This window comes from Chenopodium album, chromosome 9 (genome assembly GCF_948465745.1).
Source record: "Chenopodium album chromosome 9, dcCheAlbu1.1, whole genome shotgun sequence".
Classification (NCBI taxonomy): domain Eukaryota; kingdom Viridiplantae; phylum Streptophyta; class Magnoliopsida; order Caryophyllales; family Amaranthaceae; genus Chenopodium; species Chenopodium album.
The window spans coordinates 59,291,962-59,364,050 of record NC_137842.1 but is presented as its reverse complement, the minus strand read 5'-3'; the positions used below and the strand labels follow the sequence as shown (position 1 = coordinate 59,364,050).

Genomic DNA, 72,089 nt, shown 5'->3' with positions numbered 1-72,089 from the left:
ATAATACAATTTTTATATAAATAGACAACAAAAAAAGTTTTATAATGGTAATTTAATTACATTCAATCACTAACAATTGATTTTTTATCATTTAAAATGTGATTTTTTTTTACTAATAAAGCGTAGATAATTTTTATTTGTATCGAGTTACTTTTATGCATATTGGGGTAAATTTTGATCACTTTAGACTATCTTTATATTGGATGTACAATAAATATTGTACACCCGATTTTTTTTAAAGTATGTGAAATTAGTATTTCAAAAAGATATTTTTCACAAAAAAAAAGGTAAAATGATCGACGCTCGAGAAAAAGATAAGATACATAACAAATATATAACAAATAATATACTCGTAACCATTTACCACAGATTTCGGAGACTAATTCATTAGGGTTTAAGCAAAAACTATATCTTAGCCATCTTCTGTCTCCTACAAATGGCAATGTCGTCAATGAAGTTTTCGAAACGAGATCGAATTTCGACATTACCAGAAGAATTAAAGCAACGTATACTATCTTTGTTACCTTGCAAAGAAGTTATTAAAACAACTATTTGGTCGTCGAATTGGAGGTATGTTTGGCTCAACTTACCTACGCTATCATTCGATGAATCAATCGTTGTTAAGAAAATTGAATTTCAAAAAATTGTCGATTTAGTAAAGTTCAAAAGTTTTCTTAAGATAGAAGCTAAGAAGTTAAGAGGGTTTATATTGTTATTTTTGGACTTCCTTGAACGTACAAATATTCATAGAGAAGATAGAGAAAAATGTATGCGAAACACAACTACACAAGTACTAGATCTTTACTTATGTACACAACCGGAATTCTACCCACGAATCGTATCGTTTTTTAAACAATTGAAGGTGAAGGAATTACATCTTGCCTTAAATTTCGGGTTTTTAAAAAACGAAGAGGATACGAAGTTTTTGGAATCTATAGGTGATCTTCAAGAATTAATAAGTTTAAGTTTATTTATTGGGCGGTCCAGTAAACTAACGAGTCCGTTACGACTTCCTTCGTGTCTTCGAAACCTTAGTCTTGATAATGTGGAAATACATATTTTGGTGCTTAAGAATCTATTTGATTCGAATTCTTGTATCGAGAGCTTGTGCTTTAGTCAATGCTCGGGTTTTACGACACTCAAAGTTTACGGGCTTCCTAAATTGAAGATACTCAAGGTTGAATATAACAAAGATTTAATTCATCTTGAAATAGATTTACTACCTAGTCTTTGCTCATTGTATTATTTTTCGAAAATTAATCAAAGAGCGAAGTTATTGGTTTCGAAGTCTATTTCCCTTAATAGATTGAAGTTATTTAATTATGATTTGCAAGAACAATTTGGGAATTCCATGGATAATCTTGTGGTATTAGAGATGGAATTTTGCAAAAATATACACGCTTTTAATGTCGAAAAGTGTAAGAATTTGACGACATTAATTTTGAATGGTTGTGAAATTTATGATGATTGTCTTGATATGTTTATAGAGACACTTCCAAGCATCAAACATTTGGCTATACAGCATTGTGATCTATTGGAAAATATAAAAATTTCGCGTAATAATCTTCAAATCTTGGTTTTACAAGGGTGCATTATGTTGCATAGAGTTGAAATCAATTGTCCAAACCTTAATCGTTTTACTCATGTCAACTTTGATAACTTGATTGTCCTCCCGTCGATGACTCCATTCCCTCCTACGAAAGTTGAACTTTGGCTTCCTTATCGGCGAAAACATAGCGCAGCGTATGCCAACCTTCTTGAATTGTTAAAAAGAATTAGAAATTGCAAAATGTTGATCTTTGGAGCATATTACATTGAGGTAATCTCTAGTCTCTCTTTCAAGTACTTTTAAGATTTAACCTTTTGAGTGTCATATATGAATATAGTTCTAACGAAAGAATAGTTGTGTTGTGTTGTTTTGTGTTTTTTTTTTTTTTTTGCAAAGGATTTGATGATTTTATGGAGAATGAGGGAAAGCTCTTGCCCACCACTTCATGAAGTGAAACATTTAAAAGTCAAAGTGATTGAAAAGAGGGCATCTCAATCTTTAGCTAAATATGTGGAAGCTTTACTTTGGTTATTTCCTCAACTAATAACGATGCAATTCAAATGTTCTGACCCTTCATCTAGCATATCCTTCAAGGTATGTACAACCTTCTCTATGATCTCTTTATAGTTAATTGCGGATTGTTATCGAAAATAGATTCTTGTTCATAAAGAGACCCTTAAAAAACCTACACTACTACCTTCGTTACATGAAAAAGACTTGTGTGAACTTGGTTAACAATAATATTGCCTAATACGCACGCAAATAAAGTTGTATTGAGCATAAGTTTAACATATTATATTGATCTTTATTTAAACTCGTGTGACCTTTAATATCATCGTGAAGATGAAATACATATTTGTAAAACCAATGCTGTGTTGAACATAGAAACCTCAATTTTAGCATAATGACCTTTTTATATGATCGTTCACAATAAATTAATGTGAACCAGGTTATTTATGTGCAACTTTTGAGTTTTTTATGTCTCACAAATAATAGTTAAAGTTCGTTGCACATAACATGTAACAGAGGTAGTAATAAGGATAAGCTTATATTTTATTGATATGTAACTATTGCATTCGAACAACCTTTTCATATGTCGATCTTGGAAAAAAAAATCTAAAATCCTTGTTGAAATATATCCTACAAAATAATACATGTAAGTGTCCCACATTGATAACAGTTGTGAGAGTCAAACACTTTATAAGGGGCTATTTCTCCTATTGTCATATGATTTTGTGACAAAACATCTATTGGATTTGTGAAGTGGACACTTTCTCCTGGTTACGGGAGCGGTCTAGACCCATATTTAACAATCATTAACCCTTTTCCTCATACATAAACTACGAATAGTGATCAAATATAGTTTTTAATAGTGTCAAAAGCTAAATTGAAGTGTTAAGAAATTGTATATAATTTGGTTTAATTTTTACATTTTTGTGTTGTGTACATGAAAGAATTAATCTTTGAGTTTCTACTAACCTATCTTATTTATACCGAATTTTTTTGGGTTGCATTTCAGTTCAATTATAAATTGTCAACACCGTTAGATGGAAAAATTTGTGCTTGTTATGGATCAGCCTCTATCCGATGTTGGAGGCATTCAATTGATAGTTTTGTACTCCAAGAGAAAAAAGGATTTAAAGATGATTATTCTCTAGAACAATATTTTAGTAGGGTAATACAATGATTCGATTGTTATGAATTTGGTGCAATACTAAAGCTTGCTTTTATTTATAAGACAATACAAGCTTTTTGAGGTTCAAGTTTAACTGATGCTTCTAAGTTCTTATTATCGGACTGTAATACAAGATCTAAAGGGAGGTTCGCGTTTAACAGATCGAACACCTAAGGTGCATCCGATTGAAATAACTACTTATGTTCTTTGAGGTTTGAAATTTACATTTTCTTTGGTTCGAAAAATATGTTTTATGGTGTTGAAAGAGATTTTCTATTTGGAAAAATGAACATGTAATGTTTTGTGATTTTTTCAGGTTTGAACTAAATGTTCTATGACTTGGGAGTGAAGATTAAACAAGTATCTATATCTATACTTATATATTAAAAAAGCGTTCCTAAAAACGTTTATGTGCCACGTGTGCCACGTCACTACTCAATATCCCATGATATTTATGGCAATGCTAATTAAAAATGCATATAAAGAGGTTTGAACTACTAATCTCATGGAATGAACACCACACGCCTTACCATCTCAACTACCAATCATTTATAACACCAATGTTAGTATTGATAGATTAGTCAAAAATGTGTATGTCTATAACACCAATCTTATCTTTTGTTAATTTTACTAATAAACATTAAAAATATTAATTATTAAACTTGTGCATTGACTCACATATGTATCCGTTGAATTGATACACTTATTCAAAAAGTATGAAGAAAGTATTAGTGAAAAGCTTACAAAGACTTTATAATTGTTACTAACCAAACTTTGCAGTGTTTAGCGGCGTGGATAGACCCATGGCAATTCCATGTGACACCCTAATATCAATAACAAGCATAGTGCCCGTGCAATGCACGGTGTAATTCGTTTACTATTAAAGGACTTGGTTACTAATGGTCAATAAAAAAAATTAAAGGAACGTTATTTGAATAGTATTTTATGTTATTTGAATTTCTTTTAATTTTTTATAATGTTATTTTATTAATTGAAAAATAATTGAATAATACTCCACATAGCTATATAAGAAGTGGACTAATTTATTTATATCTCCCGTTGAGAAAAAACTAAAATTTTCTAATCATACCATCCGCATCAATAGTTACAATCTATATATACATGTTTTATTTACCCATCACACTCATTAAATCTATAGACACAATAATAACCTTATATTTGATCTATCAGAACATATGTTTTCCTAAGTTAACCATTGTGTCAAAAACTATATATTATATAATAGTCACATATATAACCAACAACTGATTAAATATAGTATACAACACAAATACATCGTATATAGGTATGGATACTGATAATTTTATATAAATAAAATATACAAAGTATATATTACTAAGATTTATCCCTACCTTAATTATAAAAAGGTTAACAAAACTCTTATAATAGTGCATGGACATTTATATATCTAAAAATGTTCTTTTTACATATATTTTCCCCCATTTAATTTTAAAAGCCTTAAAATTATATCTTGAATTCGCTAAATTGATTTTAAAGGTTATGTTTATTTCAATATTTAAAGTCATTTACTATTTTCATTTCCTTTTGTTTTAATTTTTCTATTTAGAATTTATTAGACTATTAGGTTTCAAGATCGAAGCCAATATCTTTTTACCGTACAATCACTAAATCAAAGTCGCTCAACTAAAGTTTTGGACATTGCATAGCTACACAACATCCAACACATTTAATGATTACATGCAAATAATATTAATAAAACTACACATTCGATATAAGTTATTAAACAATTTAACTATATATACATTTTAATAGGTTTATATCTTTCATATTAACAAAAATATACAAATATTATTATTATATTTTGAAAAAAAAAATAGACTTTGGAGTTTTGTATACGATAGATAAAGGATAAGTTAATTCCTGTCATATATGCATTGAGTTTTGGGTGTTCTATCCGGTTCACCCTTTGGGCTAATCCAGATTTGAGGATCAGTTCTAGGTTATTAGGTTTCATTCCCCTTCCGATTGTTGTCACAGGGGAGCGAACACAGGTCTCCCTACCTAGTGTAGTCTCAATCACCACTACACCAACAACCAATTGGTGTAGTGGTGATTGAGACTACACTTGATATGGAGGACACGTGTTATAAAATATTCCAGTATATTATATACATATACTTTTTTATATTATAAAAAATATTATATACACATACTATTATAGTTAAAAGTATTATTATGTATAAAACAACATAAATTATTGCACATGATTGTTGTATATCTAGTATAGTACATGAGCAATGCATGATTTTTTAATCAAAATGTTAGTTTTTCTAAAAAAAATTCATAAGTAATAGCATTGTTTTATGCAAGAAAAACAAAAGGTCATTGTAAAACACATTGTGTAGAAAATGAAAGGCCGATTAAAATTAAATTTATGTTCAAGATTATGTATTTTTTTCCAAGACAACATTTCGACTCAACATTCAGTATTTGTCAAGGAGTACAACAAACGATAAAAGTAATTTTTACACAATTCCATGTGACACCCTAATATCAATAATGATGCTTTCACCATTAAAAATTAGTATTTGATCAAATTTATAAATTATATTTTATTATTCTTGCTTTTGCAACAGGAATATATATTTTGTTGATTTGTATTTGATTTATATGTACAAGTCAAGAGATACACGCTACGCGTGTACAATATAAGAAATTAGATGAAAAAAAATAATAAAGTGATTTTATATTTTATGGGGAGTGAGAACAGTTGAATATGTAAATTTATGTAGAAGAAAGGGAGCGGTTATTATTGGGTAGTTATGATAGGATTTATTTTATATTATTTATTTTTTTTTGTAATTTTGCAATTTGAAAAGGGTAATTTGGAAATAGTGAAATTTTTCACCCAAAAAGCCCTTTCACTTTATATATAGGATTTGTTTGTAATTAATGGCCTAAAGATAGCGTTTTATGTTTGCTAAGCTATTTCAAATTATTAGTCACCGTCATAAATAGATTAATTTGCACAAATATAATTATGAAACAAATTACAGATTTTATTATCAAGCGACTTAGGGCATGTTCGGCAAAATATAGCTGTGAAGGTAGTTGTGAGCTGTGGAGATAGCTGTGAGCTGTGGAGATAGCTGTTAGCTATCAACAAGCTATTAGCTGTGAAGGTAGCTGTGAGCTGTGGAGATAGCTGTGAGCTGTGGAGATAGCTGTTAGCTATCAACAAGCTATTAACTGTGAAAAAAGATAATTTAGGTATGATTGTTCGGTAAAGTAGTGGATGAGTAGTTGTTACATTTAAAAATCAATATTTTATTTTTAAAACTATACATTAAATTTTCAAAAGCTACTTCAAAAGCTACTTCTAACTTCAAAAGCTAATAATCCTAACTTTTAATAAAAGATACCTCCACCACTAAAAGCTACTTGAGCCATTACTTTGCCAAACACTCACATTTTTTGTTGGGTAGTGGTTTGACCAAGTCAAACCACTAAAAGCTACTCAAAAGCTAGCGCCGAACACGTTAATGTTCTATTTTCTCGTATAAGCTAGTGTTTTTATTTTTTATTTTTTTATTTTTATTTTTTTTATCTTCTCGTATAAGCTAGTTAGAATAGAGAAATACAAGTTAATAGGGACAAATACTCGTATAAGTTAGAATTTCCTCCTTCAATTCATCCCCATGAGGAACAGTGCAACACCATTGTTATTAAGATGAAGATGTCACCGCGAAGAAGATGAATTACCTAAAGGGTTAGTATGACCCTAATTTTACACTCTTTGCTACTAGGGTGTGTATTTTATCACCGCCGTGAAGTCATTGTGGTTAATAAAGAATGAACAAAAAGAGGAAAGCAACGAGACGAAGGGAAAAACTTTCGTGGTTGATCGCCGGGAAGACATATTGTGGTGGTTGTGCCTGACTGCCTGTGATGGAATTTGTGTGGTGCCTGTAATCGATTTCGGGTGGGGGTGATTTTTGTGAACTTGCAATGTTGATGCTATGAGTAGATCTGAAATTGAGAATATCATTTTTTTTGTTTTTACAAAGTGCTGATTAATGGGGGTGGCAGACCTGTTAATTCGGGTAACGGGTCAAGTTCGGGTTAAATTTTGGGTTGTTTGGGTCATTTGGTCTGAATGGTTTGGATTTCTTAGATCATTACAAATTATGATAATGGGTCAAATCGGATCAATTTTGGGTCGTGTTCGGGTTCTCTCTCAGTATTGCAGGTTTAGAATCGGGTCGGATCGGATTGGGTAACCGGGTCGGATTAGGAATTGACATGTCTAGTGTGGACTCATTAGAATAAAAGGTGAAAAAGTGATTCTAAAGTTGAGAATCCCATCCTAGAAGCAACAAATGTTGACACTACTATACATACATAATTAATCAGTAATGGAATTGTGTTTGTTATGGAAAAATCTGAGTAGTTAATTACCTTAAAATACTCCATTAGATTTCAGTCGTCGTTAATTGCAGCGTTTAGCCCATATAAAAAGGCCGTGTCTGCTACTTTATTTTCTTGTTAGATAATATGATTTGTTACTTGTTTTTACTACTATTATTAAGGTTAATTACACTTTTTTTTTTTTTTTTTTTTTTTTTGGTGTTTAGAGAGCCACAAGGGCCGCAGGGTGAGAATCGATCCCGAAATCTCCTGTAATCGGGAGGGAAGCTCTAACCACTTGAGCTATTCCTCACTCTCAGGTTAATTACACTTTATTAAAGCTAAAGTATATAATTATACACTGTAAAGTTTATACGTACAGTACTATAACTGTACTAAATTATTAGTGTAACAAGAATATTATACCTTTTTTTTTTTATAGTATTATATAAGTTACAAACATAAACTGCTTTTTCCATCAATCTCATTACAACTACAACATTTAGCAACAACAAAGAAGATACTCAAACATTGTATCATTCCTAGCTCGTAATTTAAACACCTACACAAGCTAAGTTTAGCAACACCAATTAATTTTGATAAAATGTTCAAGCTAACATCCTCCCACAATGGAGAAGATCCCGTAGCCAGCCGATGCGTGTGGGTAAATGGGCCGGTAATTGTAGTGGCCGGGCCATCGGGTTTTGCCATAGGGGCGTGTCTAAGAGAGCAATTAAGGTGTGCCCTTTGTAGTCCTACATATATTTTGCCTAGCTTATACTTGATAACGGGGAGAAGTACGGGCTCAAAAGGCCACATCATAGTGTGACATTGGAGGTTGATTCAGTCATTCTATCTTTAGGGTATCATAGCAATATTCCTATGATATCATGTAGCTAGAATGACTGAATCAACCTTCCCGGTTATAGGCCTTTTGAGGCCGTACTTTTCCATGTTACCAAGTATAAGCCAGGCGAAAAATTTCAATTTTTTGTCTACCAAGAGTACCAACCAAGGAGGAATCCATCTCATTAGTAACATTGCTAGCTCGAACGTCGATTTTCTAAAAATTCTATAATAATCATTCTTATAATAACTACCATTATACTAATTCTTTTATTGGCTGATTTTTTTTTTTTTTAGTGTCAAAATTAACTATAAATGTATTTTTTTTTCTTCTTATATTAAAATTTATTAATATTTTCATAACTTAGAACTGAATTTTATAAGTTAATTAGTAAAATTATAAAAAATATCAAAGATTATTTTAAAATTAATTCAAGAATTTGAAAATTGAGATAAATAATACTCCGTATAACTTTATTTATTTATTTATTTTTTTTCAAAAAAGCACTTTAAAGTTGGCAACAAAATATCTAACCAAAAATTAATGTATCATTTTGTTTTTTTTTTTGTTTAAATAAATTAACGTTATGGTAGTCATCCTTACAAGGACTACCATAGTTCAAAAAATTAATAATAATAAAAAAAATTGACTGCCACTATACTTTTTTTTTTCATCGTCTGATTTTTTTAATTATTTTATTATGGTTATTAAAATTATAAAATTGATTTTTCTTGCATAAAAAATTCTTTTTACAAAGTAATTAGTTCTGAAAAAAAAAATCAAAAATCCAAAAAGTTAATTTTGAAAAATGATTTTTTTTAAAAGGTTGACCCAATAAAAAAAAAGTAAATAAATAAATTGACCTAAGAAAATTAGTACTACCCCGTTTCTGAAAGTTCGACTCACTTACTATCTATGTGGTCAAAATAATATAACTTTGACTATATTTTATGATTTATACAATCAAAAGAAATTAACAAGTTATTTTTTTATTTTTTTTTTAGGGAAAGAAATTAACAATTTTGATCTTATTAGAGTTTCGTTATGATAAACTTTTCAAATATCAACTTTTTATAAATTTTACTTGTACATAGTCAAAGTTATAATGGTCAAAGATATTTATTAAAAATCGTGCAAATGCTAAGTGAGTCGAATTTTAGAAACAGAGGGTGTATACATAGTGGTAGCCATTTTAAAAAGGATTGCTTTGAATTTCAAAAAACTTAAAAATTCTCACATTTCTAAACAAAAAGGTATTGAAATTTTTCGGCAAAGGAGGAAGTGTTCTAGTTTCTATAGAGTTCTTTTTTGAAATTTTAAAAATTCATTATTTGAGCCGGTACTCCTGCACGTTATCAAGTACGGAGTATAAGCCAGGCGAATTATTTCAATATTATTTTGGCCAAAGAGAAGCAATGCAATTACCTCTAGCTAGGACTACAAAAGGACCCCTTGCTCTCTTAGACATGCCCCTGTGGCTAAACCCGATGGTCCAGCCCAACAATTACCGTCCCATTTACCTGCATGGCTGCACGCATTGGCGGGCTACGAGATCTTCTCCATTGTGGTAGGATGTTACCTATCATTTTATCAAAATTGGTGTTGAACTTAGCTTGTGTGTTTAATTTACTAGCTAGGAATGATACAATGTTTGATTTTTTTTCTTTCTTGTTGCTAAAAGTTGTTGTACGTGTTATTTCAGGGTCAGGTCACTTTGGGTCACGGGCCAGACATAAACAAGCCTAACCCAAGGCTTTGAGTTCGAGTCAACCCAACAAGTTAGAAATAAAGTTTTTTTTTTTTTTTAGTTATATATTTTTGGGTAATAATTAATATTAAGAGATTTTGACTTTTACCACAAAAACAAATCACAAAATTGTTTTTTACCACCAAAAATTCGCAAAATTGTATTTTGCCACCAAAAAAACTCTAATAATTGTTTTTGACCACATGTCGTCTAATTGTATATTAATTTATTTTTTTCGATTTTCATTCCACAAACATGTTCTCTAGAGGTTTTAGGAGTCATTTTGGTACTTTATGAGCAATTTGAAGTCAAAATTGACAAAAAAAAGAATCGTAAATACCGACGAAAAAAACCTCGATTTGATTGAACTAGGAGTTTTGCCTATTAAAATAAAACCTTGGTTTTGCTTGAAATACGCAAAACTAAACATTTACGATAATTTTTTTGCCATTGCTGACCTCAAATTAGACTTACAGGACCAAAATAAACCCAAAAACCTCTAGAGAACATGGTTTTGGCACGGAAAGGTTTTTTTTTTAACCATAAGATTTAATGGTTTGCTTGACGGCCGGTGGTGATAAATTATTTTTTTTTTAATTTTTTTTACGTAAAATTTCAACGTAAATTCTATTGTTCTTAGCTTTATTTCTAATCTTATTTAAGTAATTCAAATTCCGAAAAAAAAAAAAAAAAAAAAAAAAAAAATCTAAAGGCTCTACCTTTTTTTTTACTGAAGTGTGAAGGTATAATCCAAGGCTAATATCAATTTTTCAAACTCTTTGATATAATTCTTTTGAATTATTATTTTTATTCAATTTATTAATAATTTATTCATGATGTAGTACTCAATGTTGTATATTCCGAGCAAGTATTTAATTCTATTTATTTTTATTCACACTAACTAGTTTTTGGCCTGGACAATGCCCCGGGTCATTGCTTATATATTAAAAAAAAAAATTATAACAAATAAAGTGAATTATGTTGGTGGTTTTTTTTTTTTTTTTTTGAAACGAAATTATATTGATGGCTTTATAAAAAGAAATATCATTTTTTTAATTTTGTATTAGCATTGAATATCAAAATATGCGGTAACATAAATGATAAATCATATTGTATCCATTTTTTTATTTTGTTAAAGGGAGTTTTTATTCTTTAGCTATCACAAAAAATTCTTTTAAGTAAACATATTTTGTGGGTAAAAGAAAAATCCTTTAAAATTGCTATGCATTTTTGGGCTACATATTCTAAATAATTGTGGCTGAATAACTAAAATCAATGAAATTAATTTATAATCATATTGTTGTTAAAATTAGCCTTCTGACTCGTGCAGTGCACGATATGTATATAGGTGTATAAACTTTTATTTATTATATGTTTTAATTGGAAAAAAGAATAGTTAATATAGAAGAAGAAAGGGTGACAATTGAATGTTGTTGTATAAGATATTAAAATAGAAGAAAGTGAATCAAATAAACTTTTCATACATATATTCAATTAAAGCTAGTGATTTTTTTATTTTTTATTTTTAATATGAGAAAGGGGATTAATTAATGAAAAGGAGAGGTAACATGTGGCATTATTGGTAAAAAATAAAGTTTATATGTGGCATGATGGGAATGATGATTTGTGTTTTTAAATACTAAGTATAGATAGATAGATTATTTATGTTACTTCGATTGCTAGCATCATGTATAGGAATTGATATTTTTAATTATTAGTATCTATCATGTGTAGGCTCTACGTTAATCTTGTTAGTATCATACCTAGGAGTTTATTATTAATTATATTGTATCATGTTTAGAAGGAAATTTTGTGAAGTTCTACCATTTAAATAACGTGTTTTGGAAACAACTACCATTTATAATTTTTTTTTTTTTTGAAACAACTACCCCAAAAACAAAAAAAAAAAAAGTTTGAGTAGCACTACCTTGACTACTATTCCGGCGAAAAACTCCGGCTGTGGGGCCCACCACTTACAATTTCCCTCCTAAAATCTTTCTCTCTCCTCTGTCTATAACTACTAAAGTTCGTTTTATTTTTTTGCTTTTGTTCATAAAAATTAAAACCCTAATTTGTTGAATCTCTTCATTTCAAAGCGGTAGAACAAGGGAAATTGGTCGGCAAACTCAAATCAAGGTAATGTATTTCTAATTTCCCATCTTAATTTACTCAATTTCTATAATTAATGTAGAAATTAGGGTTATTGGTTTTGAATAATGAAATTGGGGTTTTTTAAAATTGTGAGATTTAGGGCAATTCTTCTGTACTGTCTATTTTGGGGTTCATTACTGAACTTCTATTGTTGTATTTGCAGCATTTAGTTGATTCCAACCATGTCTCATTCATCATATCTATCAACTCGGCCATTTCCTTCAAAATGCTATGTGGAATTCCCCCATAAATTGAGACTTCTTGGACAAGCACTAATCCTGGGAGGAGGTTTACCTCGTCTTGACCACTTTTTGTCGTTTATGAGCTGTCGCCATCTCCAATTACTCCATTAAAGGGACCATCTTCTCTTTTTACCCAAAAAACAGCCAAGAGTACGAAAAGGCAGAATCTTTTCAGCAAAATTTGGACCACGATCATAAGAGAGAGGGGGTGAATGAAAATGGAATATAAAGAGAGATAACTTGAAGGACAATGGGGGAAAATTCTCTGAATTTCAGAGATGAGTAGATGAAGATAGCGAGGAATGGAATTAGGCGGGAAATAAATGAGGAGGAAGATAGGTGGTTGGGGGAAAAATTAAATTAGGGGTATATGCATCAATTTAAGTGGGATTTTAGGAGGGAAATTGTAAGTGGTGGGCCCCACAGCCAGAGTTTCTCGCCGGGAATAGTAGTCAAGGTAGTGCTACTCAAACTTTTTTTGTTTTTGCGGTAGTTGTTTCAAAAAAAATTATAAATGGTAGTTGTTTTCAAAACGCGTCATTTAAATGGTAGTTCTTCACAAAATTTCCTGCTTTTAATTCATTCATTTAATTAATTATCAAGTTGCTTCCAATATTTTATGCGAAGTTAGAATTATCAAGTTAATTCATTTCTTTTAATTCTATTTGTTTTAATAACCAACATTGCGTGTTTAATTGGGAATATGTAGTTGAAAATCATGCTTAATAAGATAATTTGGATAATAATTAGATTTATGTGTGCATTAAATATTCAACGGACTTAGATTAATTATAAGTTGGAGTAAATTGAATTTTAATTTGTTTATATGTCTTTTGAGTTGTAATTAATTCATGCCGCTATATGAATCGAGTACATGCCTGAATATCCACTTATGGTTCAGGACCACTATGGATCGGAGTTAGTTTTCTCATGGACTATGAATGGGGTGTGTTAGTTGAGATGATCACTACAAGAGGGGGTGAATTGTAGGTGAGTTCCTATTTTCCTAATGAATATAAAACAGAATATAAATGGAACTTGCAAATTAAAACACACACTATTTTACGGGGAAACCTTCCAGGACCCAACTGGAAGTAAAACCTCGACCCTCTAAGGGATTTCAAACACCAAACCACTTCGTATAATAGGGCAAACACACAAGTTATAACCTATTATAATCAGACCTTAACTCAAAAGTTCCAGATTGAACTTGCTACACATTAGAACCCTATTCTATCCAATCTAAGTTCCTAACTTAGATTCACTTCGTACTCCCTGAGTACTCAAACTCTCAGCCTCACAATAGAAGCTTACAACACTGTATGCAAATGTAATTCACTCACCCAAACCAACCAATATAAACACTTGACTTCTAATTATATGAAAGGAAAGTTACACATGGAATCCGAAACTAATATGACAAAGTAAAGACTCGGCAAACTTACACAATTTAAGCACACTTTAGATTCTTCACGCATAAACTCACAAGTTATGTGAATTAAATTTGAATATTACCTTATACACAAGATTAACTCCTATAGAAAGTAGGGTTTTCAAAAGATAAAATTAATTAATTGCCGAATTCACAAAACACGTGTTTAAGTACAATCTTATTCGTAAAGGAAATCTTTGTAGAGAAACTTATCAAAGATAAATTTAAGAAAAGAATAATATCTTTTAAGTAAACCTGATTTTATAAAATCTTTTAGAAGATCTTTTCATAAATTAAAACTTTTTTAAAAAACTTTTCTATTTTAAGCTTGCCATGCTTGTCACGTTTCTAATAAATTCCATGCATAAATTTACCTTAACATATTTACAACAATCTTAAAGAATAGAAACTTAACATATCATAGATTGCTTCGAAAAATGTTGTAGGTTAGTCGTATACTTAGACTCCACGCAGTCCAGGACTAAGTTCTTGATGTCTTCACTTCTCCAATACTTCTACTAGAACCTCGCAGACCAAGTTAGTCTTCTTAATTTGCTGTCTTCATGTTCTTGTTAAGGAACTTAGCTAGTTCCAGAGTGGAACTTTTTTTTCTAATATCTTTAACTTTCCTCTTGACTTTCCTTGTGTCTTCATTAAACAAGTTTCTCTTCCACTTCCAAAGTCTATAAACCTGTTCTAATTCCAACACTTAGAAAATACTTATTAGATAAAGTTTGCTAATTTTTTGTTCATCATTATCAAAACCTTTAAGCTTCAACAGGGTGTAACCTTCATAGATCAAATTATCGTTGCTTTTGATTTATCCCTTTTCGTGATTGTCTTTAATGATCTATGAACGGTTTACAAGTTCCTTTAATGGTCATATATAATATGTAAAGTGCGTTATAGTTTTGATAGATTAGTCATAATGTATATTAATTTCCAACCATAATACCAACATTTTGTTAATTATGTTATTAAACATTACAAATATTAATTATCAAAGTTGTGCATTGACACACGCATGTACACTTATTCAAGTATAAATAAAGTATAATGATAAAAAATTATCAACGGGTAGAAGCAAAATTATTTTTCTCTCTCTAAAAGTGCAACTTTATCCCTCCAGCGCCAAGTTTGTTCTTATCCCACCGACCCACTGCTAACCCACCGTTCATAGCTCGCCGGCGACGGGCTCCTCTACCCATTTCCTCTGCCATCGCCGGTGAGCTAGCATCCCCTACACCTTGGTTTTGCCGTTCTCTATTTGGGTTTAATTTGGGCAGGAGCAAGTATCTACTCTAGACAGTCAGGTGCACGTATAGGTTTGTTGTTCTTGGGGGAGTCCTTCGGTGGTTGGTCTTCTTTTTGGCGAGTTGGACGATGGTTGGTTTTGCTTCCTTAGTCTGTTTTTCTTCTTTCTCAGTATACGTGTTGTTGTTTGGTTGTTTATGTTGGTTTTTTTTTTTTTTTTTTTTTTTTTTTTTTTTTTTTTTTTTTTTTTTTTTTACCTTGAGGAGCCTTGTTGTGGTTGGGCCTTGTGAATTTTGTGTGTGTTGGTTTCATTAGGTGTGGAGTGTGTTTACAGTGTAAATGCCTAGTATCAAGATGGATTTTGGCTTGATAAAATAAAAGTTATTGTTGTTTTACTTTAAATGACGAGGATGACCATGATTCGATTGCTAATGTTCAAATAGGAATTGGAAGTCTGGATGTAGTTCTTCTGTTTTGTCAATCTCTCAAAGAAACGGGTAATAATTATTTCCGTCAACATGACTTTGGAAACGCTTATTTGCAATATCACATGGCTGTTAAATTCCTATGTTTTGTCGTGCCCCTTTCTAGTGATGGGAATTCCTTGTACTTGGACCTTACCTTTTCCTTAAATTTGAATATGGCTACCTGTGCTCTTCGAATTAATCAAATCTCTTAAGCTTCACAACTTTGTTCTCTTGTGCTTTAGTTTGATGGCAATAATATTAAACGTTTATTTAGGCGAGTTGTTGCTGCATCAAAGTTGGGATGCTTATCTCAGGCCTATGATGACTTGTCACTTGCTTCTCGGACAGATCCTTTTAATCGAGAATTTCATGAGAACTGGATCGTGTTAGAATTTTGGTCCTGTCGAAAATTTCAGGGGATTGTTGTAGAGGTAATGAAAATTGTAGTGTGAGTTCACTCCCGAGCCTAGAGCCTAAGTGTGATGTTAAGGCTTTTCCTTCTGTGTGCAAACCCAATCTGCTACACTCGAGGGCTAAGGTGAAAAGGATGTGGATGCTATTTATGTTGCTTCCTCTAATAAGAATAAGGAAAATTCTTCTTGTGTTTCTTTGGACGGCTTTCTTTCGATTCCCATGGAGATGGACCCTCTACAGGGCATGGCGCAACTGACTCAAAATGTTGGGTGTTTAGGTGAAACCCTAGCTTGTCTGTCTACTAGATCCTTTCTGTTGGCGTCACGTAATAATAATGATTTAGATGACTTGGTTATGGATAAGAAGCATCATCACAAATTGGTTAATTCACGGAATCGTAAGTCTTGTATGATGGTTCCGGCGGAAACTTTGGGGAATATTGCTTTGAGTAGAGAGCTTTAGTTTTATAATTCTGCCTGTTTTTCTTTTATTACTATCCGAGTTGTTCTAGTATCAAAACCTATCTTGGCGGAGGCCCTCCAAGGTCACGAATAATCTTGGGAAGCAGAGGCCCCCTTTCAATGCAAGGATTCTCCTTCCTTGTGTCATCAAGATGTTTCCCCTCATACCTTGATGACAAATGATCCGACTCCTATCCAACATGATCCTCCCCTCCTAGTTGATCCCATAGCTTTAGGGTTTCCCTATTCGTTGGCACTACTACAAAAAAGGCCTTAGAGAACTGTTAGAATAGGCTTTATAGATCGCCTTAGGGGCGATCTTCTACTAAGCGATGTATAAAGTATAGAGAACGGGTCGTTTAGGCGTTTTATGTAATAACAAATAGAGAACGGTTGTTAGTCACAACCGTTCTCTTTTCCCTTCTTAAATTCGTACACTAAGGAAGGAATAAAGAACGGTTTAGGACACTTAACCGTTCTATATTGCATTACAATAGAGAACGGTTAAGTTAGATAACAATTCTTTTTTTTTTTTTTTTTTTTTTTAAATCCAGCCATAATAATTCGAATTACTTTTGTATGTATTTTATATTGTATTATTCCTGTATTTTAATAATCTGTATTATTTTTGTATTTCATTTAGACCTGTATATGTTGTATTCCTGTTTTGTATCTTGTACATTTATCCTGTAAGAAAAATTCCACATTTCCCATGTAAAATAAATCCATGATCCTGTATACGTGCAATATAATTTTTTGTATAACAAAATCAATAAAAATATTTCCAGATATGACGGAAGCCATCAGAATATACTTCATATATATAATTTAAAACATCGAACCACAATTAAATTGAATCATTCATACAAAATTTGTACTATACAAACAAATACGTGAGTTAAATATCAAAACACCTTTCTAGTTAATGTTGAATGAAAAAAAAAAATATGCTTAGATATACCAATACCATATTGATCTACAATTCACATAAATCGTCGTCGTTGTCGTCATTTGGTTGATGGTATCTGATAACATATGAAATCCACCTTTTCCTAAGCTCGTCGATCATTTGTTGAGAATATGTAAGAGGAACTTGCTTAAAATACTATAAAACAATGTAAAATACATACATATTAGTTAATAATATACAATAAATTCATCTAATTAAATATAAATAAGCATATCCTTTTTTTTTTTTTATCTAAGTTCATAAGAACAGATACTATCCAAAAAGGCTGCTCATAATACACATAACAGCCATGTGCATAATAGTTTCTGTCAGTGCATGCCTCAGAAATTTTTTAGCAATCTCACAATAGAGATACCAGTTTCATACCAAAAACATTGCTTCCTCCACTTGTGGGACTGAAGTTTGTCAAGACAACTTTCATGGATCAAATTTTGCCTTCAGTGGAACTTGAGAACTTCTTCTATCACCCCTTCTGCCATTTATATTGTTCTTTTGTTTAACTATAAATAAATATGAGCCGATATCAGTCAATTAAACTACAAGATTAACAAGAACATCATTGCAATTGAGACAAGGAATAAGCTTACAAAAAAAACTTGAATCTCAATCCTCATATGCCATAAATAAATTAAAACATTACAGACATCAGATTCATGCTAACTATTTTCCACACCAGACATAGTCAAGGAAAGCACCACGGTTGTTGACTGTTTATCAGATGACTTCACAGCAATGATAATTGATAATTGCATCTTGCTGCACAACACACCAAGCTTTAGAAAAAAAAAAAGAAGAAAAAAAAAAAAGGAAAACAACACAGATGACTGCCTTAACCTACATCACCTCAAGAGCCTTTTGAAGACATTATGTTTGAAAGTTGCAAATCATTTCTATTGCTTGCAATTGTCTAATCTCCAACCTGCTGCATACGAATCATCTATATTTTACTCATTTCAACATTAGACCCCTTAAACTACCTATAAAAGATCACCCATTTCAACATTAGTGCTTCCTTCTGTTCTGTACACAGGCCTTAGACAGTTGTTTTAAAAACAATGGATTAAGCACATTTGCACAATGCAAGTCATTAATCTGTTCAACAGGCCTTACAACTCATTTTTGCCAGCTCATGAGCAACCCGATTGCCATCGCGTTTCACAAAAGAAAAGGAACAAACACGACACCTAGCAGCTAAATTCAGGATATTATTCACTACCAAACCAAACTAAGTAGGCTGCACATCTCTTTTCTTCAAGGCATTGCACAGCTTCAAGCAGTCAGTTTCTAAACACAGGCTGAAAAAACCCGAGTCCAAGGCAATCCCCAAGGCAATAATCACCCAGAAGTTCAAGGAAATTTGAGCAAAAATCACCCAGAAATTCAAGGAAATTCGACCCAAAAATCGACCCAAAAACCCCAGAAAATCAACCCAAAAACCCCAGAAATTCTACCCAAAAACCCCCAGAAATTCGACCAAAAAAATTTCCACACAAATTCAACAACCAAACCGCAGGAATTCGAGCATTAATAAAACCCCCAATTCGAGCATTAATAAAACCCCCAATTTCGAGCAAAACAACAAAATAAAACCCTAAGAAACCCCAGGAATTCGAGCATTAATTCGAGCAAATTTGATTATGGGCAAATTCAAGCAAATTCGAGCAAAAAATTGAGCAAATTCGAGGATTAATTCGAGAAATTTCGAGCAAAAAAATTGAATCAAAACCCCAGGAATTCGTTGAGTAAATTCGACAAAATTAAGTGCAATTTGATTGAACTTACTGCAATAATTCGGCTTAAAAATTTACATACCAACAATCGATGAATTTATCCAAAAAACAAGAACTTTGAAGGTTTTTTCAATCACCTAAAATTCGAATTCTACGAATTTACTTCTGTTTCCTCCATAATTCGAATGATTCATGCAATTAGATTGACAATTATCAGAATCCAATTACTCTAACACAATAAAAAATTCGAACCAAAAAAAAAAAAAATCGAGCCTACCTCAATTTACTGGTGGCGTGGAACGGCGGTGGAGCGGCGGTGCAGTAAGCGGCTGATGAAAGATTTGCTATGGAGGTTTGATGAAGGTTTCACTTTTTTTACTGATGAATGAGAAAGATGTTTCACTTTTTGATGAAAGTGAAAGTGATAATCCCTTCAATTTTCCCTTTTAGTATTTTGGGTAAAAAAAAATTGACGGAAATTTCGGTAATTTTTTTTTTTTTTTTTTTAAAACATGAATAAATTATTATTGTGTATGTACGAATATAATTTCTTCCTAATTAAAAATAATAATTAATTAATATAATACAAAACGGTTGTCAAAATGACCGTTCTATATCATCTATAATAAATAATTATTCTTTTTAATTATTTGAGTAAATTGAAATACAAAACGGTTAACTATGCTAACCGTTCTATATGTATTAACATACAGAACGCCTCTTATATTAAAACGATCTATATTCTTCTGGAGAACGCCTACCTTTAATAACCGTTCTATATTTTGCGATCTCTAATCTAGTTTTTGGTGTAGTGTGGTCCAAATTAGTCATCCAGTTGGCTTGCCACGTTTGAATTTTAATCCCTCTTGGGATGTTCGGTTTTCAGCGCGGTCTCTATCATCGAATCATTCAGCCACTTTATATCGATGCCCATCTCTAGGCTTACGGAGATCAGGTAGCAGAATGCATGTTTCTAACCGTTTCTTATTTTGAAGGATTAAGGTAGGTTGCAAACGTAAGCGAGCTTCGTCAGCTACAGACGACTCTCATAGCGTCCTGCGAAAGAAGATTTTTTTGATGTAGCTTTCGGTTTATTTGGTTTTCCTGTCACTTAGTTTTTTTTTGTTTTAGTTGGTTTTTGGTTGTAAGAATGTTTTTCCGTGTTATATGGATCTTTGGTCAAAATAACTAAATAAATAAAGTATAATGAAAAGCTCACAACAACTTTTTGATCGTTAGTTTCCGACCAATCTTTGTGGTGTTTAGCGGCGTGGATAGAGCCCTGGCAATTCCATGTGACACCCTAATATCAATAATGATTCTCTCACCATTAAAAATTAGTGATTGATCAGATTTGTAATTAAAATTTTATGAATCTTGCTTTTGCAACAGGAATATATATTTTGCTTATAGTTACATATAAGGAATATAAAGTTCTATTTTTCTCTTCATTTAATTTATCTGGAAAATTGAGATTTACTTGCTGGTACGTCATAAAATTTCTTGAATTTGCTTATATACATATTTATATTTATCATATCGTCACATATTTATTGAATTGCCAAAATATACATCATCATATATGGTATTGCCAGTTTGCCACCGTATGAATTCTACAATGCAGTATATGTAGCACTAGCCAGGTATAAGGTGCATGCATGAATCCATCACAATTCACAAATAAGATTAAAACTTTCTGATTATACTTTGTAGTCAGGCCCATCCCTAAGGCAGGGCAATAGGTGCCATCGTCCGGGGCCCAACTGAAGGAGGCCCAAATTTACATTAAAGCCAGATTTATAAATAAAAAAAAAAAAAAAAAAAAGAAAAAGAAAAAAGAAAAAATCTTAATTAATGATACTACCTACGCATGCTTTTCTCCAGTTTTCCATATCATGTTCATCAGTTCATATTCCCAATTCCCAAATCTCAAGTTCTCAACTTCCAATTCCTATATTCATTCCTAATTAGTTTCCCAAAAATATTTTAATTGCGATTTTCCAACTCCCCTTCCTAAATAATCTCTTTTCAGCCAAATTCAATTGATCTTCTTCCCGTTTTTTTTTTTTTTTTTTTTTTTTTTTCGTTTGTAATTTTCAACCACATTAATCTCCAAAAACAACTCTAATTCAATAATCAAACGGTCTTCTTCCTTGATTTTCAATGGAATTCGCCTCACATTATTCACCTATAAATAATCCCCCATCCAATTATTCTACATCTCAATTCAATTTTCTGATTTATTTTCTTACTCTTTGTTTTGATTTAAACACTTGTAATGGGTATTACGGTGGACGAATATCGGAAATTTGGAGATCGATTTTGCTATGCTCGAAAAATCTGAGTCCTAGGTAATGTCAATTTTTTGTTTTTAATTTTTGAATTTAAGATTTTGTACAGTAATTTATAATTGCAAATTTTTTTTTTGGTCTTGGGTAAAATTTAAATCAATTCTTTTGTGTGAATTATTTAAATATGTTAGAGCATATTGATGTCGACACTATTATGGGTGATTTTGCATCTAGAAATGCTCGTAGACAATGTTTTGTATGATGATTAATAAATTTTAAGTTTACTGTTTTTTTTTTTCCTTTACTGTAAGTTTGCAAATTTTTTTTTTTTTAATCATTTAAAAAACAAAATTTATTTTTCATTTTTTTACTTCACTCGATAATAAGGGCCCCAAATTTTCATTTCGCCCATAGGCCACCAAAAAGCTAGGAACGGGCCTGTTTGTAGTATGTATAACAAGTTATATGATGCATATGGTGCATGAATCATAAGTTAACACACATGAAATATCCCTACCTAATTAAATGTTGTAGAAAACTCTTTTGAATATTGTTTAGATAATTATATCCTCTAAATTGTTTATTTATTTATTACGTATTTGTCCTTATTAATGTTAAATGTCTAATTTCAGGAAAATGCTATACATAACCCTTAGTGCTACATACAAGCATTAAATACATACTAAAAAATCGTGCGAAGTTAGGAAATCATAAAAATATAAACACTAATTACACCGATTTACACATATTTTTGTTATGAATTTCTAATTTTATACAATTTTCAAGAATGTATTTAATGTTTATATATAACCCTTAGGCTACATATAACATTACCCTTATTGATGATAGTTGTTTTTTTTACTCCCTCCATCCCTAAATTACATTCTTACTTCTAGCATTTATTTCTCACATAATAGAGAGAAGTAGGAACGTAATTTAAGGACGGAGGGAGTAACATTTTATTACTTCTAAATTATTTATTTAACTATTAACCCTCATTCATGATAGCCATTTTTTTCTAATATAATTTTTTTTTCTATTGTATGTGAACATTTATTTATGCTACAAATAGCTAAAACTGTTACACAAGACCAAACTGAAAGAGCTCCACATACATGACTAGTTACAGCGCGCGCATCGCACACATTAGCCACTCTAGTAAGATTAAAACTTTCCAAAATTGCATAAAATTACCAAAATTGCCACCTGATATACATGTATATTAATGGGGGTGGCCTCGTTAGAATAAAAGGTGAAAAAGTGATTCTAAAGTTGAGTATCCCATTCTAGAAGTAACAAATGTTGACACTACTATACATACATAATTAATCAGTAATGGAATTGTGTTTGTTATGGAAGAATCTGGGTAGTTAATTATCTTAAAATGCTCCATTAGATTTCAGTCGTCGTTAATTGCAGCGTTTAGCCCATATAAAAGGCCGTGGCTGCTACTTTATTTTCATGTTTATAGATAATATGATCTGTTCAACTGTTGACTTGTTTTTGACTAAAATTATTAATGTTAATTACACTTTATTAAAGCTAAAGCATTCATTTTATTATACACCGTAAAGCTATACTGTACTATATTATTAGTGTAACAAGAATAATACCTTTTTTTAGTACTATATATGCTATAAACATAAACTGTTTTTCTCATCCATCTCATTACAACTACAACATATAGCAACAACAAAGAAAAATACACAAACATTGTATCATTCCTAGTAAATTTAAACACACAACTAAGTTTAGCAACTCAAATTTTGATAAAATGTTCAAGCTTACATCCTCCCACAATGGAGAAGATCTCATAGCCCACCGATGCGAGTGGGTAAACGGGCCGGTAATTGTCGGGGCCGGGCCATCGGGTTTAGCCGTAGGGGCGTGTCTTAAAGAGCAAGGGGTGCCCTTTGTAGTCCTAGATAGAGCTAATTGTATTGCTTCTCTTTGGCAAAAACGTACATATGATAGGGTTAAACTACACCTTCCTAAGAATTTTTGTCAATTGCCTAAAATGCCCTTTCCTGAGTCTTACCCAGAGTACCCTACCAAGAGCCAGTTTATAACCTACCTTGAGTCCTACGCAAAGCACTTCGGAATCGAGCCCGAATTCAACACGAGCGTTCAGTCTGCCAGGTATGACAACACGTTCGGGCTTTGGCGGGTCAAGACTACGGGCCATGCTGAGGGCCCAGATGGGCCCGAGGTTGAGTACTTATGCCGGTGGCTTGTTGTGGCCACCGGCGAAAATGCTGAGTGTGTGGTCCCCGACATCGACGGGCTAGCCCACTTTGGCGGGAAGGTGATCCACTCGAGCGAGTATAAGACAGGCGAATCGTTCCGTGGCCAAAAGGTACTAGTAGTCGGGTGCGGAAACTCGGGCATGGAGGTCTCCCTAGACCTCTCGAACCATAATGCAAAACCTTCAATGGTCTGCCGTAACTCGGTAAGTTAAAGCTAACTTTTCGACCGCCATGCATGTTCCATATTAGTATATATTACTAATAGCATAAACATTTCGGTGCAAAAGCTAACTTTTCCACTACAAAAGTACCATGATAATAAAAGTAACTAAAGATGCAAATAAATTATAAATAAGTATCACAAATAATTGCAACACTTTTTTGATTAAAAATGCGAGAAATTTTTAGACAAGTGTTGTAATTTTTTTGAAATTCAGAAGCTTATAACATTAATTTATATATTTTAAAAAAAGTAAAGTGTTACCTCAATTTTTAGTTCAATATTTCACCGCCTAACTTTAAACTCCTTATTTTATTAATTTTTCTAATAAGTTGTACACATTTTATCGTATCAGGTTCACATTCTTCCTAGGGAAATTATGAAAAAATCGACATTTGAGGTCGCAATGTTTCTAATGAGATGGATTCCTCTTTGGTTGGTAGACAAAATATTAATATTTTTTGCCTGGCTTATACTTGGTAACGTGGAGAAGTACGGGCTCAAAAGGCCTAAAACTGGACCACTTGAGCTAAAGAATGAGCATGGAAAGAGCCCTGTGTTAGACATAGGTGCCTTGGCTAAAATTCGATCCGGGGGTATCAAAGTTGTTCCCGGAATCAAGAGTTTCTATGCAAACAGTGTCGAGCTCGTTAATGGTGTTGCAATGGAGGTTGATTCTGTCATTCTTGCTACAGGGTATCATAGCAATGTTCCTTCTTGGCTTCAGGTTAGTTAAACGTTATACTTCATCCATTCTATTTCATTTGACCTATTTTGAATTAACATCGCCTATACACTCTTCTTTGACAATTAGTTGTAATCTATACATCAAGAAAAATATACACATGTAAGATGTCCATCAATAATATGCCTGTATTCCAAACTTACAAATAATTCTATCATAATTCAGAAAACTCTTTTACCTTTCAATAATATATTCTCTTACACAACTATAAATTTCCGTGTTATTAAATACTTTTTAATAGTTCTCATATACCTAATAAAATACACATATATATCCAAAATATCATTACGTATTTATATAATACTCTGTATTTCCATACTTTTAAGAATATTATGTACTCCCCGTGGAAAAAGTAAATGAATAAGTAAAAATATAATGTACTACCTCCATTCTATCTCCTAAATATCATAAAGAGGGACATGAGTTAGGTAAGGAGAGAGTATTAATTACTTCATCACATTTTTTTTTTTTTTTTTTCTTCTTTGAGTTGTGAAAAGATAAATTGATTAATGTACTAACCAAAGTTACTAATAATTTGGATAACAGGATGGTGAATTCTTCAATAAGAATGGAATGCCAAAATCACCATTTCCAAATGCATGGAAAGGAAAGAGTGGACTTTATGCAGTTGGATTTACAAGGAGAGGGCTTGCTGGTGCTTCTTTGGATGCCGTAAAAATTGCAGAAGATATATGTAAAGTTTGGAAAAAAGAAACTAAGCAAAAGAAATTAAATGCACCTCGATTTAGGAGGTGTTTCACTACATGATTTTAATGTAATATGAGTGTGTAATTACATGCATTATTTATTTATTTATTTATTTATTTATTTATTTATTATTTGGAAAATTTGACAATTAGTACCTACAACTATTGCTGTTTTAGCAATTACCACCTACAGTTTTTTGTTTTATTTAAAAAATAATAAAAAATTTACCACCAACTATTTTTCAAAACATCAAAACTTTCCACCTACTTGGATCTCAACTTAAATGTGACGTCATGTGGGGCCCACTAACTACCTTTGTCCTCCATTTCTTTCTTTTTGATTCGATTTTTCATTTTCATGTATTGTACTCCTCTTAAAATTGGGGAAACACTTCAATTCGTGAAATAATTAACATAAAGATGTAATTTAATTTGAAGTTTTTTCTCGGTTTTAAGAGGAGTACAATATAAGAGAATGAGAAATCGAGTGAGAAAGGAAGAAAGTAATTAAGAGAAAAAAGGTGGGAAGGTAGTTAGTAGGCTCCACATAACATCCCATTTAAGTTGAGAGCCAAGTCGGTGAAAGTTTTGATATTTAAAAAAAAAAAAAAAATGTAGGTGGTAATTGCTAAAATGGCAACAATTGTAAGTGATAATTGTCAAAAAAATCCTTATATTTTAATAAAAGATTCAAACAAAATAACATATTAATAGAAAATCATTGTGATTGTTGATCCGCTAATCCGCTTCTGCCGAAATTTGGTGAGCTATCCGTTATTTATCCGCTTTTTGAATACTCCAGTGTTAGAAGAGTAAGTATAGACCACTACCAGGTATGGATAGTTGGAGTCCATACCACAATAAAAAAAATACGTAAAAAAAATTGTAAAATTTAAAAAGCTAAAACAAAATGGAAAAGGAAGAAGGATTATAGGGTGAAAAAAACAGGAACTCAAAAAACTACTACTCACGAGAAAAAGCTTCGGTGGTCGGAAAATCAGTCCCACAAAAACCCCATCAAAGTTGCAGTAATCTTCCCTTCAAGGAGCGGTGCTTGATGTACTGAAGGTGAGAATTTTGTGGCTGATTCAAATTAAAGGAGTTATTCGAAGTTTGGTTGATGAAAGATGATAGTCGAAGGTTGACGAAGAACGTTCAAGGTCTATACTTACAATTGCAGCCATGAAAAACAGTGGGTTCAATTCCCAGAGATCGAAAGATTTTGGATATGAGGGGGTAGAGGTTGGTTGTCGGTGGCCTCGGTGCCCCGTTATTATTGACTTGTATACTGTTATTATTGAATTGTATACTGTTATGGTTAATTTTAATACAGTTATCATAGAGTTGAATATTGTTATTGTAGAATTGTGAGAGGAGAGAGAATATTTTTTTTACACCATAGCACAATCTGATGACTTACCATGGAAATATTGTGCAAAATTACATATTTGCCCCTGGTATGGACCCAATGAGTCCATACCTATCACTACCCCAGTGTTGAAAGGATGGATGTCCCTAATAGCTTATATATGAGCCAAAAGTAATTGACATGACTTAGACTAGTTTAAATAATTTCTCTGTTTCCATTTAGTTGACGCGTTTGATTTAGGCACATATATTAAGGAGATGAGAGAGAGTGATAAAGAATGAAAAAGCAAGTGGAGTAGCTTATAAATACAAGGTAAAAAATTTACCCCAAAAGGAAATGTGTCAACTAAAAAAAAAATTCCTAAAAAGAAATACGTGTCAACTAAAAAGAAACAGATGTAGTAAAATAAATTATAAAAGTGAGTAAAATAGGTTGTTGATTGAAAATCCGAATCCAAAGCCGATTGTAATGTGTACAGACAAGGTAAGGCTTTAGAATGTAAAGCCAACGTGCATATAATCCTTAATTACTACCGGCAACAGTGGCGGATTTAGGGGGTACATAGAGTTACAGTTGTACCCCCATTTCGCGAAAAAAAGAACCTGATACAAAACGAGACCGCCTGAATCTAATAGGCGGTCTCTTAGGTACTGTTATCAATAGTCAACCACTACTACAACAAAATTGGTCAAAGAGACCATACCAAAATGGCCAAAGAGACTACCTTAGGGGTGGTCTCTAGCTCACAGGTCTCTTTGACTTAAGAGACCACTTCTTCATCAAAAGTGGTCTCTTGTTTTAGAAACTAAGACCACTCATTTAAGATAGGTGGTCTCAATTTTTGAAATTCTGAGATCACCTATTTGAAATCGGTGGTCTTTTTGAAATTCTGAGATCACCTATTTGAAATCGGTGGTCTTAGTTTTTGGAAAACTAAGACCACCTATTTCACTTTTTTAAAAACTGAGACCACCTATTTCAAATAAATGGTCTCTTTCTTCTTTTTTTTTTTAAAAAAAAAAAATTATTTGTATTTTAACCTATTCTCCGTATATAATTTCAATAAAACAAAATTGCAATTCATTATTAATACGAAAATTATACACGTAGTTTATACAAAACCAAGCCCAAAAACTCATTAATACGAAGTATTTGAGTACAATCAATATTCTATCAAAATTTACACAAAAATCATACTCCGTACTTTAAAAAAAAATCATTAACGCTATAACCAAGGCCTTCTAGTATCTTGTGCAGCAACCTCACACCAACCAAATAATTTAACAAGCAAATTAATCTTCACTTTTTATCCTGAAATATTTTCAAATAAAAAAATATTTTGAGCAAGACTTTTGTCTTCGACCCTTTGATCAACAACAGAATATCTTTATATTCCTCCCTTGTAAACAATCCACTTAGCCTATAATATATTACTTCTTATTATATTAAAGCAGTATTATTCACCTTAATTAAATCTATAATTCCATTCCTTAATCATAGCAATTAACTTGATTCTTGTACTAGTCACTATAGTGACCATACTCACTTATACATAAGCATAAAGCTAGCTCCTTTCAATAAATAAGATCATCACACCAACATAAATTAAACCAATCAGAGGCATACCTCACTTTCTCTAGCTAGAATAATCTTTTAATGGTGAACAAATCCAATAAGATCATCACTTTGAGAACCAGGTTGCAAGGAACCAGCCCAAGCCTGATGTGTGTTTCACTTATGCTAGAAGGCCCAAGAAATAATAAAGAGAAGAGCTACTTGGTCAGGGCTGGAAATTGTTAAAAATCAGTTTTAGGGGTGAAGGGTTAAGAATTAATTTTAGAATAATATTAGTTATAGAGTTTGTTATTTTGTTCTCCTTTGCTGGCAGCTTTTAGAGTCTGTTAGCTGGTTTATTTTTTCAGTATTTATGGGAGAAGAGGTGAGGGAGAATGTATGCTGAAATTTGTTAAGGAGTGTTTTGGTGAGAACCTTCCTCTCGAAAGAAGGCCTGTATACAACTATCCCCTTACTGCTATTTCTTCTCTGTTTTTTCAAGCTATGAATCTCTAGCACAGGTCTACTACAACCAACATTGTGGAAGTACCCAAGCACATATCTTAAAGAATAAAAAAAACATATGATATATTGCAAAAAGCCATGTATACAGTTTTCATTTTAAAAAGAAGTCATGTATATAGGCATCAGGTTAAGAAAATATGGTGAAAGAACATGCAGAAAGAGGTGACGTAGTGCATGCACAATGCCATAAAATCTTCACAACTAGTCAACTACTACTTTACCGAACACTCATATCTAAATTATTTATCTTCACAGCTAGCAGCTTGTTGACAGCTAACAGCTACCTTCACAGCTATATTTTGCCGAACACGCCCTATATATAACAACTCATGTGTCCCATAAAAAAAAAAAAAAAAAAAAAAAAAAAAAAAAAAAAAAAAAAAAAAAAAAAATCATAAGTGAACCAAGAGAGAAGACAAGAAGCTAGATCAATACACCCAAACTAGCAAAGGAATATTTCCTTGATGTAGCTGATATTAAATAAATAATGTGTACATACCAGCAAGGATGACAGTGCAGATTTCCACAGCCACAAGTTCCACACAACAAGATGGTCATGGATTCCTTCCTCTCACGGATTTTGCAATCAACACATATCACTTTCAACAATGTGCTTCAAATAAATGAAAAGGGTGAATCAATAAGACAGGTGATAATGCAAACATAATGCAGCTTGCATCTCAAGAAGCAAAAACAAACAACACTTCAAAAAAAAAGTAAAACAATCTTTTCCAACTTTGAATCCCTAATGTTGGCTGCCTTGAAGTCTCCTTTAGGTGCTTAACACTCAGCATTAAACATAATTATATTATAGAGATAGTTTCTGACAATCATTTTCATGCTACCCCTAACTAAATCTTAAAATAGCTATATTATCTTTTGAAGAAAAACAATATTACAATCATTTTCATTTTGCAGATAGAAATTTCAGTATCTTTCTTCGTAACAAACTGTACTACCTCACCTCTCATCATTAGATTGCTCTGGCCTAATTTAATTTCAAAATAGATGAGCAAGATCATAATCAAAACCCCAATATAACTCTGTTCATTAAAACCCTAAATTTTCGATTTAACCGGAAAACACATGCAATTGAACAAACAAACAAAATTAACAAAAAATTGAATTAAACTAAAATACCCTAAATTAAATCAAAACACTATAAATCAAACAAAATCTAAGATTTGAACTAAAAATTATGCAAAAGAACCCTAAATTTGTAATTTAAATGGGAAAGTTTAAAAAAGCTCATACCAAGAACACCAATCAAAACCTTAGAAATCAGACTGCATCGTCACCATCACGACCACCGTCACTGTTGCAACCATCAGTTGATGAGGCGAGAGAAGAAAGAAAAAGAGTGGCTTGCGAGGGGAAAAAGGACGAAGGAACGAGGAAGCTTCGAGGGAGAACGATGGCGGCGAGAGACACTTATAAATAAATGGTCTATCTCTTTTATTTATTAAAAAAAAAAGACCACTTATCTTATATAAAGGGTCTCTCCCTTTATTTATACAAGTTAAGATCGAGGTACACGTTACGCGCGTACAATAAAAGAAATTTATTAATTTAATTTACCTTTTATCTTATAATTTTATTTCTGTAAATAATAGTGCCTATATAAAAAGAAATTAATAACTTTTTTGATAATAAAAATTAAAAATTAAATATGACTAAAAGATCATCCATGTTCCTTTTTATTTTGAACCAGTTTATAATTTGTTCCTAAGATATCTAATATATAATTTAAGAGTTTTTTTTTTCCAACTTTCATTTACAGCACTCCAAATTCTCATTCCTGCAATTCTAGCCATCCTATTTTTTAATTTTTTTTTTTGTTTTTGAAAAAAAATAACCAATAACCACCATGGTTACTCATAACTACCCATATCACTCAATTAAAATCTAGCGCTCCATTGAAAATAATAATAATAATAATAATAACCACCCTTTAATAACTATCACTTCTAATATAATATTTTTTTTCTCATAATATATATACTACATATATCCCGTGCACATGCACGGGTACACTCTAGTATATATGATTACAAAGAGTAGTTATTATTATTTTTTAATTAAAAAAAATAATAATTTTAACGAAAAAAAAAACAGTGTTTGTACGTTGATAGATATTATTTTTTGTTGTAAAAAAAGAATTTTTATTGGTGGTTATTTTTTTTCTCTTTGGCATGAGTAATTAGTTTTAAGGGTGGTTTTTTTTTTTTTTTTTACAGGAATAAGGGTAGTTATTTAGGAAATATTTAATATTTAATTATAGCAGTTATGATTTTTTTTTTAAAAAAACATTTTATTTTATTTTAGGGAGGAAAAAAAGAACAAATAAAGTGTTATTTAAAAAAAATTGTGAATAATTGTGTTTTTAAAAAATGTGAATTAGTAAATTTGGAAATTGAGAAGGGCATTTTGGAAAAAGTCAAATTTATTAACTAATAATGGTTATCGTAACATCAATTAAAATAGTTTCCATATTTTTCGACCGTGTCTCGTATTTTGAATGTCAAACGATCTAATAATGCGGGCTTTCACATTCCACTTTCCAGAATATGGATGTAAAATATATAAAAGGAGCATATGGTGTAGACATCTTGTACCTAAACCTCAAAAATATAATGGGTGAGTTTTAAGTTTAAAAGGATTGAAGATATAGAGTTACTTTTGTATATGTGGACTATGAATTTTTTCCCTGTTTTTTTAAAGATGGAATTGAGTATATAGTTATACTACAAAGAAAAAATTGTAAAATGTTTGATGAATGTGGACTACGTGGAATCGTGGATGAATAAGTTTTTTTTTTTAGTTGTGGGGAGTTTTAATTTTTTTTATTTATATAACTAAAAAATCAAATAACTTTTAATTTTTAATATTTTTGAAGATAAAACCAAGTAAAAAAATGTGAATTTCTTTTAGAAAAAAAAAAAAGAAAATTAGTAAATTGAGAAGGGCATTTTGGGAAAACACAAATTTATCACCCAAGATGCCCTTTCTCTTTATATATTACAATAGATATTTGATTAAAAAAAATAGACCATTTATCTGAAATATTGGGTCTCTTGAAACAAAAAGACCACATATTTAATTAAATGGTCTCTTGTTTGAGGTCTTTTTGGCCAATTTTGTAGTAGTAGGTGAATCAGTTGCAAGATCAAGACTGATGAAATGTGACTCACCAACTGTTGCGATCACGAACTCTCTAGTAAGTGCCCTAACCGTGCTTCGTGCCCTCAACGATAACACCGTGATGCATGGGTGGTAACAAGTTGGTACGGTGCTTACACCGAGACAAATCACCCCTGCGTTGAACCAAGTAGCAATAGAAAACACTACTAGAATTAGGGCTGTTTCCGACGGAAAAACTCCCTCAAAAACACCCCAATTCCCAACGGTAATAGTGTTTCCTACGAAATTCCGTCGGAAAGTGGCGTCGTTAAAGTATTGGTAGGAAAATCGACCTTTTTCGACGGAAATTCCGTCGGAACTCCGACGAAAATTTCCGTCGTAAGAGGTTTTTCAGCCAAGAAAAATCCGTTGGAATTTCCGATGGAATTGCAATTCCGTCAGAAATTCCCGACGGAAATTCCGTCGGAAAACCCTATAAAAAAAAAACAGCACCACCCCATACTACCACCACCCCCTGCCGCAAAACCACCACATCCACCGCAACAAATAAATCTAAAAATACTCCTCAAATATTCCTCACAACCACCACCTACCCCACCACCACCTCACGGCCTCACCTCCCCCTAAACCTCCACCAGCCCGCACCTGTCAACCAGCCCCAACCCCACACCATTACCACCAGCAGCCCAAACCCCACACCACTACCACTGTTCACCACAAAAAAAAAAAAAAATAAATAATTAACCACCCAACATGTAGATCTCAGTTAACCACCAAAACAACGACAATTAACCCAAAAACAATGTCGAAACAAGTAGATCGAACGTATAGAATTTCAGTAAAAAGAAAAATAAAATTAACCATAAAAATTAAAAGGATTCAAATAAATATACAATTATCCTAAAAATTTATAAATTACTATTAAAATTACTTGAAAATTAACCATAATCAGAAATTTATTAATAAATACATCTCGATCTACAATCTAAACTAAACTAAAAGAAGATTTATAATACTTGAGCGATTGACGATTCTTGCGCGTTGCCTGTGTAAATAAATATGGTCGCCGTTGTTTTTGCACGGTTGTTATGTTGGTAGTTGTTGCACGGTTGTTATGGTGGTAGTTGTTGTTATTGGTAGTTGGTGATGGCGGTGGTGTTAGGAGATCGGCAGACAGAGAAGGGGAAAGAAGGAGAAGGAAAGAAGGAGAAGGAAAGAGAAGAAGAGGAGAGAGAAAGAGAAGAGAGGAGAGAAGGAAGGAGAAGACCAGAAGAGAAGGGTGGACAGGAGAGAGAAAGAGAGGAAAGAGAATAGAGGGAAAAAAAAGAAAAGGGGCGGAAGAGGAAAGAAGAGGGGGTTCGGGTTAGGGTTATTTTAAAAAAAATTATATTCCGTCGGAACTTTCCGACGGAATATTTTTCCGTCGAAATAACACTTTCCAACTGAATATTCTGTCGGAAAGTACAAATTTTCCGACGGAATTAAATTCCGTCATAAATTTACGACTAAACAAAAATTTGTCGGAAATTTAGAATTTTCCGACGGAATTACGTGTCCGTTGGAACCAGTCAGTCGGAAAAGGGCTTTTTTCTTGTAGTGAAATAAATCTTGAATTGTTACCATCCAATGCCACATATCAACCACCCCACCATCCCATCTAATACGTTCTATATTCATTCCAAACCTTCCAAGCCCGTAAATCCGTTCGTACAACATTGGATGACTGGCAATCTCGTTTACTACTGTTTCCCGAGTGTCATACCATTGCTCTTGATCACCAAAGAAGAAGTCAGCCACACAACGAAAGCCACAGTTCCCATCACCAATGACATTCTTCCACGCCGTGATATAAGGCAACATCGGTCTTGGAAGCAAGTGCAAAAACCTGCATTGAGTGATGTCTCGTTGATCTTCTGCACAAAATTAATATTCATTTATAAGTACGCTACAAGATGAAATATACGTAATTCACAAAACTAATACTCCCTCCGTTTTTCAATACTTGCTCCATTTCTCCATGCATGCGCGAAGTTTTAGGAGAAATTGGAGAAAGTGATAAAATATGGAGGTAGTGAGGTAAGTGGAAGAATAAAAAATTGTAAAAAAACAAAAGTTATAGAGAGAATTGGAGTAGAGAGAATATGAAATTAATAAAATATGATTTAGGTTGAGTCCACTAGGTGAGAGAAATGAATTAAATATTGTAAAATCATTCCAAATAAGGAAATGGAGCAAGTATTTAAAAACGGCTGAAAAAGGAAAGTGGAGCAAGTGTTTAAAAACAGAGGGAGTAGTAATTTATTGTAGAATAAACGTTAGTTGGGGTTATTGTAGGTAAATCGCCCATAGTTGGGATTATTAAAGTGTATTTTTCCTTTTGATTATTATAAACATTATGATTTTTTTATTAAAAATACACTAACAAAGTGAAAACAACAACTACTATAGTAAAACAACGAACCTGTCAATGATTCAAATCATATCTTCACTACTGAATGTTGGCTCTCCACTCTACAGTTACTCGTGTTACCAAAGTGAAGAACTTGGTTCGTCCAAAATGTCACAAATTTGATTTTATGACACTACTACAAAAATGGTCAAAGAGACCCGATATAAGAGACCGATTATGTGCATAACGGGTCTCTTACAAAGGAGAGACCCATTATGTTAAGCAACAGGTCTCTCGAAATATCAAAGAGACCCGTCATTTAAGAAAACAGGTATCTTGGAATTGTTTTAAAAAATCAAGGAATATACAGAGACCTGTTCTTTTAAACGACAAATCTCAGTAAATATCCAAGAAACCAGTCCTTTAAAATAACCGATCTCTCGAATTTTTCTATTTAAATTTGAGAAATAAGAGAGACCCATCATTCTAAAGAACCGGTCTCTCGAATTGAATCTGGCCATGTAATAGGCAGCCATCAGCCCATAATCCTAAGTCTCAAACCCTAGAATAATCACTTCACTTTCTCTCTCTTAGCCCTTTCTCCGCCTCTTCACTCTCTCATTTCATCTCTTCTTTTCTTTCTCTCTCTTCTCCCTCATCTCATCTTTGTCTTCTTAATTTCAAGAAGTTATCTTCACTCAATTATGTCAAAGTTTCAAGATCTATTGACACGGTGAGTGTAGACACCCATTTGTGTCTCCCCAAAACCAAACCCAGTGATGAGTGCCTTTCACGTCGAATCATAATCGAATGAAGTGAAAGTGTGGAAAGTCTAGTGTTGCGGAAAGTTTTAATTTATTTTCTCTTCTCTCTGTTTTTGAAAACTTATTTTGAGAAAATAGTCAATCCAGTTTGGTTGGTCCATGATATGGGTCCAATAGTAGTGTAGTTGGATGGGGCTTGACAAGAGCTTTCCAACGATATATTATAAGCCCAATTCCGATGAATATTGAGGAAATTATGGCCAATTTACTAAACTGGGCCCGGTTTGAGCCTTATATGCGGCCCAATGATCTTAGGGAGGGCCTAATATGATTTATTATTCCTAATGTAATTAGGAATGGTTTTAGTCTTCTAGAATCTTCTAGAAGGTTCTTTTCATTCCTAATTCAATTAGCATTGATAAATTGACTTTTGACTTTTCAGAGTTTTAATTAAAATCAAATAGCATTTTCGAGGAAATTATATGATTTTATCCTCCAGTACGGTAAATTTATCTGATTTTCGAAAACGCGTTGGAAATAAGCTTGGTTTTAATTTCTGAGGGTTTGGTCCCAAATCTCTATTTCAATTATTTAATTTAATTGTTTGATTATTATTTTCCTTAAAGTTACTAACGTGTGTATTTTGTTATTATAAAGAGGTACGAGGCATCAAAGTAAATGCTTTAATGGTTTTTATTGACATTATGATGTAGAAATCATGTTTATATTTTTATTATGATATTCCTAGTATCATGTTTAGGGTAATTGTAATATTAAATATGCTTATTATGATTCCTGTGATGCTTCCTATGTTCTTCCTAATATTTATGATTGTTAGTATCATGTTAGGGCTAAAGATTTGATTTTTATTGCTTAGTGACATGCTAGGGTTTGTTATTAATCTTGTTAGTATCATGCCTAGGATCTTGCTATTTTCATTGTGCTTTAATATTAATATGAGCATGATTATGATTATGATTATAATTTTATGATGATGATTTTATGATGATTATGAATATTGTTATTATTATTATTTTAATGATAATTATTATAATTCATGTTTATTCTAATGATTAATTATGATTATTATTGTTGCTTGATATTTATTTTTATTGCTTGATCACACCTTTATGCATGTTTAAAGGGAATTGGTATTTGTAATCACGATTAATAAGATATTTAATAATCTTGTTAGGGTTAATATAATTATAAATTCAAGTGATCACCAATAATAGATTTATTTGTGCATTAAATTCAACCAACATAGATAAACATTTTTAGGGTTAATCCTAATGATTGCATGTTAGTCAGAAAGCGCACATGAATACGATCAGAATAAAGTAGAGGCCTATTATTAGGGCAGGTTCAATCTCTTTTAGGTTGGATTTGTACCATCATCCCCGAACCCTTATTTGGTTCTAGACCTTATGGAGTTGACGATCTCTTGGATCGTTAAGGGGTGTAACCTTCATCCTATGAACGGTTTACAAGTTCCTAAAAACTTGTTGGCGACTCTTTTGCTCTATCTTCTTCCCTTTTGCACGCCACCGTACTTTAGTGTATGATCACAGTGGGGTTCAAGCTAGTGGGATTAAGGCTTGAATTTATTCCCTACAGTGAGTATGGTATTATTTTTCATTATTAATTAAGTGTTGATGTTCTTTTTTTTTTTTTTTTTTTTTTCATTTTTTCTTAATTAAAAATCTGAATTTCTTATAATAATTGCTTTTTAAATTTTTTTTGTTAAAAAATCAAAAATTCGTCCGTTTTTTCGTTTACCCATGGTATTAGATTGTTTGTTTATTTTGCTTGTTAATGTTTTCATTTCAAAACCAATTTTTTGACATTTTTTTATGAAATTTTTGTTTTGAAAACTTCTATCATAGTCGTCAGATCTATTATTTTTCGATATAATCGCTCTCTTTTTTTCATATGGAGTTAGATCTGGTATTTTTTGTCATTATTATGTTCGCATTTGATTTTCTATTTCTATTATCATTTTCAATTTTCATTTCAGCTCTTTAAATTTAAGTTCTAGTATACTTTTTTTTTGTTTTTAAAATTTTTTTTAGAGATTTTCCTGATGAATTGTTCTTTAAATTGTTTTTGAATTGAAATTAGTTTTTTTCCTTGCTTTGATTTTGTGTTCATTCATCATTTTAAACAACTTTTATTTTAGATCTCGTACTTCATTAGTTAAATTAAACAATTTATCATTTTTTTTAACTGTAAACGAATTTTATTTTGTATCTTGATTTTTAAATTTTAAGTTTTTCCTTTTTTCATTCCTTTATAATTGTTTTGATTTATTTATGGATAATAATATCTTCTTTTAATTTTTTTTTACATATCTATGACTATGGTTGTAGGTAACGATCTCAAGTTTCAAGTTTGAACTTTCATGTGATGATGACTGGAGGCAAATCGCTTGATAAAGTGGGAAGTGTCAGCGGAGCAGAAGCGGTTGCATGCTGGGTTTCGCAAGCCGTAAGTGTGGTCTACTGATTGGAATAAGCAGGATAGGAGTGTAATAAATTTTTCTTTTGTTGTTTTATAAAAAAAAAGTCATCATTTACAGAATTTTTATGTATTGAATTTTCATTGATATATGTACTATGTACGTAATTTTCAAGGAGTATACAACAATTATTTTTCTCCTTTGTATTTAATCATGAAAAATATGAATAAAATTATATAAGTTAATATTGATGAATTGTAATTATAAAAATATAATAAGCTATTTTTTTAATTTAGAATGTGACCAAAGAGACCTGTTAAGTTAAAAAGCGGTCTCACTTTTCTAAAAAAAGAGACTGCCTAAGTAAGAAAGGCGGTCTCAGTTTTCAAAAACTAGAGACTGCTTTTCTAATAAAGGCAGTCTTAATTTCCTAAAAAAATTGAGACCGGTTATCTTAAAGAGGCGGTCTTAGCTTTCTCAGGAGATCGCTTTTAATAAAGCAGTCTCTTTGCCAAAGAGACCGCTGCGCTAGAGACCGCCTCCAAGGAAGTCTCTTTGGCCAATTTCGACGGGTCTCTTTGGCCAATTTTGTAGTAGTGTGACAAAGCCATGTTATCTCAATCTAAGCAATCATTGTCGGAAAACTTTCCCACCTAGCTTTCATTGTAGCTACAACATCATAATGCACCTCGGTTGTAGCATCCATGATATGTTTCCATTTGCCATTTTTAAAACTCGCACCAATCTTCTTGTTTTTGAACATATCAGTCAGCCTATTCTCCACATCTTTGTTAACGTGCCATTGACAAAGTAAAATGCGATGTCCCTGGAAACATTTATCTCAATGCCGCACAGAGGCCAAGTTCACGGTCTGAGAAAAATAAAAATACTGATGGTTCTTTATCAAACTCCCTTATTCTCGATCTACAACACCCACCGATAGCTTGTCGTGTACTCGTTGCACATGAACACATAACCAACGAGGAAATTCTGGTTTGTCAGTGTTACACCTACTATATCAAAGAACGACATCTCGAATTGGTTGGTCTTATAAATCAAATCCATACTAATTACATGTGGGTATGTGTGGAGTATGTTCATCGTGCAGTGATTGGGTGCACCATAATGCATGTTGCAGGACACCGAGGTCATCGGCCATGACCAAGTAATTATACTAACTTTGTCTCACCAAATGAAGAAATTGCTGAACAATTCCTCTGCCTTCAGACATCTCCGTTCTCAAGTCATTTCGGCAATTGTAAATGTGTTTGATGTTTGGATGATCATCAGGAAATTGCTCTGCAATAGTTGCCATGATGTTAAGCGGCACAACCTTTGACTTTTTAATATCATGCACAATCTTTTTTGCACCCAGGCTCAATCAACTAACTTTACGATGACCTTCCTGATACACAATCATTGGATGGTTATGGGTCCCGATTTCATCATTTTTTGCACGGATCTTCCAACTGTATGTGGTCAATTCATAATATATATTGATGTAGAAAAGACAAGCATTAGCTTTGGTTTTTGTGTCCTTCCGTATCGCATTCTCCAAATTTCTCGGCTTGCTCTTCCATCCCCGATCACATTTCAAATATCGATACGGACGACCATCTATGGTTTTGTTGTAAGACGATTTAACCAAAATAAATCCTAGATTTATGGAAACGACATTCGCCCATTTAACTACATCATCAAACGTTGGAAATAACGTGTCCGTGAAAAAATTCACACTATAATTCACACCATCACCGCCGTCTTCAGACTCCAAATCCTATAAAAATAAAATTAACAAAACAAAGGTCTCAAACATTATGTTCTTTTTTATAATATTAATAACAATATTTTTAAAACAATAATAAAACTAATAATATCACATCACAAAATAATACTAATTATAACATTAATACTAATTAATAATAACAATAATAACATTAATATTAATTACAACAACAATAATAATAGCATTAATACTAATTAATCAAACTATCAAAAATTCTAATAACCACATTAAAAATTATAATACTAATAAGAAGATTAAGTTAATAAATTTAAGTAATTCGAAAAATATTAATAATAATAACAATAATATCATTAATACTAATAATAACAATAATAACATTAATACTAATTACTCAAATTATCAAAAAAAAAATAATAATAATACCCATACAGTAAAACTTATAATACTAATATGAATATATATTACGTTAATAAATTTAAATAATTAAGAAATTCACCAAAAAAAATAATAAAACCAGACATTCGCCTAGAATATACGTGGTGGATTCACTTAAAATTTCCGAATCCAGCTAGGCAGATTTGGAAATTCTTGGCGGATGTGGAGATCTGCCTAGAATAGGCAGATCCATAAATTTTAAGCAGATCCACCTAGGTGAATCCGTATATTTTAGGCGGATGTCTACTTTTCAAAAAAATAAAAAAAACAAGGATTTACAGAATCCTCCGAGGATAACTCCGGAGTACGAATGTTGTCGTTGTCCATCGTCCTAGACCCGTAGCTAAAGCTTGATAATTAAAAAAAAAAATTTGGTGGTGATCGAAAAAGTTGGGTTTGGATGTCGTGGGGACCGATATGGTGGACTCGGGACTTTTTTTTTAACCACGTGGTACAAATTGAAGGGTTTAGAATGATATTATAATGCCCATGTGACCCACAAAAGACCATTTTATTGTCCAACTTGCAAAAAGGGAAAAATTATCTATGTCATTCAAAAAGGGAGCGTTCCCTTGTAAAATGCAAGCGTTGCTAAGCAGTTCACCTAAAATATTTATTTAACTATTAACCCTCATTAATGATAGTCGTTTTTTATGTGAACACTTATTAATGCTACAAATAGCTAAAGCTGCGATAGAAGATCAAATAGAAAGAGCTCCCCTTACATGACTAGCTACAGCGTGCACATCACGCGCATTAGCCACTCTAGTAAGATATAACTTTCCAAAATGAACATTCATACAATTGGTAAATAACAAAGTACTCGTATAAGGTAGAATAACAGGTGACAAACTGATTCTAAAGATGAGTGTTACATCCTAGAAGCTAGAAATGTTGACACTAAATACAAAATTAATCAGTAATGGTCTAATGGAATTGTGTTTGTTATGGGAGAATCTGAGTAATTAATTATCTCAAAATGCTCCATTAGATTTCAGTCGTCGTTAATTGCAGCGTTTAGCCCATATAAAAGGCCGTGGCTGCTACTTTATTTTCATGTTTATAGATAATATGATCTGTTGACTTGTTTTTGACTACTATTATTAAAGCTAAAGCATAAATATTATTATACACTGTAAAGTTTGTACTATATCATTAGTGTAACAAGCATTATACCTTTCTCTGGTACTATATAAATTCTAAACATAAACTGCTTTCTCCATCCATCTCATTACGACTACAACAACATTTAGCAACAACAAAGAAAAATATTCAAACATTGTATCCTAGTAAATTTAAACACACAACTAAGTTTAGCAACTCAAATTTGATAAAATGTTCAAGCTTACACCCTCCCACAATGGAGAAGATCTCATAGCTCACCGATGCGAGTGGGTAAACGGGCCGGTAATTGTCGGGGCCGGGCCATCGGGTTTAGCCGTATGGGCCTGTCTAAAAGAGCAAGGGGTGCCCTTTGTAGTCCTAGATAGAGCTAATTGCATTGCTTCTCTTTGGCAAAAACGTACATACGATAGGGTTAAACTACACCTTCCTAAGAATTTTTGTCAATTGCCTAAAATGCCCTTTCCAGAGTCTTATCCAGAGTACCCTACCAAGAGCCAGTTTATAACCTACCTTGAGTCCTACGCAAAACACTTCGAAATCGAGCCCAAATTCAACACGAGCGTTCAGTCTGCCAAGTATGACAACACGTTCGGGCTTTGGCGGGTCAAGACTACGGGCCATGCTGAGGGCCCAGATGGGCCCGAGGTTGAGTACTTATGCCGGTGGCTTGTTGTGGCCACCGGCGAAAATGCTGAGTGTGTGGTCCCCGACATCGACGGGCTAGCCCACTTTGGCGGGAAGGTGATCCACTCGAGCGAGTATAAGACAGGCGAATCGTTCCGTGGCCAAAAGGTACTAGTAGTCGGGTGCGGAAACTCCGGCATGGAGGTCTCCCTAGACCTCTCGAACCATAATGCAAAACCTTCAATGGTCTGCCGTAACTCGGTAAGTTAAAGCTAACTTTTCGACCACCGTGCATGTTCCATATTAGTATATATTACTAATACTCTAATAGCATAAACATTTCGGTGCAAAAGCTAACTTTTCCACTACAAAAGTACCATGATAATAAAAGTAACTAAAGATGCAAATAAATTATAAATAAGTATTACCAAATAATTGCAACACTTTTTTTGATTAAAAATGTGAGAAATTTTTAGACAAGTGTTGTAACTTTTTTGAAATTCTGAAGCTTATAACATTAATTTATATATTTAAAAAAAAGTGAAGTGTTACCTCAATTTTTAGTTCAATATTTCACCGCCTAACTTTAAACTCCTTATTTTATTAATTTTTCTAATAAGTTGTACACATTTATCGTATCAGGTCCATATCCTTCCTAGAGGAATTATGAGAAAATCGACATTTGAGGTCGCAATGTTTCGATCTAATGAGATGGATTCCTCTTTGGTTGGTAGACAAAATATTGATATTTTTCGCCTGGCTTATACTTGGTAACGTCGAGAAGTACGGGCTCAAAAGGCCTAAAACTGGACCACTTGAGCTAAAGAACGAGCATGGAAAGAGCCCTGTGTTAGACATAGGTGCCTTGGCTAAAATTCGATCCGGAGGTATCAAGGTTGTGCCTGGAATAAAGAGTTTCTACGTAAACGGCGTCGAGCTTGTTAATGGTGTGGCAATGGAGATTGATTCTGTCATTCTTGCTACAGGCTATCATAGCAATGTTCCTTCTTGGCTTCAGGTTAGTTAAACGTTAAACTTAATAAATTCAATTTCATTTGACCTGTTTTGACTTTACATCCTCTTTAGTCTGTACACTCTCCTTTGACTATTAATTGTAATTTATAAATCAAGAAAATTATACACATGTAAGATGGCTTTAAATAATATGCCTGTATTCCAAACATACAAATAATTTTATCATAATTCAGACAACTTTAATTTTCTACCTTTCATTTATAGATTCTCTTGCGCATCCATAGCTTTTTGTGCCATAAAATTCTTTTTAACAGTTCTCATATACCTAATAAAATACACATATATATCCAAAATATCATTACTTATTTATATAATATTTTCATACTGTTAAGAATATTATGTACACTCCGTCAAAAAATAAATAAATAAATAAAAATATTATGAAGTATCTCTTATTTAGAAAAGGCTAAAGTATAAATTACATCATCATAATTTTTTAGTTTTTTTCTTCTTTGAGTTATGAAGAGATAAGTTGATTGATTTAGTAACCAAAGTTCCTAATAATTTCGATGACAGGATGGTGAATTCTTTAATAAGAATGGAATGCCAAAATCACCATTTCCAAATGCATGGAAAGGAAAAAGTGGACTTTATGCAGTTGGATTTACAAGGAGAGGGCTTGCTGGTGCTTCTTTGGATGCCGTCAAAATTGCAGAAGATATATGTAAAGTTTGGAAAAAAGAAACTAAGCAAAAGAAGCTTAATGCACCTCGATTTAGGAGGTGTTTCACTACATGATTTTAATGTATAATGAGTATGTAATTACATGCATTATTTTATTTATTTATTATTATTTATTTTTATAAAAAGGTTTAACAAAATAACATATTAATAGAAAAGAATTGTAATTGTTGATCCGCTTTTGTCAAAATTTGGTGAGCTCCCCATTATTTATCGATCTGCCTTATGAATACTACAGTGTTGAAAGGATGCCTCGCTCTAATAGCTTAGGACTTGCTTGGCATCATTTTTTGTTTTCAGTTTTCTGTTTTTTTTAAAACCAAAAACCAAAAACAGAAAACAAGAAAAAGGTGTTTCCACTTTTCTGTTGTCAGGTTTCAAAATTATCATGATTTTAATAAGTGTATATATTTTTTGATTCATTATGTGACATATATAATACACTTTTAAAAAACAAAAAACCAAAAAATAGAAAACCACAGCGATGCCAAACGAACCCTTATTTAATGAGCCAAAAGTAATTGATGTCACCTTGACCATCAACCCTAAGAAGACTAATTTAAATAACTTATAAAAGTGGGTGAAATATGTTGTCGATTGAAAATCCAGATCCAAAGCCGAATGTAATGCGTACAAACAAGCTTAGGTATAATCCATAATTACTACAGGCCACCACCAATTATTTTCCAATCGTCACCATTATCAAGACACCAACCCATCCACGAACCGTCTATTTGAATTTATAGTAACTAGACCAATAATAACTGAAAATTTTACTTAATTGCACTGCAAAAAACCTATGCATGGTTCAACTGTCATGAGTGATGTTGGAAGAAGGGGAGCATCTTGTAGTAGGACCGTCATTTATAAAAAGTGCATGTGTTTCGTGAGTCTCCAACACATGCCCAGATACTCAAGCACAAAATGGAGTTGCAGAACGTAAGCACGGTCATCTCTTGGAGTTGGCTAGAACTATGCTTATTCAAGCAAATCTACCACTCTATTTTTGGGTTGACGACTGCAACCTACATTATTAATCGATTGCTATTTTTATAACCTTTACCCTTTGTACACTGCAACCTACATTATTATTCGATTGCCAACTCCAATTTTGCAAGGATTATCACGTTATCAAAAATTAATTTCAAAACCTCTTGAGTCTTGACTATGATAGAAGAATGGAGAAAAGAATGTTAGAAAGCTTGATTATATTGATGAATATTGTAAGGAGGGGGTTCTAATCGTAAGGGGTCCTCTCCTTAAATGCCCACGGCCCTTTAAAAGCCTAGGACTTTACACTTGTTAGGGTGTAGTAGGATTTGAATTCCTGACTGTTTGGGGGACCTTGAATTAGAATTGATTCTATCATTACGCTTTTTTGTAAGAAACAAGTAGGGAGTCGCCAATGAGTTTTAGGAAAACTCATAAACCTCGTTCATGCCTTTCTTCCATGTGGAGTTCATGGAATAATTAGCACGAACCATAGGTTTACCCATGCCCAAATTGGTCTATAAACCAGAAATGAGTTCGGGAGCGAGGGCACTAAAATAACGTTCCCTTTAGAGAGAAATTGTTATCCTAGCCCTAGTGCGACCTCTACTAGTTCTTCCTTTTTTACAATTTCATCACCAAACAATATATCCAACGCGATACCTTAAAATATGTTAGTTGATTTATTTACACTTACCAATTCACGTAGGAATTACATCGTAATGTCGTTATTCTTTATTTAATCAAATTCGTGAAAAGGACAAGAAAATAAATAATATTCGCCTTGGCTTAAGTGATCAACCAACAATTATTTAATTCAATTCTAATCTTTATTTAACGCAAGGTACTTTGTGGAATTGATTAATTAATTAATTTAAAGGTGATCAAACAACACTAATTAATTAAGGTTCTTTTAAACAATAAAATAAATGTGATTTAACTAAGTGCTCGGGAATTTACCACTTCTCTTTGCTAGATCTCCGTTTAGAATACTTATGAACTCCTTCTTGTTGGGAAACTTCCACCGTAGTAAGAAAATATCAAAGGGGTGAGTGTTTAGGACAAGAGGGGCTAGGTTGCACAAGTTCACAAGTATTTCGCCAGAGTTTTAGGTTTCTGTCTCTCTAAGCCTCGGTTTAAGCTCTATATATAGGGAATGATTAGGTTAAGGGTTACGAGCATTTTGTCGTAGCAGGTGTTGCGCGCAACAGGATGAGTTGCGCGCGACATCCCAGCACAAGTGATTAGGTTGCGCTGCTGTAAGCAGCGCAACTAATTGTCTTGCGCACGGCTTTATGGTAAGATTCGATTTTATATTTTCCGTATAATTCTGAATCTTCCGCTGCTCAACTTTAGGTGTCGCGCGCAACTGAATTAGTTATGCGCGGCAGCCCAACGCGACTGTTTGAGATGCGTGCGGCTTTTTCCGCGGCATCATTAAAATTTAACCTAGGTGCTCCTAAATCCGTCATTATTGGGTTTTAAGCACGGGCTTAAGCCTAATTATGATCGGGTTTAGTTAATTGGACCTTTGTTTTGGCTTTTAATCTTTAATTCGGGCTAGTGTTTTGTGTTTTGTGGCTTAACCAGTTCTCCATAATTATTCTTCATTTTGATTCAACACGAAGATGGTTTTATTTATCATCATTGCACTTCCTGTCGGGACAAGAGGCCAAAAGTAGATGTCTACAAATATACACGAGTATATATAGTACAAGATTAGAATATTGAACATACCAAACTATGACTAGATACAATATGTGACTAGGTACGTTAGCTAATTATAAGAGATATACTTTGACTATCAAAATTAAAGAGTAAATCAAGGGATTTACATATTCTAAACAATAACTAATAATGATAATGATGATATAATCATCTTTATCCTTTATACGCCCCCGCAAGACGGACGTTCGGAACGAGAGGCTGATCTTGGATATAACATCTCAAATCTTGTTCAATGTAGGAATTGAAATGGTGGTAAGAAAGGTTGCATTGCATTGCGATTCTCCAATAAGGTTTGGAGGGAGTGGAGCATTAGAAGGTGTAGGGAATATATTAAGCCTTACCCCAAACTTGAACGCCACTGTAATCATACACTTAAGCATGGTGGCGTCCAAAGGGAAAGAAGCTAGAGTAAAAGAGTCGTTAACAAGTTTTAGGAACTTGTAAACCGTTCACATGGTGAAGGTTACACCCCTTAACGATCCAGGAGATCGTCAAATCCAATAGGTCTGGAACCATGACTGGTAGTTCGGGGATGAAGGTACAAATCCAACCTAAAAGAGATTGAACCTGCCCTAATAATAGACATCTACTTTATTCTGATCGTATTCATGTGCGTTTTTTGACTAACATGCAATCATTAGGATTAACCCTAAACCTGTTTAATCTATGTTGGTTGAATATTAATGCACAAATAAACTATTATCGGAGATCACTTGAATTATAATCAAATTAACCCTAAACAAGATTATTAATTATCTTATTAAGAGTGATTACAAGAACAAATTCCCTTTAAACATGCATAAAAGGTGTAATCAAGCAATAACAATAAAAATATCAAGCAACATAATAATCAAAATAACAATAATGATAATCATAATCATAATTATCACAACCATATTAAAGCATAATAGTAAGATCTTAGGCATGATACTAACAAGCTAGATTAATAACAAACTCTAGCATGTCACTAAACATCAAAAATTAAATATATAGCCCTAACATGATACTATCATGAATATTAGGAAAAGAAGGAAGCATCGCAGGAATCACAATTGTCATAATTGCATGATATTAGAAATTATATTTGCTACCCTAAACATGATACTAGGAACTTATTGTTGTCATTCTAAACATCAAATTAAGAAAAACATCCTAACATGATATTAGGAATCAAAAGAACAACCTAGACATGATTTCTATATCATAATATCAATTAAACAATTAAAACACTTACTTGGATGCCTCATACCTCTTTCTAATAACAAAATACACACGTTAGTAACTTCAAGGAAAATAATAATCAAACAATTAAATTAAATAATTGAAATAGAGATTAAGAAAGTTTAGACTAGATTTGGGGCTAAACCCTCAGAAATATCAAACCTTTCACGTCTAGGGCGAAGGCAACTTCGAACTTGGCTAGATGTTTCTAGATCTTGTGAATGCGGAATTTTGTATGCAAAAGGCTAGTTTGGAAAAGAGAGAGAGAGATTAATCAAGAGATTTTTGATGAGAGATGGTGATTTTTGATGAGATTTGATGATGGAAAACGGAGGTTTTAGGATGCTGTTTATAGAGAAAATCAGCCGGACGGATAGAAAAACGAATCAGAGTTTCGAAGAGAATAAAACACTATTGGCGCCAGACGCTAGACATTAGCGCCAGCGTCAGACGCCAAGCATTAGCGACAGGTGCTAATCCTGTCGTCAGGCGCTAGAAACCAGCTTCACGCGTTTTCTTAATTTTGATAAAATTTAGCCGTACAGAAGGCAAAATCGTATTTTCCTTAAAAACACTTCTTTTATTCTGATTAAAGCTCTAAAAAGTCAACCAAAGTCAATTTATGAATGCTAATTAAATTAGGAATGAAAAGAACCTTTTAGAAGAATCTAGAAGACTAAAATCAATCCTATTTGCATTAGGAATGATAAATCAATATTAGACCCTCCTCTAGATCATTGGGCCGCACATAAATATCAAACCGAACCTAGTATAGTAATTTGGCCATAACTTCCTCATTATTCATCAGAATTGGGCTTATAATATATCGTTGGAAAGCTCTTTTCGAACCCAACCCAACTACCAATTAGTATTATATGCACCATGCATGGTCCACCTAGAAATAGGTGCACCATGTCTATACTTTTGAATATTTAGTAAAAAAAAATTGAATATTTTAAAAAAAATGAATATTTAGTAAAAAAAATGAAAATGTCACAAAAACTGAACACAAACATGTAATTTTTATGTTCATATTTTATATAGAAATATTTATTTTGTACACAGTAAATGTTCAGTTTATATTACAAAACTATTGAATTATTATGAGTCAGACAAGCTTCTTTCAAAATTTGTCTGACTCGTAATAATTCAAAATTTGCGATTGTTCAGATTCCTTTACTAAATGTTCAAAATTTGTTATACTTCATATTTTTTTTTTACTAAATGTTCAAAGTTCGCGATTATATTGTTTAGATTTTTTCACTAAATGTTCAAAGTATAGGCGTGATGCATCGCGATTTTTCAGATTTTTAAAGTAATTTTGTTCAAAATTTGCGATGTTTAGATGTTTTTATTACATGTTCAAAATTTGCAACTGTTCATATTTTTTTACTAAATGTTCAAAAGTATAGGCGTAATGCACCGTGGTGCATCTTAAAATTTGCGTCGCCCAAGGGAGTGGTCAACAGGAAGGTATAGATTTTTGATGAGACTTTTAGCCCTGTTATTAAACCAACTACTATTCGATTTGTTTTTTTTTTTTCAGTTTTTGGTTTGGATCGGTTCCAAAAATCCAAAACCGACATAATTCGGTTAGGATTCGGTTTGGGGCTTCAAAAAACCGAACACTAAAATTTAGAACCGAATTATACAAAGACCAATATCCCAGCCCAATTCCCCTTTATATAAAAACGTAAACCTTGATTCTCTCCCCCTTTTTTCCCATTCCCTCTTTTCTTCATTCTGAGTTCTGAGTTGCGGCTCCTCACTACCTTCCTAAATTCTCCCCCTTTTCTCACCACCTCCGTTGGCACCTCCCTCACCACCTTACCACCTCCGTCAAGGTGTGCTTGAACACCTCCCTCACCACCTCCGTTGTGCGCGAAAACACCTCCCTTACCACCTCTGTCTAGGTGAGCGCGAACACTTCTGTCATACCGTCAAACCATAAACTTCATTGTAATCTACTTTTATTTACTTTAATCTGTAGATCTACAAAGTATAAATTTGATTGTAATTTACTTCTTTTATTTACTTCAATTTGTAAATCTACAAAGTAAAAATTTGATTGTAATTTACTACTTTTATTTACTTTAATTTGTAGATCTACAAAGTATAAATTTGATTGTAATTTTTTTTTTATTATTATTATCATAAATCTAGGCAAAAAAAAAATAAAAATCAATAATTCGGTGGTTTTTAAAAAAAATTCAAAAATTTGATTTTAGTTTGGATTCAAATTAGATTTTACAAATATGGATTGGATTGGATTGGTTTGGTTTCTTATTAAGTTCGGTTTGGATTCGGTTTTGATTTGAATTAGCCCAAAATCCAAACCGAACACCGAAGTTTCACCCCTACTTCCTACAAGATGATGACTTTCAAAAACATAAAATGCACGTTCCTTAATATCCTACAGAATATAAGGAGTAAAACAAAATACTCGTGTTTTTAATCTCTACTATATTGCACGCAAATAAAGCAATCAAAGCCTAAGCTTTCATAAACTATTTCTTCCACCAAAGTAGCCACATTGGTTATCCACTCCAAAATTGAAGCTTAAGTGTTCAGCTTACGTATACTCTCTTGTATAAATAAATAGATATAGTAAAATGAAGTTTGGACATTAGTTAATCATGAAGTTTTCCACCGTGGAACACTTAGCTCTTAACTGATTTGCTTTTACTATCTTAAGTTATTTTTATTAATATACGGAAATAACCCAGAAATTTCCTTTTATATAAATTGGTTTAACGCTGAGTAATGCTTTTTAACTCTTCCATTCAAAATTAAAAGCATCATGTACTCGTCTTGTTGACTGTTTTTAAACACTTGAAACAATTACTTCATTAGTTTAGCATAGATTGTTATATATATTAGGATACACCGTACACGGTACACTTATGAGTATTATGTTCTCATTTTAATTATTGTTTTTTCATTTAATCATGAAATAAATATAAAAAGTAACCTTGAATTAGTTAAGTTAACTAGATGTACTATGCACCTAGCTGTGTATAGCAAATTCCACCGTACATATTAAGAGCATGCATCTTTTTCTTTAATTTCTTATGATAATATCCACTTAATATATTTCTTTTTCATTATCCACACTGTCCTTTTATTAAAATGATTAAATCACTCACTTTATTTACACAATAGTCCCTCTATTTTTAAGTGTCCTAAATTGACCAACAAATGACATTTGATAACTCAGAACATTAACAAACAAAATTATATAGTAGACTTTAAAATTTATTAATATGCGAAAATAATACATCATATGATAGAGTATAAAACATATTCCTGGGCCTTAACCATCAGCTTAAGCTTATGGTTAAGGTCCAGGAATATGTTTTATACTCTATCACTACCCCTCATATGAGAGGCCCTTTGAATACCGTCTTGAAGAATGAAGTGGAGCCTTCATTTGATGGTCTAATGTTTTCCTCTACCTCCATGAAAGGGTACTAGGGTTAGAGGAGAAAAGGCCCAGGAATATGTTTTATACTCTATCACTCCCCCTCACATGAGAGGCCCTTTGAATACCGTCTTGAAGAATGAAGTGGAGCCTTCATTTGATGGTCTAATGTTTTCCTCTACCTCCATGAAAGAGTACTAGGGTTAGAGGAGAACCAAACAAGTACAAATATTATCGTATACTACATATAATCTTATGTACATATAAAGCACAAACATTATTAAGTAGTCAAAGTAATGTATGTAAATAGTGTAAAAATCAATAAAGTGGAATATATTTTGGAACAGAAGGAAAAATAATACGAGTAATCCTACTATTAAAAAAATTATTCTTAAAATCTGCCTTATTTCAAGTGAGACATTTATTTTGAAGCGGGAGGAATAAATGTTTTCTCAAAAAGAAAAAATACATTGATAATCTTTGCGGGAAATAAATTAAAGTTTTTTCCATTGACTTATATTTTATGCCATGTTTTTAGTCGTAACCAAACGTGACCAAAACTTCGTCACTTCGGATAACTTTATTTATTTTCTCCAATGATCTCTCATCCTTTTGACTATCTTCATCTTCCTCTCACTTTCTCCCTCTTAAATCTCTTTAACTTGCTTACTTTATTAATAGACTATTATTATTACTAATCACATGATTAAAATGTTCTTAATTATGGCTCGTTACTATATAATGTCACAACCTATTGCAAACATTTCTTCATCATCCTCTTTTCTTTCACTCATCATATCTTATCTAACTACACACAACGATACTTATACCAAAAATGAATACACTACAAGCCCTTTCTAGCTTCATCACTGTCACACCAACGCATGTAATGTCACATACAAAACCTAATTCCTTCAATTTTTGTTGTCGTCAACCAATTTTTTCTAGTAATCAACCTCTCTCCCTATCCCAATCGTCCGATTTTAGCCTCCGATGCTGCCCACCACATCGTTCCTCACTTAGCCCTCGACAATGCTTACCGAATCAGTAATTCCTTTTCTTCTAGCTATTTTACACAAAGTTTTATATGTGGCTGGCCACACGGTGTGGCCATCCATTATGAGGTTACTTTGTTAGTGTTATAAGGGTTACTCGTTTGGTTTTACAAGGGTCACTTCGTCAATATAATAGAGGTTACTTGGTCAGTATTACAAGGGGTTACCGGGTCAGTGTTACAGGGGTTACTTTGTTTTTTAATAAGTGGCCACATGGTGTGGCCAGCCACACACAAGACGCACTAGCTAGCTAATTACTTATATTTGTTCACTACATTCATAATTTAGGTTTTTCCTTAATCTTAATTTGTATATAATTGTAAAATACTTCGTTTATAACAAGAGATAATTAAATTAGTGAAAGTCATAGTTTATACGTATTAATAATGGTTATTTCATGCTATTAGACACTCTTAATAACATTTTACTAACCCAATATTTTTTGTGTATTCTTATTCCTAGGATGAGTGGGTTTCTAGAGATTGAACTCAAAGTACGGGACTATGAATTGGATCAATATGGTGTTGTTAACAATGCGGTCTATTCGAGTTATTGTCAACTTGGTACGTACATACTACTATAGAACAAAAACATGCATTTATGTTAGTTATATGGTACGGTGTAGTTAAATTTAATACTTTTATCATTTTTTAGGGTAAAAGTATATTTTATCTGTCTCTTATTTACATGTTTATATTTAATATTTATTACTTATATAATAAAGAAAAATAGGACAGAGGGAGTAAGAAATACATATTAAGGTGTATTGGAGACATTGCATGTATGTTCTGCCTTTTTGGGATTTAAAAAATAGGAATTTTTTTTTTTTTTTTTTTTTTTTTTTTTTTTTTTAAGTGAACAACTTTACAATGATTTATCCTATTAAAAAAAAAGAAAAGGAAAATGAGTGATTTATTATTAAAATGTGACTATTTATGGAAAATTGACACATCCATTGATGTTTATTAAATTATAAACAGCACATCATGAGATATTAGAAAGCATTGGACTGGATGCTAAAACAGTGGAGAGCAACAGTGGTGCTTTAGCGTTGTCAAAACTTTCTCTCACTTTCCTCGCACCTCTTAAGGTACGTATGCACATTTGGACCTTATTCATTAAAATAAGTTTGGGCTGTTTATTTTGCATTATTGAGAGTGGAAAGTAACGTATTCTCTCGGTTAGTTTTAAGTGTAACTGTTTGACCGGCATGATTTTTAAGAAGTTTAATTTGAGTTGAATTTGTTGAAATAATATGCATTTGAGAGGAAAGAGTTGTACTTGAAATAATAGAGGGAATAAATATCATGTCAATGTTGGGATTGGTTGTCATTGATAGACAACCAAAACTTAGGGTATGCTTCAAACTAGATACTCCATTTGTACATATTTGATGATTTTTAATATAATATTTACTTGTTACTCTCTCCGTCCCTTTTTTACATTCTTGTTTGGATTATATTTCGTTATGACTTGCCCTTGGCCACCCGACGAAATTTTAAAATAATAACTTACTGAGGCACTTGCGTGCTTATTTCGTGTAATGCAGAGTGGAGACAAGTTTGTTCTAAAGGTGAAGGTCTCAGAATACTCTGCTGCTCGCATATTCTTTGAACATTACATCTACAAGTTACCAAACAACGAGGTTTGATTTCTTCTTGCTCTATTACTAGCTTTGTAAGAAGTATATTGTTATTTTAGGTTGCTACTTAATTAACAACTTCCCAAACATTTTGTATAACAGCCGATCCTAGAAGCAAAATCAGTTGTTGTTCTTCTTGGCAAAAATCACCGTCCTGTTCGTATGCCTGCAGAGGTGAAATCCAAGTTACGACAGCTTATGATGCATCAGGAAGCGGGCACAACGCTTATTGATCATGCTATGTCTACTCCCTCGCCGTTGAACGGGTTGATGACCATTCCAAATGTTTGTGAAGCAACAGCAGGGTCTTTTAGAGCATGATTAGGATTAGGAGCAATAAATGTTAATCATGTTGTTCATGTATGTTGGACAATTTGTGTATTATAGAAGGTCTGTAGTTCCGCAATTTAGAATGTCTTTTGTTAGGATGTGTGCTTGTGAATTATGTGTGGTCAGGGTATGTTATATAAATGAATAATTGTTACTCCATTTGTTCCAAGATAAATGTCTTAGTTTAACAAGCACATACATTAATTAGCACGAAACTTTAATCAATAATGTCTTTAATTAACAAAACGGTAGATTAAGAAAAATTGATATTCTAAATAGGGTCTCTAAGATCAAGCCATAATTCAATTAGATATAATCACTTGAAATAGTATTCATAGAGTGTTGGAACTATGTCTAATAAATTTTAATATAATTTTTTATTTATTTCATATTTCTAGGAGTGCAAATAATAAATTTAAGCACATTTTGTGAGAAACTACCTTTTAAAGCATTTTTTATGCGAGAAACTACCTTATAAAAAAAAGTTGTAAAAAACTACCTTATAAAAGCTAAATGTTGTAAGATATTACCCTTGGTCGGAAAGTGAGAGTTGACTTAATTTTTCCGGCGTTGACCTAGTCATGTGCCGGTCACGTGACATTTAATTCATCTTTCCCTATTTTCCCCTAATTTTCCCTGAGCCTAGCCATATAATACCCAAGATAAATTAAATGTCATGTGACCGGCACATGACTTGGTCAACGTCGAAAAAAATTAGTCAACTCTCACTTTCCGACCAAGGGGTAGTATCTTACAACATTTAGCTTTTATAAGGTAGATTATTACAACATTTTTTTTATAAGGTAGTTTCTCACAAAAAAATTGCTTTAAAAGGTAGTTTCTCACAAAATGTCCTAAATTTAAATCTAAATTTCAACTTTAGATATTTAGGAGTAGCTCAATAAACAAACTTATCTTATTTATATGGTGGTGTGACAAATCATCACTACCCTAGAATCAAATTTGCTCCTTACTATTCATATGGACTCTTACCAATTCAATTGACCTCCACCAATAATCTAATACTATTGACATAAGAATGTGTATATTGATATGATATTATGCATATGAGATTAAAGATATTATTGTGATATTATATTTTGATAATATCATAGAGAAAATGTGAAAAGATTGTGAGATATTGTAATAATTTTAAGATATTATGATATATAGAATATTAATTAGAGTTAGGTATTTTGATTGTCTATAAATATTGTAATGTGATCAATTATTATGAATGGGAAAATGCAATAGAGAAATACATAAACATATTTTCGTGATTGATTTAACATGGTATCAAGAGCTTAGGGAAATCCTGGAATGATAATGAGAGTTCGTGTGAGAGAATGAGAAAAACCTTAAACACATGCATGGCAGATCGTGTGAGAGGAGAAAAACCTTAAACACATGAGTTAAAAAAGAAAGACGTTTTTGTTGTATTGATTGGTGGGTTCAAAAAGAATGATGTTCTCATCAAGGAAGAAAATATCTCAAACACGAGAATTTGTGTAAGAGGAGTGATCAATTAATTGTACGTATTCACGAGAATTCGTGTAAGAAGAGTGATCAATTGCACGCATTATTCATTATTTGCGTCCAATATAGAATTATTGTGAGAGTTCACAATACATTTTTTTAAACAGCGTGAGTCAATTGGCTTGCGTGAGATATTGTGCATGAGAGTTCACAACTTTTGAGTATGAGATTGTGAAATTTTTTGGGAGAGTTCACAAATTAATTTTTTTATTTTTCTAAGATCAATTTTTCAAGTGATTATGTTGTTGATCATAGAGGAATATGATGATTTTAATGAAGAGGAATAACGTGGCATGCTGATCAAGTTCAAGAGGTTTATTTTTGTGATTTTCGGTGGATCGTTTGATGATTACATAATGCAACTTGATGATGACATGAGAAGATTTTATTTTATTGTCCAAGTCGGACGTTAGATACCTACACTTTCGACTTGAGGGAGGGTATTGAGATAAAAATGTGTATATTGATATGATATTACGAGAATAATATCATATGAGATTAAAGATATTATTGTGATATTATATTATGATAATATCATCGTAGCTCAATAGTTTAGGGAATACTACTTAAGGTCTTGTGCAATGCACTGCACGGCTACAATTGATATTTTCTTTCATATATATAACTAATAGAAAGAATATTATAATAAAATATTTATAATATCAATTGACTCATGATTTCGTCATATATTTCAATATTCATGAATAATAAATGATATCAAAGATGTATTAAATTAATATTGTACTACGTACGTACCACAAAATAAGATAGTACTCCTAAGGTTTTAATATATATAACCTTTAAGTTATAAATTTAATTAATTTATACTTCTATTTTTCATTAAAAATTTTACAAGTTCTTATTTTTTAAAAGTGTTTTCATTGTTTAATTAGATGTGTATTATATTAATAAAAACTAGATTAATCCCGTGCGATACACAGATTTCTTTGAAATATAGAGTACATATTTTATGTATTCTTACGTATCAGAAAAATTATTGAGACATAACCATTAGTTGTAAATGCTAATTTTATAAAATTAATTTTGAAGAAAAACAAACCGAATATGAAAATTTAATCATATACATAAAAGTTAGATGTATTCTTACGTATCAGAAAAATTATTGAGACATAACCTTTAGTTGTAAATGCTAATTTTATAAAATTAATTTTGAAGAAAAACAAACCGAATATGAAAATTTAATCATATACATAAAAGTTAGATTTTTAATATACAATTTTAATTAAGCAGATAAAAAATAATTTTTAACTTGTAATATATACAGAAAAATAGAAAAAATATATACATCAAAGTATTTTGTTCGATGAAACATAATGGAAAGATGTATTAAATACCAATAGTTGGTGATAGAAGAAAAATAAATTAATTAAAGAGCATAGATAAATTGAGAGGAGGAGAAATTAAATTTAAAATTTGAAATTTGAAACCAAAGAAAATATAAGAGCAACTCCAATGGTTGCTTTTAGGGACTAGCTTGCAATTTTAATAATTTTCAAGCTAATAGCCAAACCATTGGAGGATAGTTTAATAATTAGCTTGGCCAAGCTAATGCCAAGCAAATTAGCTTAGCTAAGCTAATTAGCTTAAAAATTCATTGTCTCTAATAAAATACTAATTATTTAAAAAATAAAAGTGAAAAATCTAAATGCTAATTAGCTTAACCATTGTGGCATAAATTAGCTAGAATGAAGAATAGCTTTGCAATTCTATGTGGCATGGCAAACTAATTTGGCAATTAGCTTGCTGTTGGAGTTGCTCTAATGACGTCAGATATTTATTTAGGCGGGAAAATTTTTCTTATAAAGATGCCACGTGGACAATATGATGTCAGCGGTTGTTCCTTTAGTTTATTTATAGACTAGTTTCTTTGTTGTTAGCTGATGAAGTTAGAACTCTTTTTTATGTATGTATTAATTAAAACAAAAAGATATTATTTTATCATTAGATTAAGTAATAAAAATGGTAAATTATGATACAATTTAGATTTTGTAAACAAAAACAAAATACATAGACAACAAATCATAAAAAAATTAGCTTTTTTTTTTTTTTTTTTTTTTTTTTTTTGGTTTATCTAGGGATGACATATGTCATCTTTTGAGTGTACATATTTAATTTAATTTAATTTAACAATAGTAGTCTAGTAGATTTATCGATAGGTGATGAATCTACAAATAATAAGTGCAATTCTTTTTAATTTTTATAATAAACAATAACCAATTAAACAAGCTAAGGTGCATGTATGATGAGCATCACGACTCCTGATGCATATTCTAATTTTGTCTTAAAGTTTATGGAAGCAAATACATTAATCTAGCCGCAGTACAATTTGTTCCGATAATTATATACGACCCAATTTATGACATGACGTACGTGTAATCTATTTATTTATTTATTTTTTTAATGTTTTTTAAAACATGGTAAAATCAATCGGGCCCCAGTTTTGGTGTTGCTTCAGTTTAAAGTAACTTTTATGATATACTAGACGTTGGAGCACGCGCGTTGCGCGTGCCCCCGACGGCACGATAAGCAATATTCGTTGAGTGTTTTGGTTGGGCCCCTCGACGGCAAGATAAGCAATATTTGTTGAGTGTTTTGGTTGCTGTGATATTCGTGGTGTTGTTAAAATACGAGTTAATAAATATCTTGTTTGTTAATAGTAGTAATAAAATCGAGTATGTCTAGGAAATTGGTCAAAAAAACGCTATGTGCCGTGACCAATCGGAATGTAAATTTAAAGATAGTAGAAGCGGTTGACGCACGTGTGTATGAACATTGTGCATATAATCATATGTACGAAAAGGAACTTTCTATTTTTGTGTTGTTATAAAATGCAAGTACAACAATAGAATATGTAAGGATTTGAACGGCTTTAGTGCTGAAGTCATACATTCATAGTTATTACTATTTGAAGAATCTGTCATGGTTACATTGATTGGTCAATTCATGTCCTTATATTGCGTGGTTTGTGGCGTTTTGCTTCCTGCGCTCAGTCTGTCTTCTCCTTTTTTTCCCCTTCTCTCTAAAATCGTAATTCCAATTTCGTGGTGATGGGTAGCACTGACAGCACTGCAACTTCCGGCAAGGTTTTCTCACCACCAAGTTGGAGGCCTAATGACCGGAAATCTAAAAAAGAAAATGTTGCAAGTTTTCGTTTGTATACCATTGAAATGAAGATGAAGATGGACCGTCATCTAGAACTGCTTGAACAAGGAAATTCCAAGGTCGAGAACAAGAAAGAAAGAGGGGAAACCAGTAATAAGAAAAGACGAGGCGTTGAGAAAAATGGCTGTGGGGAATGGCCTGTTATTATTATTGATTCAGACAATAATGAAGTGGACAAAAAAGGCAAGGAGGGTGTTGGTGCAGAGGGGAAAAAAGAGGACGTTGAAGAAGAAGATGATAGTGAGGAAGACGAAGAGACTGATGAAAGTACTGAAAGTGATCTGAATTCTAATTCAAGAACTGAATCTCAGAAAGAAGGTGTTGCTAATTTAGATGAAGAAATGGAATCAAGTGGTGATAGCTATAAAGAGGATGATGATGACAGCATTGGTGCAGACTCTTCTTTTGGGAACAATGAAGAAGGAAATCCAGAGACAAGTGAAGATTCTTCAATGTTTCGTATGAAGATTGCTGATTGATTGTATACTGTTCATGGTTAAGTGTTTTTTTGGGGTTTAATTGCACTAATGCTAAGGTATGAAGTGAAGGCTTGGTAGGACTGTTTTTTGGGATGTTAGTTTTTGATATCAGATTATGCTGATGTATTTTCATGATTTTCATTGTTTAGGTATCCTTGTTGAATTGTTAGATGTAGATACGTAGTTAGCTTTTGGGAAGTTCATAATCAGTTTAATTAGTAAAGGATGATAGTAGGTTGTAATTATCTGAAATTAAGCTCTTGCTTTTGGTATAATGAATCGTTGAATTTGATTATATAATTTGTGTTTTGCGTGGTTGTATATTTATTGTAGTATGCTGTTAATTAGCATTCTTTATAGAATTCCATATAATTTGTTATTATTTGTTTTTTGTAAAAATGTTTCGTGTCACTGATTAAATCATAAAAATTCGATATATTGCACAAGGTTATATATTGCATAAGGCTATCAACTTATAATAACAATTTGGGAGTTTTCTAATGTCCAATTATTAGCCTGTTGAAAAATATAAAGGAATCTAAGAAGCTGTAAAAAACATAGAGATATGGAATCTTATACTTCGGTTTTTTTTGCCAAAATAAATTACAGTAGTACTGCCTTAAATTTCTTGTATTAATATGTTAAGTAGTCTAATAGTTACACACTCTTAATTCTATCTATAAATAGAAACACTTTCTATAGGTCAGTAAGCACACCACGGTTTGTATTTGCCTTTTTTTTTTGGTGTTGTTTCTTCATTTCATAATTTGGAGTGTATGTTCATTAGAGAATAGGGGTCTAGCTTAGGAATTCAATGGATGAATTTCCAATAGTATTTACAGTACGATATGGGAGTGATGATGATCATCATAAGAAGCTGGTATACAAGTATATTATTAGTGGCTTTATTGTTATTGCAATTGCATCTAAACTGTATTTTGTTGTTTGTCTATGGATGCCTTTATTTTTGTCCTTGTCCTAACAATTGCCGAGTCTATGTATTACCTTGCATAGTCTTGCTAATTTATAAATACTGCTTTATGTGCAGCGTATCCCTGATGGTTTCAAAGACGTGCTAGAGGATGGTTTTTTAAATATCGAACTATTTGTGTGTGATGGGCACGGATCTTGGTTAGTAACTCTAGTGCATGAAGAATGCGGTACTGATTGGGGAATATATCTTGATGCAGGGTGGAGTGATTTTGTTGGAGATAATGGCTTAGATGTAGGTGATGTCCTACTATTTACCTATTTAGGGGACAACTCATTTAGTATCCGAATTCAGACTGATAGGGAAGCAAAGAAAATAGAAAAAAGACATGATGACACCTCAAGTAGTTTTCATAAAAAGCGTGGGCGGAAACCAGCCATTGAAGGACTTTCATCTAAAATGATTAAGACCAATGCTTGTCTTACTCAACTTGCAGCTGCTTGTCAAGAAGATTATTTCCTGTTTTCATTTTCAGCAGCATATATTCAGCAAGGAGTTATAGTATGTTTTCTAAGATGTTATTCACTTCTTGGTATGCCTATTATGTGTGTGTGCATGGATTAATACAGTGCTATTTTGTTACTGTGCTGCTTGCAGAACGTTCCATTGGATTTTGCTAGGGTGCATTTTAAGGATTTCCTTGACACTACAGATGTAATTCTCCAGAATGGCAACACAAAGTTCAGCGCTCAGCTGAAGGTTAGTAAGATTGGGAACATAATTAGTACCTGCTCTATTAAGAACGGGGTTAACAAATTCATTGATTACTTCAGTGTTCAGGTAGAGGAAGGTGCTTTGATTAAGCTCAGAAAAGGGAACCTAATAATCTTTGATGTCAATCTAGTCCTAGTCTAACTGTTTGGATCCACTTGTCAATCTAAAATTAAACCTGATTAGGAATGTTTGTTCTTTTTTCTTCTTTTGTTTTTTTTGTTTTTTTTTTTTGGGTGTTTTTCTTTTTTTCTCTTAGGTTGTGTTTTGAGAGTAATAGACTCAGTATAATAAGTAGAGGTTTTTCCTGTTCTAAGATAGAATAAGCGCAGGCACTATGTAAGTTCCTTGGTTACGTATTTTATGATCTGAAAACAAATCTAATTCAAAGATAGTACTAAAATCTTTCATTTGCTTATTAACTTACTATGCAGCAGTATTGTTCAAACCAACTAACCAGTTCAATTTCAGCAACTAATATATGGTTGTATAGTGACATATTCAAATTGCACAAAACGAATCAAAAGTCTATTCCATTAGCGAACTTATAGCTATATATGCGAACAAGGAAAATGCACAGCCTCATTAGTCACACATGCAATAAAAGTTTACTTTTTTGCTAATGAGGGGAAAATGGATCCGAAAAATAGCAAACTGCTGTTGAAATTACATATAGGCAGATGGCTGCTCTTACAAAATGGATTTGTATACTGAAGCTGACTAATAGCAAGTGAGAAGTTGTTACCAGAGTCCATAAGTGTATAAGCATTAGCAGCTATGTTCCATAATTTGATATATATTTCTCTTTGCATTGATTTTTATGTGAAGGCCAAGAGTTTCTATGTTACAAAAAGTACCATGAACTGTATACCCTGCAAGATTAAACTGAAGTGTAAGTTCGATCATTCTGATTATCTTAAAAGAAAAATAGTAAGGGAATGCACATATAGACAGGAATATAGTCACACTGATATTAATAGAGAAAATGACATTTATAGATATAAATTAGATAGCAATTTGTTTTGCCCTTTCATCAGATTAATAGCAAACTGCACTATTAGCTACAACCTATAGTGCTTAAAAGGGTGCCAATGAACTGTGATTAAAAACTGAACAGAAAGAACGTATAATAACTTAACTTATATTATAGATAAGTACCCTGATTTAAGGATACAAGCTAGTACATCATAGTTACCCTTGCATTACTATATACATAATATAAGATTTTAGGCATACTAAGTTGAGTGTCCTACTGTAGGGAATAGTTTCAAGCCTTTAAAATCCCACTAGCTTGAACCCCACTGTGATCATACACTAAAGTACGGTGGCATCCAAAAGGGAAGAAGATAGAGAAAAAGAGTCGCCAACAAGTTTTTAAGGAACTTGTAAACCGTTCACGAGGTGAAGGTTACACCCCTTAACGATCCAAGAGATCGTCAACTCCATAAGGTCATGAACCAAATAAGGGTTCGGGGATGATGGTACAAATCCAACCTAAAAGAGATTGAACCTGCCCTAATAATAGGCCTCTACTTTATTCTGCTCGTATTCATGTGCGCTTTCTGATTAACATGCAATCAATAGGATTAACCCTAAACCTGTTTAATCTATGTTGGTTGAATTTAATGCACAAATAAATCTATTATTGGCGATCACTTGAATTTATAATCACAATTAACCTAACAAGATTATTAAATTATCTTATTAAGCGTGGTTGCAAATACCAATTCCCTTTAACATGCAATAGAGGTGATCAAGCAATAACAATATAAAATAATATGCATATCAAGCAACATAAATAATCAATATCATGAATAATAATTATAATAATAATAATATCAATCATAATCATGTTAAAGCATAGCAAGATCCTAGGCATGATACTAACAAGATTAATAACAAACCCTAGCATGTCACTAAGCATTAAAAATCAAATCTTTAGCCCTAACATGATACTGACATGAATAAATATTAGGAAGAATATAGGAAGCATAGTACTTTTAATCATACTTGATATTAAAGTTACCCTAGACATGATACTAGGAATCAAAATAACGATCTAAGCATGATTTCTACATCATAATATCAATTAAACCATTAAAGTACTTACTTGGATGCCTCGTACCTCTTTCTAATAACAAAATACACACGTTAGTAACTTCAAGGAAAATAATAATCAAAGCAATTAAATTAAAATAATTGAAGTAGAGATTTGGGACCAAACCCTCAGAAATTAAAACCTTTCACGTCTAGGGCGAAGGCAACTTCGAATATGGCTAGGTGTATCAAGATCTTGTGAATGCGGAATTTTATATTAAAGAGCAAAGTTTAGAAAGAATGCTAAAAGATCAATGATTCATAAAGTAATTGTTGACGATTGATGATTGTAGGTGATGAATGAAAACAGAATTTATTAAAACTTCAGAATAAAAAAGAATTGGTGAATTATAGATGTAGATGATTGAATGGTGAATGAATATTGACAATCCGTTCATCAAAACGTAGCTTTTGATACGATATTTATAGAGAAAAACATCCAAAAAAAGATAATTTATCAAAACAGAGTATGAAGATCGCAAAACCACCTTGGCGCCAGACCTGGCTCATTGGCGCCAAGACCAGTAGCTAGCGCCAGGCGCCAATGGCTGGCGTCTGGCGCCAATCCTGGTTCCAGGCGCCAAGGCCTGGGGTTGGACGCCAAACCGGATTTTAACGCGTTTTCGAAAATCTGATAATTTTACCGTACTGGAAGATAAAATAATATAATTTCAGTCGAAAATGCTATTTGATCTAATTAAAACTCTGAAGAATCCTAATTGAATTAGGAATGATAAGACCTTCTAGAATATTCTAGAAGACCAAAACCATTCCTAATTATATTAGGAATGATAAATCATATTAGGCCCTCCCCTAGATCATTAGGCCGTACTTAAAGCTCAAACCAGGCCCAGTTTAGTAAATTGGCCATAACTTCCTCAATATTCATCGGAATTGGGCTTATAATATATTGTTGGAAAGGTCTTTGCAAGCCCCATCCAACTACACCACTATTGGACCCATATCATGGACCAACCAAACTGGATTGGCTGTTTTCTTAAAATAAAGTTTTCAAAAACAGAGAGAAGAGAAAAGAAAAGAAAAGAAATAAAACTTTCCGCAACACTAGACCTTTCCACACTTTCGCTTCATTCGATTATGATTCGACGTGAAAGGTACTCATCACTGGGTTTGGTTTTGGGGAGACACAAATGGGTGTCTACAGAAGCCCCCACTTTGACTGAGTTGGGAGAAACGCAAGTTTCGAAAACGAAAGCCAAAGTATCGATAGGGACGGAGAATGATTCAGAACGTTCTGCGATCCTAAATCATCTTATAACGCCGATACCTGCAAAACTAGCATTAGTTAAACAGATAAAAGAGTTAAGAAACGCGTATCTTGCACCGTCGAGCACACGTCTCTGAAAGTAACCGATTTGTTGCTGTATCCTGTTGTTTTGATGACCTTCTACAAGCTAGAGAAAGCCATCCCGCTTGAAAACCGCTACGCCCGTAACTGCTTCCAATTAGAAGATTGCTTCGCCTGAAACTACCTTCTCCGCTGTGATAATATTCCACGTCCAAGGGAATATCATCGAAAATTATTTCTCTTGAAATAATTCTCATCCGCATTATGATCATCTTCCATGCCTCAGGAACTTATGATCGAAGACAATTTCGCCCGAAATTACCTTCAGTTGTTTGTGACAACTTTCCGCAAGCTAGGGAATGATGTCGAAGACATCTTCTCTTGAAGTCATCCTCATTTGATGCGATAATCTCCCAAAGGAAAATACCGAAGATCCACGCCCGTCGATCTTTAAAAGTTCGCCTGAACTTGCCTTTTGCTATGCCTGTACGTCGGCGCTCTTTGCTCTTGAACCTATATGTCGGTGCCTTTTGCTAACGAACCTGTATGTCGGTGCTTTTTGCTAATGAACCTGTATGTCGGTGCTTTTTGCTAATGAGCCAATGCTTAGGCGCTTTAAGCTTAGTGAGACGATCTTTTCAATAAGTCGATCACTTTACGTAATCAAGCCGATTACCTAATCATGTCAAATTTCTTAGAGGGGCTAACTGGCGTACCAAGGAACCCAAAATATATTGCAGAAGGCTAGCACAACCCCAAAAGGTGGCTGGCCGCTTTGGCGTCGCTGAAAATCGATCAGCGCCAGACTTATAGCATTAGCGCCATGCGTTGAAATTGGCGTCTGGCGCCAAACACAGAATGTGACGCCAATGCCTAGGGACTGGCGCCAGCACGGGAATCACTTTAAATTCCCATTTTCAGTTCATTTCGTGCTCTGGTTTGTTGCGAACGCTGCTCGAAAGAAGTCGAAACTTCAATTGATCGTTGCTCATTCGTTTCTCAACCGAATTCGCTCAAATTTGTTGCAAATCAAAGCTCTTCTCATCCATATTCCCGATCTATGTAAGTTTTCCTCCAACTCACACCGGTTTTTATGAATTATTGGCATGTTCATTCACGAATTTCATGAAAATTCGAAACTTATAATGCTCAATTTGCTTTGTTTATCAAGTTTTATGCCATGAAATTGCTTGTTTATGTTTGTATATTGCCTTGGGAGTAATTTGAGACTTGTTTGACTCAATTTGGCGAAGAAATGAGCAATCCGCCATTGTTGGACCTCTTAAGGTCGTGAAGAACAATGTGACTCGTTCTTGATGTTTTTGCTAGCAATTCTTGTTCAATTTGTCACAATAATCACTATGGTGTTGCAAGAAATTGTTTGATTGCTTGAAAAAATGCTGTCATGCTCAATTTGAATTTGTGCTCTGTTTTAGTACTACGTACTCTATTTTTTGCGAACATAGTATCATGCGGCTAGGCAAACCTTTATATACTATAGAACCTTAATTTATGATGATTCTGCACAATGTAGCATGGCTAGACAACGAGGCTCAGGTTCACGGTCCCGAAACACTAGACGGGAGCATGAGCCCGTGGAGGACGACACCACACCGTCCACTTCGCTTGGTCAGTTCCCAGAGTGGGATGAGCAGACCTTGTTCTTTGCTCCTGTCCACCACATTTCTGAGAGGGTGAGACGGGGAACCGAGCCTGGGAGGACATGACATCACGGCTCTGGCTGCGATGGCCTAGGCGATTTGTATAGGATGCATATCGCCAGAGATCGAGAGACGAGACTCCTATGGGAGTCTTGCGGATTGGTTGCCTTGTTTGAGACCTCTGAGGCTATGGTTGCCTCCAGCGGGGGTCACCACGTAGTACGCGCTCTGGTGGAGTTCTTTTAGGACACCACCAACACCTTTCATTTTCCATGGGGTGAGATGATGGTCACTCCTACAGACTTCAGTCTCATCACAGGACTGGAGTTCTCTTCTGTGCCGCTGCCATTTGACGGCGGTATCGACGTCTTTTCTCCAGAGGTCGAGGAGCTGTTGGGGCCGATTGCTGTTCGGGCCCGAGCTGAGGTCGAGACGACTCAGTTCAGTGCTAGAGGGATCCGTCGCTCGACGCTGGCAGCGGCTCTTGATGACGATGCGACCACCCGAGAGCAGCGGGTGCGCATTTTTGTGCTGATGTTGTTGTCAGGGACATTCTCCCCTGACAGGGGTAGTAGGGCGTTGCTTTACTGCCTCCCTGCTGTTCGCGATCTCCGGCGGATCGGGACTTATGACTGGGCCAACTTGGCCTATACTGACTTCGTTCGCGCACTGAGGGACTCGTGTCGCCACCGGTCTTTTAGGACGAATGTCGCTTTGTCTGCTTTCTAAAAAGTCGTAGAGGTAAACATTATTCCCTATAAAGTTTAGCCCTATATGTTTAGTTAGCATTCACTCATGCTTTAGCTTTTTTGTAGATATGGTTTTATGAATACTTTCCTTCCATTGCGCCGGCGAGACCATCGCCGAGAGGGTATCCGGTGAGCGCCTCTTGGGGCGGCCACCATGTGGACCTGTCTACTGCACGTGTCCGGAGTCGGATCATCTCGGTACGATTTTTGGTGCTTATTTTGCTCTTCTGCGTGTTTTAGACATGTTCTTACCCGTTTGGTATTTTTATAGGGACCTGAGGTAGTATACCGACCATGGGGTGGTTGGACAGTCCCTGGATTAGCGGCACAGTATTCTGCTGAGCGTCATTATTTTCTGGGGACCTACGGAGCGGTTGCGTACTTAGGAGAGAGAGTTGCTAGACAACACTCTTCTGATGCTTTTGTTGTTCCTGCTCCTCCACCACGCCACATGTTCGACGAGAGAGAGTTGTCGAGCATGGCTGAGGAGCTTGGTTCTCTTTGGCGGTCCCATGTGATCCTTGGGCGGAGTTATGCTGAGGAGCTACTTCCTTTGTTAGCTCCAGCCCCCGTGCCGGCCGAGGATGTGAGGGTAAAATTCTTAACTTTTTGTTTTTCGCTGAGTAGCCCCCAAATAATACCTTACTGATTTCTTTCTGTTCCATCAGGAGGGTCCCACTGAGTTCGTACCACCCCGTATGTCCATCCACTACCAGGGGATGTACGGGCTGATCGAGGAGATGATTTCTCCGGCTCCTGAGGGTGAGCGCTTCGTGGAGCGGTCGATTCCTCGTCACCAGACCAGAGTAAGTCTAGCTCTAATTCAGAATCTTGTATTCAGTTATCGTGCATTTTTACTGACTTAACCTTCCTTGACAGTTCTCACGCGAGGTGGTTTCGGCTATGGCGCGATGTATTGATGCCTTCCGGAGCCAACTCGTCCGAATGAGGAACGCGGCTACCTGTCGTCGAGACGACGCTGTCCGAGAGGTAACTTTTCTTTACTTATTGTTTCTGCACTATGTTTCAGTTTTCACCTTGTTTCTGATTTAATTCTTTTTGCAGGGTCAGCCGATTGCTTCTCACACCCGTACGAGGCCTGAGGGGCGAAGAGAGCCGGCGAGGTCTAGCTCGAGACGTCGTCGCACTTCGTCAGGAGGTAGAGGTGGCCGTTCCGAGGCTGCTCGAGCCGACGTTGCTGAGGGCTCAGGGTCTTCTTCTGAGGGTGCTCCTGCTGCACCGGTGGGAGAGGCTACCTCGGCTTTCAGAGGTGGTGGGATGTACGAGGTTGGCTCGTCATCGCAGCAGCCTCCGCGGTCTCAGCCTCAGGTTGACCTTGGCTGGAGCGGTCCTGTTTTGAGTTTCCCTCCTCCTACGGAGACTGGAGCTGGTGCTGAGGCTGGAACTGGTGGAGAGGTGACTCCTCGGACGGCGCAGTTTTATGGCATGATGGGCCTACGTCCTCCGGCGTCGTAGTTCACTTCTGTATATGCATTTTATTTTGACTTTTTATAGAACTTTGCCTTTGACTTGTTACTTAGACACTTTGTTCTGTAAATCTATTATTATGTTAGTGTATGTTAGTGTGTGCAGATGTGATGATAATTTTGCGCAAAAATTCCGTCATTTTTATTATTGATGGAGGGTATTATCCGACTCTCTCCCCCAAAAAGAAAAAATAAAAAGGAAAAATAAAACGGAGAGAAAGGCTGATTTTTTAATATAAAATCAAGAGAAAATAAAAATTTATAAAAATATTTGATATATTTAATAAATTAATAAAAGGATAGGAAGATATTTAGAAGAAATTAAAACGGGGCCATAAAGTCATTAACCGACTCTAAATTAAAATCAGAACGCAAACTGTGCACGCGCGGCTGTCCTGCTGACTTGGCGCCAGCTGGCGCCAGCCTGTGGCGCGTGGCGCCAGGCGCTGTTGCTAGCGTGTGGCGCCAATAGCAGATGTGTGACGCCAACATCGGGGTTTTGACGCCAATGGACGCTGACTCCGTATTTCATACAGATTGAAATTCCCCGTAATTTGTGCATAAATAGCCCCCTGCTCAGCCGATTCTTCACATAATTCCAGCGAAAAAAATATTCTTCTCTTCAGAAAAAATAATATCATGTCTTTAGCCACTAAAACCTTCACCCAATATTCTCATGAATGGTGTCGATCTCTCAATGCTAGAGAAAGAAAAGAATTAGATTTATTTCACTTAGGGGGAATATATGGCATTAAAGGGGTAGATCTAGACATAGACTTCATACATACCACTTTAGAATATTGGAACATTGATACACATTGTTTTAGAATAGGGTATGATGAAATTAGCCCTTTGCCAGAGGAATTTGGTGCTATTTTAGGCTTCCCTGCAATAGACTTGGTAATAATCCCTAGAGTAGATGTATATTACTATAAGGATTTTGAGCGCTTCTTTATCTTGAAGGAAAGGGATTTATCAAGGATAGTGAATGGCAACGTGGTGAACTTAAAAGAATTCGCACGCTATTATTTTGATAAACCGCTTTCTGAATCTTTTCACATATATAGAAGAAGGGCGTTCTTATTTTGCATGCTTAATCAATATTGTCTTAGTAGTGGTAAAATTAATGAGGGTCAATCAATTATAACCACTGTGCTTGAACAAATTGAATCAGGGAGAAATCCAATGTCTTTAATAGTTGGAGAGACTATGATTAGTCTAGATGAGTTGAAAAGGGACCTAAAAGCACCTCTTCGCGGTTCTCCAATTTTATTACAGGTAGAAAAATAATATTTTTAATTACAGAAATCAAAAATATATTTTTGTATTGTAATATTAATTTATTTGCATTGGAATTTTATTATTAATTTTTTTTTCAGATGTGGCTAATGGAAAGGCTAGGATTAATTAGCCCTCCGGACGATATTGAAAGTTATACGCCCACTTGCTTTGTGAGAAGAAAGAAGCGCATCCCTAAAATTGGGCGCCATGGGTGGAAGAAAGTCTTTGAATCACGTGATTTCACTATCAAGTGGGTCATTCCATGGTGGAAAATAAAAAGGATGGTTGGTGTTAACACGCAACCTTTCTGCCGTCTTCCAAGCTTGTCTCGCATGACATATTATTACCCATGCAGAGTAAAGAGACAATATGGCTTGCTTCAAAATATTCCTTCCGGGGATCTTCGTCCTCCCTATGAGTATCCCATATCTCAAGAAGTAGATAAATTTGACACTTACTGGAGCGCTAGACCTTTATGGGAAGTTATTACCCAAAAGGTTCCCCCTTCTTTGCCTAATGATGTAAAGAAGTGGTTGCTGAAGAAGTCTTCAATTGATCAGGGTAGAACCGATGTGAAGAATCGTCTAGGTGACAGGGTGACACCGGCCAAGGAACGCTTAGGTGCAAGAATTGAGTTCAAAACACCTATAATGCCTAAGAAGAAGAATGCTACTAAAGACAAGGGGAAAAGGAAAGTTATAGACAAGAAGGCTTGGGTGGAAAAGAAGCATGGGGTGCTAGCTGAAAGAGAAACAATCTATTCTAAGATTGAATGTAGGTCCTCTAAAGGATGCCTACTAGCTAAAGTAATGGATGAAGAGGAGGAGGCAGAAAAGAATTGGAAAAGAGCAAAGAAGGAGAAGAAAGATTAGACCATTGCTTAGCTTTAGATTTATTAGATTCTTAATTTAAAGTTAATTAATTTCAGCCTTATTTAAATTCCATTATCAATGCTATTTTATTTTATTAATGAAATTCAGCTTTCAATTAAATTGTGACTTTAAATTTGTTTTATTAAAGCAATGAAAAACCGAAAAAATTAATTTTCCAGAAATTCTTCGAGTACGGGAGTCGAAAATTTTCCGAGAAACACCGAAATTCGCCCAGATTTTATTACTGAATTGGCGTCAATAATTGAGAATTGGCGCCAGCTATTGAGGTCTGGCGCCAGGCGCCAATACCGTCGTCTGGCGCTAATGGCTTTTTGCTGACGCCAGGCTTTGTTCTGTGACGCCAATTGCTTTTCCGACTTCAGTTGACTTTTTGTTGATTCTGGAACGCGGAGGTGTCGAAAAGTTAAAGTGGCCGCACCCGTAATGGGTTGCCTACGTATCCTTTCCTAAGGAATCAGGCCGAACGTAGCTCTCTTGAGTGTCCTACTCAAGTAATTATGGGTAGTATTTTTTAAGTTGGTCAAGATTGGTCATGTTTGAGAATTCATTGCCATCCATATCGGTTAATTTTGCTGCACCACCTGACAGGATTGTTTTGACAATGTAGGGGCCAGACCAATTAGGTCTAAACTTTCCCCTTGGATCTAAAACATTTTTTCTTAGCGCTTTTAATACCAAATCTTCTACTTTGATATTTCTTGTCTTGACCTTCTTATTAAAATGTCTAGCCATACGAGTTTGATAGCACTGAGTGTGATGTAGGGCTTCTAGTCGTTTTTCATCGAGTAGGATAAATTCTTCATATCGTGCCCTAGCCCATTCGACTTCATCGAGTTTACTCTCTAGCGCAATACGTAGAGATGGTATTTCTAGTTCGACAGGTTGTACGGCATCCATTCCATATACCAAAGAAAATGGTGTATTTCCTGTTGACGTACGGATTGACGTGCGATAACCCCACAATGCAAAGTGAAGCTTGTCAGGCCATTCCTTATAATTTTCTGTCATTTTCTCGATGATAGTCTTTAAATTCTTATTAGCTGCCTCGACTGCTCCGTTTGCTTGAGGTCTATAAGGGGACGAATGATGATGTTGGATACCATATTTATGTAGCAATTCTTCACATTCGGCTTGAAAGTGAGTTCCATTGTCACTTATCATTTCATGCGGGACTCCATATCGACAAATGATATTTCTCTCGATAAAGAGTGATACATGTTTTGCGGTGAGTTTAGCATATGATTGTGCTTCAACCCACTTCGTAAAGTAATCAATTGCTACTAGAATAAATTCATGGCCTCCTGTCCCTGGAGGAGCGATCTTGCCAATTATGTCAATTCCCCATGTAGAGAATGGCCATGGTGATGTGTAGGTGTAGAGCAAAGATGGAGGAACGTGTTGTAAATTGGCATAAATTTGACACTTAGGGCATCTTTTTACATATTGATGGCAATCCCTATTCATGGTTGTCCAATAATACCCTTCTCGCATTATTTTCTGGACTAACATTTTGTCATTTATATGAGTTCCACAGATTCCTTCGTGGACCATTCTCATTATTCTTTGTGCATCCACCTTCCCTACACATAGGAGGGCTCGACCTTTAGGTACCCTTTTATGTAGCTCGTTGTCTATGAGTACATATTGAGAAGCCAAAAGTCTCAAGGCTCGCTTAGCTCTTTTGTCAGCATGAGGAGGGTATTCTCCATTGGTGACATAGTTGAGAATGTCTGTGTACCATGGTTCTTCTTCTTGTTCTTCATCTTCGTCTTGGACTGGGTCGCCGTCTTCTATAGCCTGTATATATGCCGGTTTGTGCCTTTTTTCGATAGTTAGAGGCATTTGCTCGATATCCGTGGGAATCCTAACCATTGAGGCTAATCTTGCCAAGGCATCAGCAAATTGATTTTCTTCTCTAGGTAGATATGTGTATTCTACCTT

The 72,089-nt window shown here is 33.6% G+C and overlaps 2 protein-coding genes, 2 long non-coding RNA genes and 1 pseudogene across 6 annotated transcripts; 3 read left to right on the top strand and 2 right to left on the bottom strand.

Annotated features, from left to right (window-relative positions):
• Positions 1-17,419: 17,419 nt before the first annotated feature.
• Positions 17,420-19,757, bottom strand: LOC145558627 (uncharacterized). 3 transcript variants are annotated; one of them, XR_014092573.1, is made up of 3 exons: positions 19,606-19,711; positions 17,965-19,500; positions 17,420-17,733 (listed from the first exon to the last, which is right to left on the bottom strand). It is a non-coding gene; the product is annotated as an uncharacterized LOC145558627 (long non-coding RNA). The 3 variants fall into 3 exon arrangements; XR_014092574.1 differs by having other exon boundaries at positions 17,965-18,520; positions 19,606-19,701; XR_014092572.1 differs by having other exon boundaries at positions 17,965-19,757.
• A 3,621-nt stretch (positions 19,758-23,378) lies between these two features.
• On the top strand, positions 23,379-25,686 carry LOC145558625 (putative indole-3-pyruvate monooxygenase YUCCA5). The gene is made up of 3 exons (XM_081619923.1): positions 23,379-24,068; positions 24,441-24,812; positions 25,377-25,686. The coding sequence occupies exons 1-3, from the start codon at positions 23,394-23,396 to the stop codon at positions 25,596-25,598; spliced, it is 1,269 nt and encodes a 422-aa protein (XP_081476049.1). The 5' UTR covers positions 23,379-23,393; the 3' UTR covers positions 25,599-25,686.
• A 2,354-nt stretch (positions 25,687-28,040) lies between these two features.
• On the bottom strand, positions 28,041-30,434 carry LOC145559984 (uncharacterized). The gene is made up of 3 exons (XR_014093061.1): positions 30,240-30,434; positions 29,485-29,598; positions 28,041-28,217 (listed from the first exon to the last, which is right to left on the bottom strand). It is a non-coding gene; the product is annotated as an uncharacterized LOC145559984 (long non-coding RNA).
• A 10,820-nt stretch (positions 30,435-41,254) lies between these two features.
• On the top strand, positions 41,255-43,583 carry LOC145559983 (putative indole-3-pyruvate monooxygenase YUCCA5; annotated as a pseudogene).
• An 8,679-nt stretch (positions 43,584-52,262) lies between these two features.
• Positions 52,263-53,804, top strand: LOC145559982 (acyl-acyl carrier protein thioesterase TE3, chloroplastic-like). The gene is made up of 4 exons (XM_081621241.1): positions 52,263-52,362; positions 52,780-52,889; positions 53,349-53,444; positions 53,544-53,804. The coding sequence occupies exons 1-4, from the start codon at positions 52,263-52,265 to the stop codon at positions 53,760-53,762; spliced, it is 525 nt and encodes a 174-aa protein (XP_081477367.1). The 3' UTR covers positions 53,763-53,804.
• The last annotated feature ends 18,285 nt before the right edge of the window (positions 53,805-72,089 follow it).

What these genes read in the sequence shown, in the direction of transcription:
- LOC145558625 (XM_081619923.1), top strand. Translation starts at nt 23,394, where the DNA reads ATGTTCAAGCTTACATCCTCCCACAATGGAGAAGATCTCATAGCCCAC. An exon ending in CAATGGTCTGCCGTAACTCG is followed by an intron (nt 24,069 to 24,440) that starts GTAAGTTAAAGC and finishes TTATCGTATCAG; the next exon opens with GTTCACATTCTTCCTAGGGA. An exon ending in ATGTTCCTTCTTGGCTTCAG is followed by an intron (nt 24,813 to 25,376) that starts GTTAGTTAAACG and finishes TTTGGATAACAG; the next exon opens with GATGGTGAATTCTTCAATAA.
- LOC145559982 (XM_081621241.1), top strand. Translation starts at nt 52,263, where the DNA reads ATGAGTGGGTTTCTAGAGATTGAACTCAAAGTACGGGACTATGAATTG. An exon ending in CTTTCCTCGCACCTCTTAAG is followed by an intron (nt 52,890 to 53,348) that starts GTACGTATGCAC and finishes CGTGTAATGCAG; the next exon opens with AGTGGAGACAAGTTTGTTCT. An exon ending in ACAAGTTACCAAACAACGAG is followed by an intron (nt 53,445 to 53,543) that starts GTTTGATTTCTT and finishes TTTGTATAACAG; the next exon opens with CCGATCCTAGAAGCAAAATC.